Source organism: Macrotis lagotis, chromosome 2 (genome assembly GCF_037893015.1).
Source record: "Macrotis lagotis isolate mMagLag1 chromosome 2, bilby.v1.9.chrom.fasta, whole genome shotgun sequence".
NCBI lineage: Eukaryota > Metazoa > Chordata > Mammalia > Peramelemorphia > Peramelidae > Macrotis > Macrotis lagotis.
In genome coordinates this window covers 90,731,910-90,803,998 of record NC_133659.1, presented here as the reverse complement: position 1 = coordinate 90,803,998, position 72,089 = coordinate 90,731,910, and the positions used below count along the sequence as shown (strand labels likewise).

The following is a 72,089-nucleotide window of genomic DNA, read 5'->3' as shown; positions in this document are numbered from 1 at the left end:
GTAACCAAAAGGAAATAGGAAGAGATGTTGCTTTCATTGTTATGTCCAGTGTGCAGTGGAAAGATAAGTGTTTTCTCCAGCCAAATGGACTGCAGAGCAGTTGACTGTGGTAGTGACCAAAAGTAATCCTGATACTCACCATAATGTAGAACTGACTGACCTTTTTATAGTGTTGAAAGTATTACACTAAGAGATCTCTGGTCAAATCCTCATGAGGAAATGCTTGAATGAGCAATGGAAGACTTTGTTTGAAGGCAATAAAAGAGAAATAAAAATGTATAATTTGTCACCTCAGAAGAAAAGGGACAGTCACTCAGGGACATATTATGGAACGAAGATTTTGAATTCTATCCTTACATAATTATGGACTGGCCAAGGAGAGGGAAGTATTGACTGGAATGTCAGGAAATATTAGGTTTATACTAAGCAATAGGTGGAGCAATAGGGTGAATCCTAAGTCTGACATTAAATCAGTTTTCAGACATTTAATTTGTGACCTTGACTAAGTCACAAACTCTATTTGTTTCATTTTCTTCAACTATAAAATGATTATGGTAATAGCACTTATCCCACTAGATTGTTATGAGACTCAATTGAAATAATATTTCCTAAGTACTTAGTATAGTGCCTGGCACATTATAGATCCTATATAAATGCTTATTTCTTCTCCTCCCCTCTTATTTAAATTGTTGAATGATCTACCAGTGTATTTTTCATTCCACTATCCGATATTAATGACAAGAAGACTGACCTAAATCCAATCCAGACTAGAGCACCTTAAATTACCTTGTCATACAGTCAATGGAGACTACTGAAAGATAAATCCCAGGATGATATTTATTTGAAGTTTTAAGATCTTCCCTGATTTAAAGGGGAAAAAGTAATATCATATAAATGGAATAATTTGAAGGAAAATGCTTTAATTCAAGAAGCATATATAAAAATAGTTGTGTCGTGAGGACATTTCCACATAGCACTGCCACATTCAGAAACTCAAAAAACATTTTATATTTTTAAAAATATTGTGTCATATGGACATTTCATTGTTACATTCAAGAAATCTTAACATAGCATTTCTTTATAATGTCCTTCCTATTGAATTATCATATTATATACAAATATATATAATATATTCATATATGCAAATATATATGGCTAAAACAAATATAACATACACATATTATATATATTATATATATTTATATATATATATATGGTTGAGACATAATTTTGTTGTAATGTATCACTGTTCATTGTTAAGAGAATGCATTCAGCAACCTATCCTGACTTTATAAGAATTATAAATGAAAAACCCTACTAATGAAAACGTGGAACTGGCCTTTATTATAATGCTTGAACAGCAGGAATGTTTCCTTGATTATAATAAATTAATGCTATTTTCAATACAGCATAAATAACTTTTTTTCTATTTTTATAGCTAAGAGGCTAGAGTTAACAATGCAAACATAAATCAAGTTTTAAATGACTTTTTTAAAGCATTCAACATTTTAAGCTTATTTAGATGTTAACTACTTTCTCCATCTATTCATGAAAGGTATGGCTATTCAGTTGCTGCAATTTTAAGTATGGTTGTTAATTGGATTACCCATGTTTTCCAGTGTGTTTTACTCATAAAATGCTCATAGAATTTACAGACTCAAAGTGTGACCACTTCAGTGGTTATAGATCATGAAATCCGAGAATGAGAGAATCATAGAAAATCAGATTTGGAAATGCCTCTCAGAGGCAGGTTATAAAACAAACCTGAACCACAAACAAACCTTTTTACTGTGTCACTAACAAATGATCAGTCAACCTGCTTCATTGCTCCATCTAAAACTCATTCCCAGTTTATCTTTTTTTTCCAAGCCTTTCCCTAAATAAATATAAACCAATGCTATGTAACAAAGATCCATAGAGTACTAGTAATTTGTATGACATTTTGCTAAGAGCTATGAATTAAAAAACAAAACAAAAACAATGCAATTAAATAAATAGCAGCAGAGTAAAACTAGTACCAGTACTCAGAGATTTTTCAATTTCCTAGAATGCAACTCCACTAGCAGAATAAAATAGATAAAATTAGAGGTCCTTTAATTTACAAACAACCCATGTACCAGTAATGACATCTCTTCAGCTCCTTCAGCTTCTTCCCTACCCTAATCTTACAATAAAGGTCTTGCCTCTTGAGCCCAGTGGAAACAAATACTTTTTTTTCCATTTGTTCCACAATCATTTTTGGCAATGTTTTGAATTTTACATTTTTTCTCCCTCCTTCCATTCCCTCCCCCTCCCAACACAAGGCAATCTGATATAGTCTTTAAATTTTTCACCCATGATATGCATGGATCAAAATTGGATGTGTTGAGGGAAGAAACAGATCTAAAAGGAAGAAAGAAAACATTAGAGATATTAAAATTTTGTAATACATAAGACAGCCTTTACAAATTAATGATACTAAGCTCCACAGTTTGTTTTCTGGATCCAGATGGTATTCTTTAACACAAATCCCCTAAATTGTTCCTGATCGTTTGGGATCAAATATTTTTGTTTCAAAAATAGAATTGTTTTCTCCAAAAATAGAAAGTTTTCTCCATAGCCAAATTGAAATCCATTTAGCTTTTTGAATGAACATAATTTCAGATATTTGGGCCACTTTTGCTTCCATGCTTCAGAATAATCTTCAACCAACTTTTCATTTGTTTAGCCTAGGAAATTAAAATAAAACCAAGTTCAATCCCAGTTACTAAGCCAAACTTTTTTACCCAGTTCTTCAACAAACAAGTTTTAAAATAATAAGGGCTATAAATAGAAACATTAGAAGGATATCATGGAAATAATTCTAATGTGGGACAGAGACAAGAAACTTAGAATTCCAGTACCAGTTATTCCCCGTATATGGCTATGTGACATTACTCAAACACTACATGACTACAAGGAAAAAAGGGACTGAGAAAGAGAAATCGATCTAAATGATGTAGCTAAGTTTGATTCCAGCCCTAAAATTCTATTTTTTCCCATTCAGGAAGAAGGCATCACATGTTAGAATAAACATTAGAACAAAGTTATTATTAGATACCATTTTTACAGAAAAGGTGTTAAACAATTGTCATAATAAAATAGTTATATAACTTCTTTTGACATGCAATGAGAAATAGTCATATTTCAATGTTATTCATAAGACATGATCCTTTAAATTAAATGCTAAATTTGGTTACACTTGTTTTGTGTGCGGATTATAGAATAATTTTCAAGACAACATATAATTAATCAAACTATGCTCATGTAAATTTGAGCAAACCATGTCATCTATCACACTCTAATTAGATACTCTGAGTAAAATTAATATATTTAAGTATTTGTAGAAGACTTTATTCATGATTAGATTTGAAAATTTGCTCCTGGGACTTAGGATCAAACTATAAAATAAATAATTTCACATTAAAATAGTATTAAAATAAATATTTTAACACTGAACTTATTGGTTAACAATGTACAGATCTGAGAAAAAAGGAACATTATAATTTATTTGTTATCTGGATTACAAAGACTCATTTTCCTTTTATAGAAATGAGAAATGTAGTTAATGAATCAATTTCCAATAAAATGGTTGCTTTATTATATCATATAGTCAAATTGAAACATGATATTGAGGATAGTGTAATAGAAATATCCATTCAAGTAAACTCATGAGCTACTTTATTCAAATATACAAGGTCATAATGTACCAGTCTAAAATGTATTAAGCCAGATAATGTAATATTGAAGTTGTCCATAAGATATCACTTTCTTTAAGCTCCTAGTTTAATGACAACTATTTAAACACATCTCTGATGCATATGCAGAACAATATTCCAAAAGTTTAGCATTTTCTCTAGCCAGGAAATATATAACTATGCTCATTTTCCCACTATCCTGGAAAAGCTTCAATTTTTAGAATTGAGAAAATCAAACCCATACTGAGCAGGTTCAGAATTTAGCCACAGATGGAAATGAATTATGGCTCAAAATATTTAAATATTCAAAATATCTAGCTATAAAGAGCAACCAACCCATATCTGAGTATCCAATTATGTGAATAATTATTATTTTATCTCATACAATAGAATATAAGCTCTTTGAGAATATAAACTTTAAAAAAGAAAAAAGCTTTCTTATATCTCTAGCATTAGCACAGTTCTTAGAAAAGACTAAGCAGTTAATAAAGGTTTTGTATTGGTTAACATCTTTATCCTATAATATATATATATATATATATATATATATATATATATATATATATGTTGCCCTATTTTCTATCCCATATCCTAATACATATTAAAAATATAAGATATCAGATCTCTGGAAGTCAAGATGGTAAATAGTAAATTACCATAACTTGCCCATATTTACTTGAAAACAACCATAAAATAACATATCAAAGCAAATTGTAGAATAGCAGAAACAGAAAAAATGTTGGGGTGAATTAATCTTTTAGTCACAGTAAATTTGAAAGATTAGTTGAAAAGTTCTGTTTCACTCAGATAAAGGGGAGAACAATCTCAGATAATAAGTATTCCAGCAAGACAATAGCAATCCCCATATCTGTAAACCAGCAGTGAATACTGAGCTTCATTGAGATTGTGGAGCAGGCAAATGCCAACATCAGGACTCTCAAACCTCAGTATTATCAGGGCAATGGTCTGACTCCAACTCTGAAAAGTCCCTTGCTTCAGCATATCCCCAGCAAATGGATATCTACTAGAGAGCAGACCACCATGGGCTTCAGTAGCTGCAGGAAAATGTAGACACACTTTACCAGCCTCAGCACATCCCAGATACCAGGACCAGGACTTCAACTCAGCACCAGGTTAGGTGCCAGATCCCTATATCCTCTAGCAAGTACCAGCTACCCACCCTAGATACATCCTAAAACAGCACCAGACTTCAAGGCCCACTGTGGACCTCCAGGCAACACCAGGGCATCACTACAAAAGTCAAAACCTGTGGCAACCAGATCAAGTAGTCTGAGATAGTTCCCTTTTCATCCCAGAAACAGACTTCAAATTTAAAAAGAATGTAAAAGGTTGAAAAAGATGATGAAAAGGCAAGAAAAACAAAAACAAGAGTCTGAACATAGAAAGTTATGGTTACAGGGAAGATGAAGACAGAAACACAACAGAAGACAACAATGTCAAAACACCTATGGGCAAAACCTCAAAGGAAAAGTAGTCCCAAGTCCAGAAAGAACACATGGCAGAGCTCAAACTGGAATTAAAAATAATATGAGAGCAGAAGAAAAATTATGAAAATAAATGAGGTTGCTTCCAGGGAATTAGAAAGAAAAAGGTACAAACTTGGAAAAAGAAAATTTCTTGTAAAGTAAAACTGACCAAAAGGAAAAGGAAGTACAAAAGATTACTGAAGAAAACAACTCCTTAAAAGTTAGAATAGGATAAGTAAAAGGTAATGACTCTATGAAACATCAAGAAACAAAATAAAACAAATTCATAAAAATAAAAAGAATTAAATATAAATACCTCTGATCCATGTGAGACAATATCAGAATCATTGGACTACTTAAAAACCATAAGTAAAAAAAGAAACAGGGGAGCACATTTCAAGAAATTGTCAAGGAAAACTGTCCTAATATCCAAGAATCAGAAGGAAAAAATAGGCATTGAAGTAATCTACTTATCAACTCAAGAAACATATTCCAAAATAAAACTCCAAGAAATATTATAGCCAAGTTTCAGAACTATCAGAGTAACTAAAAATACAAGTGGTCAGAAAGTAAAAGAGATTCAAATATAAAGGAGTCACATTTAGAATTAAATTGGACTCGGCAGATACAACATTACAGGATGGGTGGTCAAAAACTATGATAATCCAGAAGACAAAAGAACTGGGACTATAATCAAGAATTACCTATCTGGAAAAATTAAGTGGAATATTTCTGTGTTTATTCAATGAAATAGAAGGATTTCAAGCTTTCATAGAAGAAGACAAGAACTGAACAAAAAATATGATTACCAATACCAAGACATAAGAGAAACATAGAAAGGTAAAAAGAGCAATGAATACATAAGGGATTCAATGGAACTGAACTGTTTATATTCCTACATGGAAATATACATTCAGAGTCCACAGGTACAGAATGAATTTGAGGAAATAACATAAAATTTTAATTATAGGTTGAGAAAGAAGAGTTCAGAAGGGAAAGGTAAAAATGGTTATCATTATTATTTATTATTATTATTTTTATTACTATTACTATTGCCATTGTTATTATTTTAGAATGGAAAAGTGGGTAAAGGACATCGTTTGATTCTTATTCTCATCAATATTGCCACAGAGAGGAAATATAGTCAGTTAAATATAGAAATCTATCTTGCCTGACAGAAAAGTAAGTAGGGAAGAAATTAATTAAAGGATGGGGGGACTGACAAAAAGAGAACTTATCTCTATAGGTTGAAGATGGAAAGGGTATAAAGAGTGAGAAAACAAATAGGAGGGAAAATAGAATGAAGTGAAACAGAGTTAATAATCATAACTGTAAATGCGAATAAGAGGAGCTCTTCCATAATACAAAAGGGAATAGTAGAGTGGATCAAAAAACCAAAACCTTTCTCATTTCCCAAATATATAGTGAACTGAATCAAATTTATAAGAATTCAAACCATTTCACAACTGATTAATGATCAAAGAATATAAATGCAGTGTCAGATGAAGAAATGAAAGCTTATCTATGAAGAACATTTTTAAATCACTTTTGATATGAAGGATATAAAATAAGACAACTCTGAAGCTGCAAATCACATTTATCAGGAAAATGATCAATATTAGAGAGAATGTAAGAAAACTGGAACACTCGTGAGCTCTTGGTGGAGTTGTGGACTGCTCCAGTCATTTGAGCGAGCAATTTGGAACTATGCTCAAAGAACTATAGAATTGTGTATACCCTCTTATCCGGCAATACCATTAATAGGTCTGTATCTGAAAAAGATTATAAGAAAGGGAAAATGTACATATACAAAATATTTATTGTGGTCCTTTTGTGGTATCAAAATATTTTAAATTGAGGAGTTACCTATCAACTGGGGAACAGCTGAACAAGCTATGGTATTTGAATATATTGGAATACTATTGTGCAACAAGAAATAATGAACAGGAAGATTACAGAAAACAATGGAAAAACTTGCACGAACTGTTGCAAAAGAAATGAACACAAACAGGAAAGCATTGTATACAGTAAAAGCAACACTGTGTGATGAACTACATGAATGACTCAGCTTTTCTTGGCAACATAATGATGCAAGGTAAATACAAAGGAGTTATGAAGGGAAATGCTATACACATCTATATGAAGAAATAATAGACTCCAAATGCAGATTGAAGCATGTGTTTTCACTTTATTCATTTTCTTTTGAGCTGATTCTTCATTCAATGATTAATAGGGAAATATATTTTATTTAATAGCACATGTATTGCATATAAAATTGCCTACCTCTTTGGGAAGAAAGGAGGGGAGGTAGGATAAAATGTTGGAACTCAAAATCTTATAAAAATGATTGCTAGACTTGTTGTGTCATGCAATCGGGAAAAATAAATTATAATTCATTTTGTAAATAGTCAAAAAAAAGAACAGTCTTTCAAATTTCCAGGTAGAGAAAATGATCTGTCATACAATACATTTATTAAGCAACTATTTAATCTGTCAGTCATTCTGCTAAGTATTGGGAATACAAAATAGTCCTTGTCCTCAGGAAAATCAATTCAATTAAATTCAACTAACATTTATTAAGAAGCTACTATGTATGTGCTAGCGACTGTCCTAATCAAGCACTGGGGATACAAATCAGAAAAAGAAAAGCAGCTTTAGTCATAAAGTAACTTATAAATGAATACAAGAAAATACACAAAAAGAACCAGAAAAGCAGGGAGTAGACCAGGGGATTTAGGTGTTGGGTATATTATGTTCTGTGAAATTGAAATCTAATAAAGTTGCTGGGAGAAGAAGAGTTACCTTTCACAATCCAATGTTGGGGGTGGGAGTAGGGAAAGATAACATAATAAAAGAAGGTTAAAGGTGAAGCAAGATTACCTGATTGGGTACGGGGGAAGGAAGGATAAGGGAATGATAGATATTTTCCAGAGGCAGGGAGTCAAAAACTAATGAGGAAATATGAACTTCAGAGCAGATGTCACTCTCTTTAATTTAAATAGAGGATCTGAGAGGAACTCTCTTCATGATGAGAAAGTGGATTCCCAACGAGGTGGAGAAAGGTATACATTAAAAATGGCATTTACTTTTCCTACCTTTAGTTATTCAAAATATTAAACTCTGTAAAACTCTGTTTATATTCTTCAAATGTTAAATCAAAAAGATAAGAGAGTTGTTCATGGAGATTCATCTTCTAATTTGCATTTCACCAATGTCAATACATCCTCTGATTTTTTATATCCTAACCCTCCAAATTTTTTCATCTTGGGTCAGGAATATAATCCATGATCCTTCTAGTTCAAAAGATTTACAAACATGTTGCAGACCTGTCCTTGTTGTAAAAATATAAGAGTTCACAGCTTGTCCATTAGTCATTTCGAATTCTAGTTAAAACGTAATACACTACATGATTCCTTTTATGATCATTTATATCTTTGACAATATCCTTGTATCATTATTCTTTGGAGATATAGTGCAGAGTATTTTCATCTAAATTCCTTGTTTTCATTGTTCTTTGAGGAAGCAAAAAAAGAGAAAAAGAGAAAGAAAAATTTGCAAATGAAAAAATCACCCAAATGAACAAAAACCAAAACAAAACCAGATAAAACAAGCAAAAACAATAACAAATAAATTATTGATTGGTTTTTCTCAGCACATCTCTAGTTTATTACTTGATTTCCTAAACAGAAAGTGAAGGCAAAATCATGATAATAATTAATACTCCTTGAGGTACCACTAGAATTGAGATAAGTAATGAGGAGTTAAACAGTGATTTTGCTGGCATAGGGAATTCCCAGATGAGAAAATTACCTCTGTAAATGCAAATAGAGAATTGCTTTACAACTTATTGTTTTGGACAGTAACCTAGAGCCCCAAAGGATAAAGAATTACTTGGTTAGTATGTTTCACAAGTGAATACTGAACATATAATAGCTAAATAAGGACTTGCAGAATTATAGTAACATATAATATGTACAATCATAGTAGGAAAAAAACCCACTATATTACCAGGTTGTTTTCTCTGATTTCAACTGTGAAAAAACACCAGTATAGAACATTTGTATAGTAATAAGAAAATAGTGGTTGATATGTTAAACATACCAATTCAGTCCTGGATATTCAAAAGGAAATTGCTGAAATGACATCATGGATTTTGATCAAACTACTTGGAAAGTTTTTGGCCTCACATTGATTACTAACAATTATTTATGATCAAATTCATTCCCAGGTAAAATTGTTTAATTTCATCATAACATATTTAGTTCAGGGAATTTTCTCCTACATGACTTTACCAACAATTTATTAGGCACAGTGTAAATACTGCAAATAAATCAAGAACAAATATAAACTCTGTTTGGTTTACTGAACTTGTAGCTTCTTCACATATCTCTTCCTGAACAAACTAAAGTTCATATCTAAAATTAATTACCTCTTTTGTTTGCTTTAAGATTCAGTTCATTTTGTGGTTTGGATCTTTTAAATTTTGGCAGAAGGAACTACACTCTCACGAAAGCAAATTTCAACTCATTAATAACTCATCCAGTAGAGTTTTCCAAGGACAGTGAGATGTTAAGTGATTTGTTCAAGAACACATATGATGTTTTTACTTCATTCCCTAAGAAGGCCATGATGTTAGGGAAGTGCTGTGATGACAAGACATAAATTGAATCTGAGTGAAGAGGCCCTAAGTCACCAGACTCACTATCTGGTCCAGAGTCATCTGGATCCAGTGACCGGATATGAATCAAGACAGCTGGAAATGGCCCTTGATAAGAGGCAATCAGGGTATTATGTATCAATAGCAAGATATGAATCAAGATCTTTCTGCTTAGACCTCAAGTTCTCTCTTCATTAGTGCCACTCTGCTTCTCAGGACTTGTCTAAATAATGCCAGGCAACTACTTAGTTGAGTAAAATTAAATAATTAATAAATAGTAAAAAAAAACCTCCTTAAGGGCAAAGAGGTAAATCATAAATCTTTGCGTATTCTCATTCATTTATGCTCTTATAAATATGAAATACTCAGTTATATTTATGGAATAAAAGATGAGTAAGTAGGGAAATTATTTACAATTGGATTTCTTAAATAAGAATGAGCGATTGTATTTTCTTCTTTCAATCAATTGTGTGGTTATTATATCACCATGATGTCCAACAGTTGAATTGAAACAAAAATAATTGAAAAGCTACATGGAACAATTTAAACATTATAAAACAGTTTTACTTATTTTCATTTGGTCATTTTAAGCCAAACTTTTTAAATTGAATTTTCAAAGGATTATTGTGATTTCTCTCTTCATTAAAACTAATATGGCTGCCTAAATGAACACAGGAAGACTTTACCTCATACACATACTCTGGCAAAAACTAAACAAAACCCAAAATAGCCCAAAACAATATTAATCAAGAAATACAATAGAAACCACAAGAAGTGATTTCATCTACTCAAAATCTCCATAAAAAAAAAATCAGCTAGATGTTTAAAAGCAGTAGGAAAGAGATTCTGTCAGGAAAGCTATCACCAACAAAGGTAGAAAAGATAATAGTGTCTCCTCATGACTAAAGACTGATCTAAGAAATCAGTGCTCTGCATCCAAAAACAACATTTTATAAGCCTAGAAGTATCAGAGACCTCTCTGACTATGGCAATGCTCAAATAGAAATATACCAGACTATCATAAAAGTTATATTCTAATATATGCACCTCTTTCTCCCTATCCCATGCATGTATGGCTAATTTCTGAATTCTTGGTTGGTCTGGGGGACAAAAGAATTAGGCTTTTAAAATAACTTCCTGTCAACTGAGTGATTATGGAAAACTCAGGACACTGATTTTGACTAGCTGACCATATTGAATAACTTCGGAAAGAACGCTAAATCAGCTTCAGCTAAATCAACTTAAGGTGATCTCAATATTTTTTTATTACTGATAATTCTTATTCTACTCTTTCAGTAACTGTTGAATGTTCTCTGAGTATCCTATTTTATTTTATTTTTGAACCAGAAGTGCCAAGGGATTCAGTCTGGTCTAGAGCAGAATATAAGTCCAGCATCTCCAAAGTCCACACATCTTGATCTTGAGATATCAAAGGTAACCTTGAAGATTCAGTGTTTGGAACCTCAAAGATAGAGGAGAATTACTAAAACTCTATTAACTTTCGGTGTAGATTCACAGACTCAGGAAAGTGATCTTATATCAATCATTTATGTTGAAATACAACAAGACCAACCTCCCCAAGCAAATGCAGAGCAGAGGGCAAAACCTAGAACAAAACCCCAATTTACTAGAGCTATGCATAAACAGAAGACATGACCACCATAAAGAATTATTTCAAATTAAAAGGTAATCAGAATTTAATGCTTTTAAGCAATAGCTAAAAGAAAAATAGTGCATATGCCAAAGGAATTACATGATTACCTGAGAAAGTTTGACTGATTAAAAGACATATAAACTCTGGGAGGAAAATTAGAGGAAAAGTAAATTAAACATGATGTCCAAATATTATGTATATTTCATTGTCTGAAAATTAGAAAATATCAGAAGAAATCAATGGTTCTATGGGACTATAAATCATAATCAAACAAAAAAGTTTAAAAAATGGGTGATATATAAATATCTCTTATCAAAGCCAACTAGCCTGGAAAGCAAAATAAAAAACTTAATAATCACTTGAAAACCTGATAATCATTTTAAAGGCTGAGGGGATAGTGGAAATAGAATTCTGAACTAAAGCTATAGTTTTCACATAAAAAAAAAACCACTAACAAAAAACCTGGAATTAGTCAGAAAAAAACATATTCTAGTACTAAGAAACTTACTTCAGGATCCTGAAGACTTAACAGTTTCTTATAATGGAAAATCTGGTCTTGGAAAACAATATTTGGAGAGAGAAGATACAACATGTCTTACAAGGAAAGAAGACAACTACCTAAACAACTAGTGCAAAGTAAGGGAATCAGATGTGTGAGGAACAGAGGAAAAAGCTACTTTGTCTGCATCAGAGAGATTCGAGGAGTAATATATGATGAGATTAGAAATATAAATTGAATATATATTATAAAGGGCTTTAAAAACTAAGCAAAGTTTTTATGTTAATCTAAAGTTATTTTGGGACCACTGGAGTTGACTGAGTAGGGGAGTCACTAGATTAGCTATGTATTTAAAAACGTTATTTTTAAAATAGTATGTACATGGAATTGGAGTGAAAATGATTTGCAACAGAACAATTAGAAGCCTTTTACAATGTTCTGGGTGATAAGTGATGAGGGCTTGAATTGTGAGTGAGGGGAAGATATAGGATTCTTCAGAAACAATAAAAGTAAAAAGAGCAATTTTAGTAAATTTTGATTATATGTAGAGGTGGAAGTCAATACTCCAGGTTAATGGAGAATATAAAAATCTTTTTGTTATTTTTGTTGGAATTCAATAATGTCTGATTCTTCATGATTGCATAGACCATACCTTGCCATGCTCTCGCTCACTAACTCCTGAAATCTTTCCAAATTCATATTATAACTTCCTTAACACTGTTCATTTCATCCTTGCCATCCCCTTATGCCTTTGCATCTTATCTTTCTCTCAATCAGTCTTTTTCTATGACTGCCTGTCTTTTCATTATGTAGTGAAAGAATTCAAGCTTCAGTATTTGACCTTCTGAATTAATCTTTTTCAAATGATATTTTATTTTATTTTTCCAATTACATATTATGAAAGTTTTTCATCATTTATTCACATGAATATGCATATTTTAGGTTATATGATTTCCTTCTACCCTCCCTTCCCACTCCCCTCCCCTCAGTGGTGAACAGTCATGTGAACATTGTACATAACCCATTCATGTTTAACATGTTTATAGATTAGTCATTTTTGGTATGAGGAATGAGGATTAAGGGAAAAGAAGGAATTGCATGAGATAGGAAAGAAATACTTGAAAGTAATTATTAAAAGATGAGTGTAGTGTTCATTCAGATTTTGTAGGGTTTTTTTTTTATTTTGTTTTGTTTTATTTTCTCTGGATGTGGATGGCATTGTCCATAACAGGCCTTCCCAGGTTGTCCTAGTTCTCTGAACTGCTGAGAGGAGCTACATCCTTCAAGTCTGATCAAATTACAAAGTTGCTGTTAATGTATATGATGTTCTCTTGGTTCATCTCCCTTTGCTTAGCATCAGATCGTACAACTCATTCCATGCTTTTCTAGAATTTGACCATTCGGGGTTTCGTATTGAACAACATTATTCCATAACATGTATAAAAAATGACTTGTTCAGGCTTTCCCCAATGGGCATCCCTTCCCCAATGGGCATCCCTTCAATTTATAATTCTTTGCCACTGTAAAAAGAGCACTTTATTTCTTCTTTTGTCATAAATTTATCTACTTTCCATAGATCTGGCTGAAAGAGTATTTCTTGGTCTGTTAACTGTTCTATGGTGTTGCACTTTATATCTAAATCCTTTTTGACCTTATTTTGGTACAGGGATTAATTTCTTTATGTATTGACTGATTTTATCTTTTTGATGTCTAAACTATTCTCAAATGTGTATCACAACTCAAAATCATCAATATTGAGGCACTAAGTTTGGAACACATGGAGCCTTTCCCATTTTTTACGATTTCTTCTGGATATAGAACTCTTATTGAAATTGCTGGGTCAAAGGGCATGATCAGTTTTATTTGTCTTTGGACATAGTTCCATATTGTTCTCCAGAATTATTCTATCAGTTCACAACTTCATCAACAGCGCAGTAATGTCCCAATCTCCTCACAACCTCTCTAACATTCATCATTTTCTCATTTTGTTATCTTAGTCAATCTAATAGGTGTGAGGTGATATCTCATAGTTGTTTTAATTTGCATTTTCTAATCAATAATGATTTGGAACATTTTTTTCACGTGATTATATATGGTTTTAATTTATTTTTATTTTTAAACTGTTTATATCTTTTGACCATTTATCAACTGGGGATTGACTTAAAACCTAATAAATTTGTTTCAGGTCTCTATATATTTTAGGAATGAGACCTTTATTAGAACACCTAGGTATGAAATTGTTTCCCAGATTTCTATTTCCCTCCAATTTTTGCAACTTTGGTTTTATTGGTGCAAAGCTATTTTTAATTTAAAATAGTGAAAATCACCCATTTTGCAATTCATAATGCACTTTATTTCTGTTTGGTCATAACTTTCTCTACTTTCTATAGATCTGGCTGATAGAGTCTTTATTGGTTTGTTAATTGCTCTGTGGTTTTGCACTTTATGTGTAAATCCTGTACCCTTTTTTAAACCTTATTTTGATACAGGGATTAATTTCCTTAAATATTGCTTGATTTGATCTTTTTGATGATCAAGTTATTCTCAAATGTCTACTCCAGTACCACAACTCAAAATCATCAACTCTGAGGCAAACAGTTTGACATGTAGTTCAACTCTCAGAGCTCGACATTGCTACTGGAAAAAAAAATCATAGCTTTCACTACACAGATTTTTGGTGGCAAGGTAATGTCTATGCTTTTTAGTATGCTATTCATATTTGCCATTATCTTCCTTTCAAGGAGCAAGTATCTCTTACATTTAATGACTAGAATTGCCTTCTGCAGTGATCTTTGAACCCAAAAATCTAAAATCTGACACTGCTTCTATTTCTTTTCTTTTTAATTGCTAGAAACTGATGGGATCAATTGCCAAGATATCATGTTTTTTTTAAGCTTCAAGTAAGTTTTTGGATTCTTCTCATCCTTATCAAGAGGTTTGTTAATTCTTCTTTACTCTCTGCCATATATCATCTGCATATATGAGATTGTTGACATTTTTCCTGACAATCTTAATTCTGGTATGTGATTAATATAATCTTACATTTCTTATGCTATAGTCTGCCTTTAAGTTAAATAAATAAAGTGACAATATACAGTATTGTACTACTTTTCCATCTATGTTTAGTTCTGACTGTTGCTTCTTCAGTACAAACAGGGTGTTCAGGAAACAACTAAGATCTCTTTGAAGACTTAACATTTTGTTATGATCCTCTCAGTCAAAAGCTTTAGTGTAATCAATGAAGCAGAAATAGATGGTTTTTTTTTTTCTGGAACTTCCTTGTTTTCTCCATACTCTAGTTAATGTTTCCAAATTGCTCTCTACTTCCTCTGTCTCTTCAAAAACAGCCTGTACCTCTAGTTGTTTCATTTATTGCTGAAGCCAGCCTGCAGAATCTTAAGCATAAGCTTGCTTGTGAGTGAAATAAGCAAAATTTTTTGATAATTTAAATGTCTTTGTCATTGATCATCTCTAGGTTTGTGACATAAACTAATCTTTACCAATTCAGTGCTCACTGTTTAATTTTCCAAATTTACTGGCATACTGAGAGCAATATTAGATATAAAGAAGGTGGGAACTTGCAACTTTGAAGATAGAACCCAAGGTGAGGATTAAGGATAAGAAACAGACCATGATTTTGATGGGGTTCAGAGCAGGGAGTTCTTCGTGTTAGAATTTCATGAACTCAGACTGTCTCTCAGTCAAGGAAGCTTTTAATGGAAGACCCTGGGGTACAGTAGGTTAAGTAGGAACACTAGCCCTGAGGGTTAGGAGCAGGCTAGACACTGAAACACAGTGGGATAGGCAGGGAAGGGTACAACTATCTAGGGTTTAGAGTAGAATTCTTAATTAATTTGGGGTAAACAAAAATGTTTCAGATAAGTGCAAAGATCTGGTTAGTAGGGTGGTGTTTGCACTTAGGTTGCTTGAGGGGGCTTCAGGCAGGTTATAAGGATGTGGTTATAGGGCATCCAGATTCATGACACCAGAGGAAACCACAGACAGGATGCAAACAGGATGCACAGAATTTGTAAACAAATTATTCAAAATATGTTTTCCTCAAACTAAAGAGTTGGAATTCAGAGTAGAGTGGATTGGGGGCTCATCAAATTCATTGGCAGATGAAATTCCCAGATAAGGAAAACTCCTTCTACAAATAAAAGCAGTACTTTCTCTAGAAATTTCAGTATTAAAGTGTTGTCTAGATCACTAAGAGGTTACATCTGTATTAGATTTGGGACTTTAAACTAGGTCATATCCTTAGACCTGGACTAATGAAATAGCCATCTAGTTTGCATGCTTGACTCAATTTTCTCCCTACTCCACTTTGCTGCTAAAATGATTGACCTAAAGTGCAAATGTGACTGTGTCTTATCCTTACTCTACCAAGTTTTGGGCTAGAATCCAGTAGGACAGCTTTATTCATGCTTTGTTTTATTATATCTGAAAACTTTTCTTCTTAAATACTAAAAACAATTAACAGTCAAACATAAACATTTCCATATATAGATTTATGTGTGTCTGTGTGTGTGAGTCTATACAGATCTAGATATAAATTAGATAGAGCTAGAGCTAGAGACAGAGACAGAGACAAAGACAGAGACAGAGGCAGAGACAGAGGCAGAGCTAGAGCTAGAGCTAGAGCTAGATAGAGATAGAGAGAGAGAGAGAGAGATAGATAGATATTAGAATAGAAGATAAGAAACATTCTGTCTGCTTCCTCAAGATGAGTGTTTTACTTTTGAGATGGGGAAGCATATCCTCAAGAGTCACTGAAGAAGAATATCCCAAAGAATCTTTCAAAAGAAATTACTCTACACCTGGTATTATCTTCCTTGAACTCTCTCTAGTACAAGTAACAGCTTTCTCATGAATGACTCTGTCAGGATGGAAAGGAAGGATGTAGTACTTTTTCCCAGCTTTGATTCATGCCATAAAAGACTTAACAAGAAAATCTCAAGCCTACCTTTCTGGCTGCCTTTTTCTATTTGTGATTAATTTCACATGAAGGTGACCAAACCTCATCCTCAATATGGTAAGCCACTAAGGTGAACTTTTGGGGAAGATCTCAGACATGATGTGAAACATTACATGGATCAGTTTTTTCTAGAAGTACCTGAGCTTTTCCTAGGGGCACCTGGGGGTACCTGGTTTAACAAGTCAAATTATTAGAAAAGGGAGTTTAACTCACTATTTTAGAGACCAGACCACTTTTAAGACTGAATTTGCCCTGAATAATGTTTCTGGTTCCAGGGCAGAGGAATCTCTTAGAGGAAAAGAGCAAACCCTCTTTTCCCCTAGTTTCAACTGCAGTTCTCATTGCTAGAAAAGAATAGTTAGTAATATTTGTTATAACCCAAGACAAGTAAAAAAATTTTGCAAGGCACTATGAGAAATACAAAGCAAAAATATCAATTCTATTAATTGAGAATTTATAGTATAATTACAGAAATATAAAATATAATAACAATTAGCAATGTTACCTTTTATTCATACTGTCATTTTATTTTCAAAATACCTCTTGAAATACATCACATTATCAACCTATTTTGTGGAGAAGAACAAGCCTCAGGACTCAGAAATTCAGTGACTTACTCAAAATCATAAAACTATTTAGTAGCATAATTAGTCATTGAATGTCCTTTGACTCCACATTCAGTGTTCTTTCTGCTAAGCACTCTGCTTCCTTGCACACAATTAAATGTAATAAAAGTCAATATATGGTAAGCTCCACATGAGTAGTTTTCATATTGTAGTTTCTATAGGTAAGCAATCAAAATTCTAATCAACAGCTGAAATTGCTCATCAGATTTAGGATAACATCATTGTGTTTAATTCTAAATTCCTGAGGGACATATGTCTTGGATATTCAATTCAAAAGGCAATGAAGAATACTTCTGGATTGGGTGGAGATAAGGAACTAATAGTAATAACTTACTAGACAAAGTAGCCTTAGAATTATCACTGGACATGCAGAAGGAATAGAATTTTTGAAGGAAAAAAATTAGGTGGAGTTATTTGGGGGAATATCATGAATAGCCCTGGAAGCAAGGGGAGATGAAAAACTAAAGTTCTGGGTGTTTTTGTTTATAAATCAATAAATAAAAACAAAACAAACAAAACCTTTTAACTGCTCTCCTTGACTAATATTCCATTATTCTATTTCCAATCTTGAAGAAACAACATATGAATGTAGTTACTATGCTATATAAATAACAAGACAGCACCTGTTATTGTCAAATTCAAGAAAGGAAGGTAACAAACATTTTTAAATGCTTTCTATACATTGGGGATATGAATTCAAGAGAAAGAGATAGTACCTACTCTCAAACAACGTATATTCTAATGGGGCAAGAAAATACATAAAAGGAAACCTACACTAGAACATGATAGTGAATTCCAAAAATCAAAGGCAGAGACTAGAAGAGAATGAAGTCTGACCCAACTGGAATCCTTCCCAAAATGGGGACCTTTGTTGGAATTTTCCAATGCAAGAAGGCAGCCATGACAGTGGGATATGCGGAGGTGAAGAGATTTCAGGTGTTGAGGGAAGTTATTCATTGAAATCAGTTGAGGCATGATGTTGAAGACTGGAAATTCAGAAGCAGAGCCAGGTGAAAGATGAAGACTGGTTGACGTGGACCCTTCCCCAAGGTGGGAAGCCCTAGATGAACTCACTCACCATAAAATAGATTGTAATCTCTATAAGATGGCGGGGGGGGGGGGGAATCACTCCAGATTGTGAGATACAAAGAGATTTTTTTTTTTTATTTTGAAAATGAAGCTTGAACTTTAGTTTGATAAGTAGTACATTGGTAGGTAAAAATGAATGGACATACCAAGTTATCTGTGAAAGAGTAAACTTTTTACTTTTAGTAGTTGTCTAAGTTTAATGACTTTAATCCTATATTTTTTTTTTATCAAAATTGGTTTCTCAGCCTCTAATTAGATGCTGACCCACCTGGAATCCTTCCCAAAATGGAGACCTTTGTTAGAATTTAATTCCTGGGGGCAGCTAGGTGGCACAATGGATAAAGCACCAGCTGTGGAGTCAGGAGTATCTGAGTTCAAATCCTGCCTCAGGCACTTACTTATTTCCTAGCTGTGTGACCTTGGGCAAGCCACTTAACCCCCTTGCCTTGCAAAAAAAAAGCTTAAAAAAGGAGAGATTTTAATTTCTAATTAGGGTTTGTAATTCAGAATGTTAACTCCATTATCCTCAAGGTCTATGTCTCTACAGCTATAAATCTGAAAGCAGGCTCTGTCTATTTCACACAACCTGTTTCCCTAACTGCCTTTGCAAGCTTGCAAGTTCAACTTTCACAGTTGGATAGACAGTCCTGCGGAAGCAGGAATTGGTCTGGTTAACCCAGAACTGGAGACAATGCTCTTCCTTTTAACTGAATCCTTATCAAGTTATCTTACAAAAGACTAGATCTTGTGAATAGGTTAGAAAATTATAATAAAATTAGTGATACATTTATGTACTAATGTGCAACCTGATTGGTTAACCTCCAACACTTGTATGTCTCTTTGTCTTTCCTATATTAATATGCCGCCCCAATTTTGTATTTGTACTGATATCTTTAATGATTTCATCTTCTTAAGGATGCAATAATATCTTAGAGAAGAAAACTTCATAGGTAGACTAACTTTTTGTTATTTCATTTTAACCTAATTAATATGATTATTATAGTGGTTGGAGAGATAACCAATAATAGCTTTTTTTAATGCCCATCCCAACACAAAGTCTTAGTTAGGTGTTGTTAGTGTTGTATTCCTCTTGAAATTATTTTAAATACATTTAATTATTTGAGTATATGTTTTATTCGCCAGCTGAATGTTAGGTTCCTTGGGAACAAAAGTAGTCCCCCCCCTTCCTTCATTCCTCTCATTCCTTCATTCCTTCATTCTTTCCTTCCTGCTTGTTTTTTTTTACTTCCTTCTTTCCTTCCTTCCTTGAAAGGAATTGTGATTGTCATAATAATTAATATTACATACATATATAAGGAATATGCAATAATTTAGATTTCTTAGAGCTCCCATTTCACAAACTAACTGGCTTGCAGAGTCAATGCAATGCAACTTGAGGTGATCCATGAAATTCTTGACAACACCATCACAATCATTAAGTGCTGTATTGTACTATTGTATGCTAAATAAAGTAAATATAGAAAAATATAGAACCTGTTCCTGAACTGGAATTGCCAGTCATGATCTCCAAGACTTGAAACAATAAATAAGACTTATTATATTGCCCTCCAATCACAGGGTTATCATGAAAAAACACTTAAGCCCCCCAAATAATTATTTTATCTTCATAGCGGATTGTGAAGTTCTTCTCAGGAGAATTTCTAATTTGCAGACCTTGAAAACTATCCTCACTAAGAAATCTGTCACTCTGCCTTTTGTCTACTCTATTTGACCATTCCCAGGTTAAGGACCATTCCAGTAAATTCCTGTTAATACATCTTCCTTCACTTCTTTCCCTCCTTCCTTCCTTCCTTTTTCCCATCTTTCTTTCTTTCTTCCCTCTCAGCTTCCTTCTTTCTCTCCCTCCTTCCTTCCCCCATACTTTCCTTGCTTCCTTGCTTCCATTCTTCTGTTCTTCCATCTTTACTTCTTTTATTCTTTCCTTCCCTCTTTCCCTCCTTCCTTCTGCCTTTCCTTCCTTCAGGCTTTCTTTCCTTCCTTCCTCCTTTTTCTTTCCCAGCTTCCTTCCCTGCTTTCTCACACTTCCTCCTCTTTTTTCTTCTTTCCTATCTTCTCTTCTTCCTTCTCTCCTTCCTTTCTTTATTCCTTTTGTCTTCCCTCTCTCATTCCATTTTTGCCTCCTTCCTTTCCCTTATATATTACCTTAGTTATCATAGATATTTAAAGTGAAAATTAATTGCATTTAAATATATATAAGGCAATACTATATTTTAATAAATAATACAAATCATTTAGTGCTTCAATAATTAAAATACCTTATATGGCATAGATAGCCAAATGTTCTATGTAAAATTATACTCTATAGGGATAGAACAAGGTCCAAAATATGTGCTGACACAAACATATACATGCAATTTTCTTTGAATTTAAAATAATTGCACTTTTATCCCCGTGAATATTTGAATTTCAAGTCCATCCATGTTAAATTCATTTGAATTTGAAGGAATCGAAAAGGATAAAAGGTTAATAATTTTTAAATTGCCACTTTAGAAGTAGATATTTGAATATAGGTAGGAAAGAAATAAAAGATCTAGGAACAAAGTTTCATGAAATAGAGAACTAGGTAAATTATCAACATTATCCAAATAAGCAATATTAAATCATCATGATTTACAAAATATAGCCTAATTTACTTAATTTATATGGCTTAGCAGTGATAGTATTTTGGGACAATAAGAACAATGGAATTTGAATCTGAAGAAAATAGGATTCTACTTAAATCTTGGATCTAGCCCTAACTCTAAGACTTAATTTTACCTAACAGCTCACAAAAATATTGGTAGAAAATCTGTTTGTAAATTCCAAAGTTCTTTCAAAAGGGGAAGGAATCTGATGAACTATAGAAACTTTATTAGCATCTAATCAAAACCAACAGAACTCTTTCCTCATTATAGTCTTCATAAACGTTAAGTTAGTTAAGTTAGTTAGAGATAAATCAATTATGCTGCAGGTAACCCCTGTGTATTCTCAGTTTTTGATTTAGCGAGTTCTAAGTTTTCCCATCATTTTCATCAAATCAGTTTTGATGTTTGTGAGTATTCTGACCCAGATGAACAAATATAATGCCACCATCATCAATGTCTATGCTCCCACCATGACAAACCTTGATGATGTCAAAGAAAAATTTTATGAAGACCTGGAGGACCTTATCATCAATGTACCCAAAAGAAGATAAGCTTATAATTCTGGGTGATTTTCATAGTAGAATAGCTTAGTAGTAGAATAGTTAAGTTAGTTATCTCAATATGCAGAAAAAAGTGAGAACATAGTAAAAGAAATAATGAGGCATGCTAGGTGCAAAAGAAAGGAACTACTAATATCTCATTTCTTGTTCTTTGTCATTGTTATCTGGACCCCAGACACCACTTCCCTAAAGGTATATACATACATACATACATATGTGTATATATATATATATATATATATGTATGTATAAAATTTGCTTCCATTCTATTAAAGAAAACTATTTTCAATTTGTGTTACTGGATGACTAATATCTTGATTTTCCCTGACTTACCTAGTGAGGAAAATGATGAATGAACTGTCTTAACAAAATCAAAAGAATTATCCTCTCTATGACTATTCCTTGTTCGTGGCATCATTTAAGAAGATCCAACAAACTAATCTGAGATTTTTCTTTAATCATATATCCTAAGGAGAAGTCTGAGAGACCCTCCCATAATGCAGATGACAATGCCTCAATCAATTTGGACTATCCTTTAAGATACTTGCTCATATCATTTCATTTTAGCTATTTATTGTGGCATCCAATATATTGAGTACCTTTTTAACTTTTTGCTGACATAAAGGGATGGATGATAAAAATGTTATTAAATGAGTACCACATGTCAACCTCTGAGCTAAAATCTGAGGACATAAATATACGATAGAAGAACTTCCCCTGCCCTCAATGAAATCATTCTAATGGGGAAAGAAAACAATTAGGAAAGTTCAAAGCAGAAATAGGTGTATATAGCAGTCAAGATATCATTGTTGGGATATGATCTCAAAGGATGTGGAAACTTAGTTTAGATTAAAATAAAATAAAAGTTCACTTGATTATGGGGATGGGACGAGATAGAACATATTGGTGATTTATCATCAGTTATCTCTCACTCTACTATTGCTCATCATGTACTATTCTTGGATCATTCATTCTTATATGTAAAACTAGAAAGAATTTCAAAAAGCTACTACCTCAATTTCTTCATTTTATTGATGTAGAAACAAAACACCAGGGACATATTCAAGATCACAGACAAAGTAAGCTTCAGAAGTAAGAGTTAAACTGAAATTCCAATTCTTCCAGTCAGTTATTTCTACAGGATATATAGTATGATCAGCAAGGATTTGTACCTCTAGTAGCCCTTTTCAGGGCCATTATCCAACTTTTGTGTCCATATGACCCACTTAACTCTCACTTTTGGCTTCAAAAATCTGTAATATGCATAGTTGTCACACTCCAGTAAACTATTTCAATAAATATGCTGAAACAGATTTTCCAAAGCATGTAAAGTCTTGCCCTGGTGCAACGGGCAAATGAGACCAATTTGTTCCAATAACCATGAAGGCAGCCAAAGCAGGTGTTGAGGGGTGCTGAGAGTTTGATTATACATCAGAGACACTAAGCTCATCCACTGCATCTTAAACCATCAACAGTTGTCTAGATGGTGTCCTGTCACTAGACTGTGATGACTTCCGATAAAAGAGTGAGGCTGATGACTTCATGCAACTCTGCCTTATTTAAATCCAATTTACATGTAGATCAAAAAATGTCACTCATACATTTTCCAATTTTTGCCTATTTCAGAGTTCAGTGACAAGGCAGCAGGTATGGATACAATGGAAATTGTAATCAAAACTATATGGCCCAGGCCACAGGCTTCTCACTGGAAGCAACAGTGGGTTTCCTCAGTCCCTTTGAATATCTGAGCCATCTTGTAAAGATCAAAATGCTTGCATCAAGGTAAGAAGAAAGGAATAGAAAAAATGCACTAAAATTGTCTTCTTACTTAGTATAGGTCTGATTATTGCAACAAATAGGGATCCCACTCTGTAACTGAAGTACACACACAAAAAAATCAAGAACATCAGCAAAAATGATTCCACTTATCATCAGTACATGGAATGTATGAACACTTATAGACAGCCAAAAATTCAGTGGATCTGGAAGAAATACAACTCTTGCTGTGAGAGAACTCAGCAGGTATCATATCCAAATAGCAGCCCTGAGTGAAAAAATGCTGGTAAATGAAAGCCAACTAACTGAAGTTTGATTTAAAGGACCATTTTTTTTTTACTGGAGTGTCTGCAATTAAGGGGAATGCTATGAAGCCTGTGTAGGTTTTGCAATCAAAACTAATCTAGTTAACTTGTTTGTATACCAACCAAAAGGCGTGAAAGACAGGCTCATGACAATGTGATTGTCACTCACAGGAAAATGCCACCATCATCAATGTCTATGCTCCCACCATGACAAACCTTGATGATGTCAAAGAAAAATTTTATGAAGACCTGGAGGACCTTATCATCAATGTACCCAAAAGAAGATAAGCTTATAATTCTGGGTGATTTTCATAGTAGAATAGGTTTAGACTGCCAGACATGGCAGGGAGTCCTTGGGAGGAATGCAGTTGGAAACAATAATAGCAATGGTCATCTACTACTGAAAATTTGTGCATCTTATGACTTTCTCACTACCAACATTATCTTCCATTCAGCGAAACACAATAGAACTTTGTGGACATACTGTTGCAACAAATATGGGCATTTAATAGACTATTTCATTGTAAGGAGAAGAGAGAAATAATGTTAGAGCACTGAAGGCAATATGTAGCAATGTTAGGTACAAAATGCTGAACTGATCATAGATATATCCTTTCCAGGCTAAATATTTACATTCAACCAAAGAAGAGGTCACAAAATTTATTGTCAATAAATGAGAACATTTCTCCAAGTGGGAACCGTTTGTTGCTTAACCTGGAGGGAAGCTGAACCAAAATAAAATTGGCAACAGTGAACCAGAAAAGGAATGGGCAGCTTTCAGAGATTTGGTATATAGCATTATATTTGTTCATCTGGGTCAGAATACTCACAAACATCAAAACTGATTTGATGAAAATGATGGGAAAACTTAGAACTCGCTAAATCAAAAACTGAGAATACACAGGGGTTACCTGCAGCATAATTGATTTATCTCTAATAAGGCAGCATTAAATTCTATCAAAATAAAAATACAAATAAAGCTTGGAGAGATATAGGATTCTTGGCTCAGTAAGAAGGCAGAAGATATTAAATTTTATGCTGATAGTAGCAATCCAAAATAACTTTAGGATGCCTAAAAGACTATTCATGGGTCAAAGACCTATGACACATCTCAGTTACACAGTGCTGATGGCGTCACATTGATTAGTAAAAAGAATATGAGCCTAGAGAAATGTACTGCACACTCCCATAGTGTAGTCAAACAACCATCATGAATCAATGCTGAAGCCACTGACCACTTACCTGAGGTTTATCCCTCACAAACTGAAGTTTCAACCAAAAAAAAAAAAAAGAGGTTTTTGAATGTTATTAGGTTCCTATCTGGTGGCAAAGCACCTGGTGCCAAATCTATTCTATATGAAATTTACATGATGTGGGGTCCATTGCTCATATAAAAACTGACTGAAATTTTCTGGGTTTTATGAGAGGAGGAGGTTTATTTCCAGGTATTCAAGGACACCCCCATCATCCAACTATATAAAGGCAAAGGGAATACATAGTCTTGTGAAAATCACAGGAGAAATTCTCTCATAATTATTGCTGACAAAAATATTTTCAGAGTCCTTAATAGACAGATCTTTTCCCTAAAATACAGTCGTCTACCTGAGATCTGGGTTGACTATAGAAAGGGTCAAGGAATTGTTAAAATGATGTTTTCCACCAAACAATTCCAGAAAAAATGATGGAACTAGAAATCAGGTATGTGTACAACATTTGTAGATCTGATCAAGGACTTTGATACTGCTGATCACAAATGATTATGGAAAATTATGGCAAAATTTGGGTGCATGGGGAAGTTTATCTATACAGTATTTCATGATGGTATGCTTGCAAGGGTTGGGGATAATGGACGATGCTCTCTCCTCTCATAATTTCATTGTCACTAATGGACTGAACTGTTTGTACATAATTGTGCAAGCAACAAAATTTCTGAAACTGGGATATAAAAGAGAGGATGGATCAATTCTCCACTGATTGTGCTAATTTTGATCTAACAATTAACACCAAGAAAATAAAAGAGCTCCATCATCCAGTACTACACCATCAATATGTGGAATCATCACTTAGATGAAAGCAAATATAGACGTTTTTAATATTGTGGGTAAGTTCACTTACCTGGACAGCACTCTTTTAATTTAATTTATTTATTTTTTGAATTTTACAATTTTCCCCTTAATCTTGCTTCCCTCCAGTGTTTACATTGTTTCCATGCTATACATCGATCTAAATTGAATGTGTTGAGAGAGAAATCATATCATTAAGAAAAAAAATAATATATAAGAAATAACAAAATTACATAATAAGATGACAGGTTTTTTCCCAAATTAAAGCTAATAGTCTTTGTTCAAACTCCACAATTCTTTCTCTGGACTCAGATGGCATTCTCCATCACAGATACCCCTAAATTGTCCCCCACTGTTGTACTGATGGAATGACTAAGTCCATTAAGATTGATCACCAACCCATGTTGCTCTAATAGTGTACAATGTTCTTCTAGTTCTGTTCATCTCACTCAGCATCAGCTCATGCAAATCATTCCAGGCTTCTCTAAATCCCATCCCTCCTGGTTTCTAAAAATACAATAGAGTTCCATAACATACATATATCACAATTTGAATTTGTTCAACCATTCCCCAATTGATGGACATTCACTCAAATTCCAATTCTTTACAATCACAAATAAAACTGCTATGAATATTTTTGTACAAGTGATGTTTTTACCATTTTTCATGAACACTTCAGGGTATAGACCCAGTAGTGGTATTGCTGGATCAAAGGGTATGCACATTTGTTTTCCTTGCCCTTTGGGCATAATTCTAAATTGCTCTCCAGAAAGGTTGGATGAGTTCACAGCTCCACCAACAATATATTAGTGTCCCAGATTTCTTACATCCCTTCCAACATTGATCATTGACCCTTCTGGTCATATTGGCCAGTCTGCAAGATATGAGGTGGTACCTCAGAAATGTTTTAATTAGTATTTCTCTAATAAATAATGATTTAGAGAAGTTTTTCTTATGACTATGGATCTCTTTGATTCCCTCATCTGTACCTTGCCTCCACATATCCTTTGACCATTTGTCAATTGAAGAATGAATTATTTTACAAATTTGACTCAGTTCTCTATATATTAGAAATGAGTCCTTTGTCAGAAATACTATTTGTAAAAATGTTTCCCAATTTACTACATTTCTTTGGATCTTGGTTAAAGTGGTTTTGTCTATGCAAAAGCCTTTTAATTTAATAAAATCAAAATTATCTCTTTTGTTTTTAATGATGTTCTCCATCTCTTCCTTGGTCATGAACTGCTTCCCTTACCATAGATATGAGAGGTAAACTATTCCTTGATCTCCTAGTTTGCTTATAATATTGCCTTTTGCATGTAAATCCTGTATACATTTTGATTTCATCTTTTATATAGAGTGTGAGTTGTTGGTCTAATAAAAATTTCTGTCATACAAACTTCCAATTTTCCCAAGATTTTTTATTGACAAGAGAGGTTTTATCCCAAAAGCTGAACTCTTTGGGTACATCAAACAACAAATTACTATAATTTCATGCTAGCTCTTTTGCACCTAGTTTAATCCACTGATCCACCACTCTATTTCTCAGAAAATATCAGACAGTTTTGATGACTGATTCTTTAAAATATAATTTTAGATCTTGTAGGGCTAAGCCATCTTTTGCACTTTTTTTTTCATTAAATGCCTGGAAATTTTTGTCATTTTATTTCTCCATATGCATTTATTTACAATTTTTATAACTCATTAAAGTATTTTTTTGGAATTTTGATTGGCAGGGCACTAAATAAGTAGTTTAATTTAGGTAGAATTGTAATTTTATTATATTAGCTCAGGCTTGCCATGAGCAGTTGATATTTGCCCAGTCATTTAAATCTGATTTTATTTGTGTGAGAAGTATTTTGTAATTGTTTTCATAAAGTCTCTGAGTCTGCCTTAGCAGCTAGACTCCCAAGTATATTGTCTGATGTGACCTTGAATGGGATTGCTCTTTCTGGCTCTTTCTGCTGTATCTTGCTAGTCATATATAGAAATATTGAGGATTTATGAGGCTTTATTTTAAATCATGCAACATTGCTAAAGTTGCTAATTATTTCTAGTACATTTTTAGATGATTTTTTTTAGGATTCTCTAGGAATACCATCATGTCATCTGCAAAGAGTGAGAATTTTGTCTCTTTCTTCCCAATTCTAAATCCTCCGATTTCTTTTTCTTCTCTTATTGCTGAAGTTGACATTTATTAACACTATATTGCATGGTAGTAGTATTAATGGGCATACTTGTTTCCACCCTGATCTTACTGGGAATGTTTCTAGATTATCTGCATTGTGTAAAATGCTCATTGATGGTTTCAGATAAATAATGCTTATAATTCTAAGGAACAGTCCATTTATTCATACTCACTCTTGAGTTTTAGTAGAAATGGGTGCTATATTTTTTCAAAGGCTTTTTCAGCATCTATTGATATAATCATATGATTTCTGATAGCGTTACTGTAGATATAGTTAGCTATCCTAAGAGTTTTCCTACTATTGAACCAACCCTGCATTCCTGGGATAAATCTAAATTGTTTATAGTATATTACCCTAGTGATAAAGTACTGTAACCATTTCACTAAGATTTTATTTAAGATTTTTGCATCTATATTCATAAGGGAGATAGACCTTTGAATTTCTTTCTCTATTTTGACTCTTTCGGGTTTAGATATCAGCACCATATTATTGTCATAGAAAGAGTTAGGTAGAATTCTGTCTTCACCTATTTCTCCAAAGAGTTTCTATAGAATTGGAACCAATTGTTCCTGAAATGTTTGATGGAATTCTCTTGTGAATCCATCTGATGTTGGAGATTTTTTCTTAGGGAGTTCAATAATGGCTTGTTGAATTTTTTTTTTCTAAGATAGTTATTTAAGTACTTAATTTCCTCTTCATTTAACCTGGATGACTTCTATTTTTGTAAATATTCATCCCTTTCACATAGATTATCAACTTTATCAGTATACATTTGGACAAAACAACTCTGAATTATTACTTTAATTTCTTCCCTATTGGTGGTGAGTTCACCTTTTGCATTTATTATACTAAGAACTTGCTTTTCTTATTTCTTTATTTAAATCAAATTCACCTGAGATTTATCAATTTTATTTTTTTCATTAAACCAAATCTTGTTTTTATTTATTAGTTCAATCATTTCCTTGTTTTCAATTTTATTAATTTTTCCTTTAATTTTTAGAATTTCTAATTTGATATTTAATTGGGTTTTTCTTCATTTCTTCTTTTGCTTATTTTTTTAGTTGCATGTTTCATTTGTTGATTTCCTCTTTCTCTAATTTATTTATGTGAGTATTTAAAGATGTAATATATCCCCTGACAACATCCTTGTTTGTATCCCATAAGTTTTAGTATGTTGGCTTTTTATTTTCACTGTATAGGATGAAATCTTAATTCTTTCTAGAATTTGCTTTTTGATTCACTCATTTTTTATTTCAGTTTTTTGCAAGGCAAATGGGGTTAGGTGGCTTGCACAAAGTCACACAGCTAGGTAATTATTAAGTTTCTGAGACCAGATTTGAACCCAGGTACTCCTGACTCCAGAGCTGGTGCTTTATCCACTGTGCCACCTAGCCACCCCTCACACATTCTTTAAAATGGGGTTATTTAGTTTCAAACTAGTTATAGGCCTAATTTTCCACCAGCCATTATTGCATGTAATTTTAATTGCAGTATGATCTGAGAAGGTTGTATTCACTATTTCTGCCTTTCTGCATTTATTAGGTTTTTATGTCATAGTATGTGGTCAATTTTTGTGTACGTGCCATGTAGTGCAGAAAAGAATATATTCCTCTCTTTTTTTTTACATCTTTTTTTTCTTTGCAAGGCAAAGAGACCTGCTGGCTCTCTGCCCCTGGCTCACCCACAATCCCTGGAGACAGACCTTGTTTGCCCAAAGTCACACAGCTAGGTGATTATTAAGTTTCTGAGGCCAAATTTAAACCCAGCTCTTCCTATTTCCAGGGCCTTATACTCTGAGCCACCTAGCTGCCCCAGTATATTCCTTTCTGTCCCCATTCAATATCCTCTAAAAATCTAAGAATTTGGATAATATACCACTTGGTAAATATATATTTAGTAAGGAAATTGCTGTATTGTCTATGGTACCTTTTAGGAGGATATACTTTCCCTACCTATCTCTTTTAGTGAGATCTATTTTTGAAGCTGCTTTTTATGAGATAAAGATTGTTACCCCTCCTTTTTTCACTTTGGATGGAGCAAAATATATTTTGCTCCAACTTTTTACCTTCTCTTTCTCTCTCTCTCTCAATATATATATATATATATATATATATATACTGCAAATGAGTTTGTTGTAAGCAGCATAATATTGTATTCTGCTTTTTAATCCACTCTGCTATTTGCTTACATTTTATGGGAGAGTTCATCCCATTCACATTCAAATTCATAATTACTAACTCTTTATAGCCCTAATGCTATCTTCCCCTCTCTTTATATTTAGCCCCTTTTTCATTTTATTCAGATTCCTCAATATTTTCTTTCTGAATACCACCACCTCAGTGTGTTTGCCCCCTTATACCCAACCCCTCTCACTTTTTTTCCTCCTTTTCCCTTTGTGACTTCTTCCTTTTTTCATTTCTGTTAGTTTTTCTCTTCCTCTCCCCCCCTCCCCTCACAATACTTGAAAGGTATGATATTTTTCTTAATTTAACTGAGTGTCTGTGTATGTGTGTGTGTCTGTGTGTGTGTGTGTGTGTGTGTGTGTGTGTGTGTGTGCGTGTGTATTAACTTTAAGCCAAGTCTGATGAGAGTAAGATTCAGGTAGTTCTCACCTCCTCCATTCTTCCCCTCTATGATAATAGGTGCTCTGTACTTCTTTATGTAATGTCATTTACCACATTCAAATTCCTCTACCCTCCCATCTCTTTACTGTCCACCATTTTTAAGGAGATATAGTTTTTAAATCATTCTATCTGAGTCATAGAAAAATTATGAGTTTCCATCATTTCTGAGTAAGTATATTCTCTCTAATAGAGTAACAAGAATTATGAAAGTCTTTCTCCCAGGTGGGGCTATAGCCAATTTCATTTTATTGGACAGCTGTTCATTTTGTATCTCTCTACCTTTTTTTTTCCTTTTTCATGTTTCTTGAGTCTCCTGTTTGAAGTCCAGATTTTCTTTTTATCTCCAGTCTTTTCATCAGGAAAAGTTGGAAGTCTCCTATTTCATTAAGTGTCCATCTTTTCCCCTGGAAGAGAAGACTCAGTTTTTCCAGATAGTGAATTTTTGTTTGCATTCCAAACTCCCTTGCTCTTCTGAATATCACATTCCAGGTCCTTCAATCCCCTAATGTTGATGTAGCCTGGTCATGTGTAATCCTTGCTGTGGCTCCTTGGTATCTAAATTGTTTCTTTCTGGTTGCTTGCAGGATTTTCTCTTTCATCTGATAGTTCTGAAATTGGCCAGAATATTCCTTGGTGTTTTAATTTGGGATCCCCATTTTGGGATCTAGGTATTCTCTCAACAGCTATTTTGCCTTCTGGTTCCATGATATCAGGGCTGTTTTACATCACTAAATCCTGTAATATTAAGTCCAGGATTTTTTTTCTCTCCACTATTTTTCAGGAAGCCTAATGATTTTTAATTTGTTTCTTCTTGTTCTATTCTTGAGATCAGTAGTCTTGCCCCAGAGGTATGTACATTTTCTTCTTTCATTTTGATTTTTTTTTGGTTTAACTAAGAGATTGTTTTTGTCTCCTGAATCATTAGTTTCAATAGACTCTATTCTATTTTTAGAGAAGAATTTTCTTCATTTACCTTTTTCAACTACTTTTCCAATTGGTCAATTCTATTTTTGAAGGAGTTTTCCATTGTCCAATTGAGATTTTGAGAGAATTATTTTCTTTTTGCATTTGTCCAATTACATTATCCAAGGATTTGCTTTTTGTTGCAAGGTGATAATATTCTCTCCCAAATATTCCCATTGATTTTTAAACTCCTTCCTTATTTCTTCAAAGAAGTCTTTCTGTGTTGAAGACCAAATCTTATTCTCCTCAAAGGTTCTAAATCTCTATGGATTAGGGTCTTTACCTCCAAGACAGTTTTCTATGGACCCCTCCCTTTCCACTGACTTTTCTTCATTTTCCATAGATCTTGATTTTTTGGGGGGTTGGGGCTAGCTCACAGAGCTTTGGTTTTGAGATACTAAGAGGCTTTGCTCACTGGACTTAGTAACTCTAAGTGGTCCATCCAGTAGAGGGTGTTGGTTACTTTCTCTGGAGTGTCTGTGACCTTTATTTGAAGCCCTCTCCCTTGTCCTGGAGAGGATGGATGGGTCTGCTGCATACCTTTAACCTTGAACAATGTGGGCTGGGCCCTGGGGCAAGGAAATTACTTTTCCTATTCAGCTGAGGGGGCTCTGTTGTCCACACAGTCCCCCTGATCATCTAAGCCCAGCAGATTGATGCCCAGACACACTCTGCAAATCTCTGTGCTGGAACTCATCATTCAGCCCCAATGGAGCTCCCCAGACTGCAGCTCTTACAGTCAACAAATCCATGGCTAGTGTTAGGTTACTCCAGTTCTCACCCTGCCCCTGCTGCCTCTCTGCCCCTGGCTCACCCACAATCCCTGAAGACAGACCTTGTTTGTAGATGTTCTTCTTCTAGCTTGTTTCCTGGGTTTTGTTGATCAAATTTCTGTTAAGAGGTTTGTTTCATCCTATTTAGTAGGGAAAGGCAGGAGTCCTTAGCACAGTACCTGGCTTCTCTCTGCAATCTTGACTGGAAGTCCTGTTAATACTCTTTCCAGTGATATTCATATTGATAATGAGATAATGGCATTTTCCAGAGCTAGCTTAATGTTTGGGAGACTGAAAGAAAGTATTGGAGAGAAAAGTTTACAGAGTCATTGTGCTGACATCATCACTGTATCTCTGTGAAACCTGGACAGTCTACCACCTCCATGCCAGGAAACTAAATTGTTTCCATTAAAATTGTCTTAGGAAGATTCAGAAAATCACTGTGCAGTATAAGATACTAGAAACTCAAATCCTTTCTCAAAGTAATCTGAGAAACATTCAAACTTTTCTACAGAGAACACAACATCAATGGGCTGGCCATATTGTTCAGATGCCAAATGTAAGCTTGCCAAAAAGACTATTTTTTATGGAAAATTGTGCAAAGCAAGCACTCATATGCACATCAGAAAAAGTGATGTGAGGATATTCTCAAGGTCAGGACCACCTAATATGTTGTACTACCTTCATCAGAGAAAATACTGTGCTCCATGACCAATTCAGAACAAAAGCAGCTCAAAAGAAATACAAGATGTGAAAACTTAGAGAATACATCCCAAATGTTCACATGGACTATTTGTGCTCAATCTGTGGTAGAAATCCAGATAAGGAAACAGAAGCAAACAGGATTAAGTGACTAGCCAGGATCACACAGTTGGTCTAAGACCAGAATTTGAATTCAGGAAAATGCCTTCTTGAATTCAGGACCAGGACCTTATCTACTTCACAACTCAGCTTCCCTAGTGTTTGATCACACTCTTTTAAAGCACAAATTGATAAGGATATATCAGACTCATAGGTAGAAATTGTTCTTCACCTGGAGTTCATTAATCTAATTGAATTACTCGTTCAGCCTTATGAAATATGTTAAGACTATTCAAGGTGACTTTATTACCTTTATTTCATTAATACTATAGACTAAGAAATTTAGAATTCTTTAAATTCTACCAATGAGCTGGAGTAGGAAATGGCAAGACAAGTTAGTACCTTTGCCAAGAAAAGCCAATATGGGATTCCAAAGAGTCAACGTGACATAGCAATAACAACAAAGAGCACTGAGAGGTTAATTATCTTGCCCAGAATCATACAGCCAGTTTATGACCAAGGCATGAGTTAAAACAAGATATTTCTAGCTTTAAAATCAGCTCTTTATATAGACAATACAGTATGTTCCTTGATATTATCACTCAAATGAAGAAGTCACAGAGAAGTGCAAAAATCGCATACGTGGAAATTGAATCACTCTGTCTGAGGAATGGTTTCCCTAATCTCAAATTCTTCAAGAGTCTTAAATCACCCCACTCTCATTTCCTACTACCATTTGAGCAACTGCCTCTTGATCCATATCCTTTAGCCACGGCCCTACCTCTCCATGTTTGGTCATCCGGATTGACACAGGTAAGAACTCTTTAAAAACTCTTGAGATTATGTAAGTCTTATATGCCTGAGAAACCTTCCTTCACAATTCCCAATGAGGCACTGCCTCATACCACCTAGGTATGACAAGAGTTAGACAAGGTTTATTTTTAACAATTTCCTCTTTGTCTTTTATTTTATGAGTATTTCCTTTAAATAAAGCTGGCCTACTTAATATACTGATTTGTGAGCCATATATTTTCTAGGAGATGATTTTTATATTTCTCAAACCTTCATGAGTCATGTTAAGACATATGTTAGGCCCACTATAATATTTCACTTCTCTCAATCTATTTCCATGTAACAGTTAAGACCCCTCTCCCTGTACTCAAGGTTTTCTGATGCATAGAGTAGTAAAAATGATGGATAACAAATGCGTTTAAGGCAAGAGGGAGTCATAAAGAAGAATTTGATAAAACAACATGAATATTACAAAACAACTACTCAATATTCATGTTCACTATATGGTGAATTAGTGGCAGTATTATATTAGTACTTCAAATATTCTAATTTTTACTCTTGTATTTAAGAGACCTGTGATTTCATCAATTTCTTTATGCCATATACCCGTTAAAGAAAATTTCTTCTAAAAGCGAAGAAAAGTCATTCTGAGTTGTGACAGAAAATACTCCTTGAAATTTAAAGCAACATCACCACCACTGTGATCATCATAATCATAGACATCATCATCATCATTCACAAGAACAATAATAATAAGCTTCTAAATGACTTATTAGTCATAGAATAAAAAATAATTATTAAGTACTTTCCATATACCAGTAACTTCCTTTTTTAGTTTGGAAAAAGTGTTATTAGAAGCATCTCAATCCATTGTGTTGGGCATTGGTAATTCAGATGGTTACCTAGAGAGATGAATTAATATAGTTTTTTACTTGTTGTTTGGCATCCAGTGTCATTTCTAGTTATCCTGATACATATCTGGCCACAGGACCTAGATGTCTCCAGAGAAGAAAGTGAGACTGGGATCCTAGCTTAGCAACCCCTTACTCAATTCCTATTCACATTTATGTCATGGTATCACCTCCCTGATTTGATAGTCTTCTTCAAGAATAAAAGACAAAGACAACATTTCTTCTAAATGTATTTAATGAAGGATATTTTCTTAATTTAATTTCCTTCGATGATTCTCTCTTCAGGTTACCATCTATGAGAAGCCCAACATTTTTGGTGCTAATTTGCTTTTCTTTAAGCCAAAACAATCGCCTACAAATCTTTATTATGAAAAAGGGTAAAAGCATCACTTGTACAAAAATATTTATAGCAACCCTGTTTGTGGTGGCAAAATTTGGAAATTAAGTGAATGTCCTTCAATTGGGGAATGGCTTAACAAACTGTGGTATATGTATGCCATGGAATATTATTGTTATTTTAGAAACTAGGAGGGATGGGAATTCAGGGAAGCCTGCAAGGATTTGCATGAACTGATGCTGAGCGAGATGAGCAGAACCAGAAAAATACTGTACACGCTAACAGCAACATGAGGGTGATGAACAGTTTGATGGACTTGTTCATGCCTTCAGAGCAACAACCAGGGACAATATTGGGTGCTCTGCAATGGAGGATACCATCTGTATCCAGAGAAATAATTATGAAGTTTGAACAAGACCAAAGATTATTACCATCAAATTTTTAAAATAACATTATATTATTAAGTAATTTTACTATCTCATACTTTTTTTCTTCCTTAAGGATATGATTTCTCTGTCATCACATTCAACTGAAATCAATGTATAACATAGAACCAATGTAAAAACTAATAGAATGCCTTCTGTGGAGAATGGAGGGAAGGAAGCATGAATGGGGGTAAAATTGTAAAACTCAAAATAAATACAATTTTTCTTAAAATAAGAATACTATATAGTAATATGAAAAATAATCATAGCTATAAATGTGAAAGGGTTGAACTCTCCCACGAAATGGAAGCAGATAGAAGAATGGATTAAAAAACAGAATCTGACATTATTGTTTTCAAGAAACACATTTGAAGCAGAGAGCTATACATAGAACAGAAGTTCTCAGATACAGAAATTAAAGCTATCTATAGTCATATGAAACAATGCTCTATCATTATTGATTATAGAAATGCAAATTAAAATAGCTGAGTTATCATCTTGTACCTATCAAATTGATCAACATGAAAAAGGGGAAATGATAAATGTTGGAAGGGATGTGGGACAATGGGAACAATGATGCAATGTTGTTGGAATAGAGCCAACCTTTCTACAGAATAATTTGGAAATAAAATGGTGCATACCCTTTGACACAACAATATCTCTATTAGCTCTGTATCACAAAGAGATCAAAAGAAAAGGAAAAAACATAAACAAACAATGTTTATTGGTGCTCTTAATGGAGTGGCAAAAAATTAGAAATTAAGGAAAGGCCTATCAATGGGGAAATGTCTAAAAAGGCTGTGGTATATGAATGCGATGGGGTACTAATGTTCTGTAAGAAATCTTGTGTTACTGGACTTCAGAAAAGCCTGTAAGATTTGCAAGAACCAATGCTGAGTGAAGTGAACAGAACCAAAAGAAAGTTGAAGACATTAACAACACTGTGAGGTGATTAACTAAGATGATTTTGCTTTTCTTGGGAATACAATGATCAAGGACAGTTCTAAAGGACTTGTGATGGAAAATTCCAGTCAGATTCAGAGAAGGAATCATGTAGTCTGAATACAGACTAAAACTTAAAATTTTCAATTTTTAACATTTGTTTTAAATTTTATGTTTTTTTCCACTTCAAGATTTTTCTTTTGTTATAATTTTTTGTTCATAACTTGAACAAAACTATGTAAATATGTTTAACATTTTTTTATACATGTATAATCTTTATCAGATTACTCACAGTCAAAGAGAGGGTGGGAGGAAATGAATGAGGAAGAAAAATGTGAAACTTAAAATCTTACCAAACAATTGAATGTTGAAAACTATCTTTGCATTTTGTTTGAAAAATTAAATAAATTTATTAAAAAATAAATTGTCTGTAATGGTCGTCTTAAATTTTTCCAGGACAAATCTTGTTTGTACATAATTGTTTACATTTGTCACCTTTATTTAGACTGTGAAGTCTTTGAGAACAGGAACTGTCTTTTGCATTTCTTTTTATCTCAACACTTAGGAAAGTACTTGGCATATAGTAAGTATTTAATAAATATTTATTGACCATTGCTTCTTTGAACTTAATGACAATCTAATGCCTTAGAGTTCCATTCAGTATCCTTGTGATTAGATCTTAGGCTACTAAAGAAAATGTTCCCTTTCCTAGTCCCCACCTTTTGCTTGATCTTTTCATCCATGACAGCTCCCTTCCATGAATATTTGTATTCGACTCAATCTTGATCTTTCATTTTATATCCAGGACCAAATTCTATTTTCCACCTAACCAAAAGATTCATATATATAAATATATATATATGTATATATATACACATATATATATATATATGTTTTCTATTTTATTTTTATGAATATATTGACAAGAATACTTTTATTTTTGCTGTGATACTTCTGGAGCCTAGTATGATTCTTGGGGCATAGTAGACATTTAATAATATTTGTTTAATGACAGAAATTTAGTATACCTGAGGGTCTGTGCTTAAAGTCTTTCCTGTTTGGTAATACCTTCCAGAGCTCTCAATCCATTTTCCAATTTTGCTTACAATCCATAGACATTAAGTACATGCCTATTGAGACATCCAAGTAAGAAGAAGAAGAACCTGATTAAATAAAATAAAATAAGTAATTTTCCTTGCTCTTTAATCTTTTATCAATGTTAAGACAGGTGTGGTATATTTGAAGTATTATTCTCTCCTTTTCATTTCTTCTATAAACTGTGGAACTACTTAATAAATTCAATGTTCTTATTTTTTTCAATAATTCATTCTCTAATTTGAATTAAACTTAATAATTCACATGATACTCTACTCTGTTCTATTTCCAGAGGAAAATATCATTTGCAAAAACTTTATCATCTGACTCATAATATTTTCTGGACTATAGCATTTATCTTATAAAAGTTTGATCTGATATGCACAGATGGTGAATTTCTATAGTTTAATATATTTGAGTTTATGGTGTCATTATTTTCCCACTGTGCTTTTCACAGTAAGAAAGATCTACTGATGGTTAGACAAATAGATGTCTTTTGATTGTTTCGTCCCGGTTTGTCAAGTTGCAATGCATTTTAGCATAGATACTGAAAATTCATAGCTGACATATTAAAATTTTCATAGTCTCTCCATCATGGGTACTCACAATCAGACTTTGGACAGCCCTTTTTCCCTACAGAATATTATTGTATTGTATTGTATGTTATACCCTTTCAACTCATATGTATAAGAAAATTTGATGTGTTCACTTAACCATTGCTATTGAATGGTGATATTTAATTACAGCAAATCTATCTCTGCTTCCTTCCCTAGCCTTTTAAGAAATATTATAACAAAAAAGGTAACAAGTCATTCTAAGTAGAATGACTCACTTGAAGTTTGGTTAGATTGAATTTGACTTAAAGCCATAACTGAGATTTGCTTTTCTTGGGTCAGATACTTCAAGCAACTAAAATGAAAAGATAAATAAACATGTTAAATTAAGATTGCTCAGTTTGGTAGAAATTTTAGGTTTTTAATATTTTTCTGACTGAATTGGAGTCAATCAGAAATACTCTATGACAAGTTAATGTAAATTTTTTAAATCTTTCAAGGAGAAGGAGAAGAGAAGAGGGGATCAACCAGGGAAGAAAACTGGACTATATGAATGTAACTGGAAGAATTTTTTTATTAAAATATGAAAATATACCAATTCAAGGGAAAGAAAGAAGAAAAAGTGATCATCAGTCACACACACACACACACACACAAACACACACACAAAGACAGGCATCTAAATGCTATTCCTGCCTCTAATCCATTCTGTCTTCAATTTTCACACTACTGATCAAGAAATAATGCTAATCATACCCTAACTCTTCCAGAACTCATCAGTTCCTTCCCATTTCTAAAAGAACAACAATGAAAACAATTAATCTTGAAAGTTAATGTCTATACCAAGCTGATTTCCATATTCATTTCTATTCTTATTTTTTACTCCCCTACTGTGGTAGAAGCAAAATAAAATATATAGATGTGGATAGAGCATCAGTCCTAGAATCAAGAGGACTTCAGGCTGTACCATGCATTGTTATCATGCATCAGCCAGAGGCAGAATTTTTCGAATCAAGAAAATATCAGATAGGGCTATATAACTATATGAAAGAAGTGCTATAGCACTATAAATGACATCGTAGAAGTAAGTGGGTGGTACTAGGGGCCAGAAATCAGGAAGCCCTAGATTTGAATCAAACCTCAAATGCTTACTAGGTGTGTAAGTTTGGGCAAATCACTTAATCTAATTTGAGGGAGAAGCTCCAATATCTCTTGTTCTGGCTATTTAATATGAAGTGACCTAGAAACCACTTTAATGTCCCAAACCATAATCCTTTGAGTTCAAATATAGTTTAAGAAAAAATAGCCTTATTTGCTTGGGAAGAATTGGTTACGAATTTTGCTTCTACCACAGAATGGGAGTAAAAAATCTGACTAGAAATGAAGATGGAAGCCAGCTTGCTATAGATATTAACTTTTTTTTTTAGCTTTTTTTTTTTTTTGCAAGGCAATGGGGTTAAGTGGCTTGCCCAAGGCCACACAGCTAGGTAATTATTAAGTGTCTGAGACCGGATTTGAACCCAGGTACTCCTGACTCCAGGGCCAGTGCTTTATCCACTGTGCCACCTAGCCGCCCCTAGATATTAACTTTCAAGATTAATTGTCTTCATTGTTGTTTTTCTTTTAGAAGTGGGAAGGAACTGATGAGTTCTGGAAGAGTTACGGTATGATTAGCATTATTTCTTGATCAGTAGTGTGAAAATTGAAGATAGAATAGATTAGAGCCAGGAATAGCATTTAGATGCCATAAGAGCAGAATAGTTAAGAGACCAGATATGCAATAAGGCAATTTGGGGAAAAATTAAAAAGGAGTTATGTGAAAAACATTGTTAAAATAGAAACAACAGAATAAAGTATTAGATCTGGATTGGGGAATAAGGGAAAACTTTTATCTTTCTTAAAAATACTAAGGAGGGTGGTGGCTGGGTTGCACAGTGGATAGAGCACAGGCCCTAGAGTCAGGGAGTGCCTGAGTTCAAATCCAGCTTCAGACACTTAATGATCAATTACCTAGTTGTGTGGCCTTGCAAAGTCACTTAATCCCTCTGTCTTGTAAAAAACCTAAAAAAAATACTAAAGAGGCAAAATGACTCAAGATAGAAGCCCTGAGAGACTATTGTGCCATCAAAAGGAAGGTTTTTTGAGTGCATGGAAAGGTGAGAATAATGGGTTTGGACATGCTGAGATTCACTTGCCAATGAAATATATTGGTGGAGAGATCCAATTGGCATTTTATGAATTCAAGAATTAATATCTAACAAGAAGTGTGTGTGTGTGTGTGTGTGTGTGTGTGTGTGTGTGTGTGTGTGTGTGTGTGTGTGTGTGTGAGAGAGAGAGAGAGAGAGTGTAGGGGAGATGATAATCATGTTGGAAGAAATAAAGACTCATAAATGTGGAAGTTCTCTGCATATAAGTGTTAAGCACTTTCACAGTAAGGACTATTTCATTTTTTTCCTCTCTGTCTCTAGTATCAAAGATAGTAATTGGCATTTAAAAGTACTTAAATGATTGTTGGTTGACTGAATAATAAATTGGTCATGTCAGGTCACAACCAAGGGAAAGGAGGATAAATCAAGGGGGGGGGGTCGAAGATTTACTTTAAGAACTCACATCTAGGGGCAGTGAAGAAAAAGAAAGTCTCAGAGAATCAATCAATCACCAAGCATTTATTAAGTATATATTTTGTGCAAGAAACTAGCTATTAGTGATAGAAACATAATTAATAAACCATATAGAGAGATTGATAGACAACTGATAAGGAGTGAATGGCTGAATAAGAAAACAAGCACATATATACATAAATTGGTAAATAAACAAACATAATTGAAAGAATCTTTTTTCTTTGGTTTTTGCAAGGTAGTGGGGTTAATTGACTTTCCCAAGGGCACATAGCTAGATAATTATTAAGTGTTTGAGGTCAAATTTGAACTCACATCCTCTTGACTCCAGGGCCAGCACCCTTTCCACTGTGTCACCTATCTTCTCCAAATAAAGAATCTTTGTGTTTTAGGAGTTAAAATTCTGTCAAGGAGATAGCATGTACAAGTAAAATTATGTATAGAATAAATGTGAAATTATTACTGCATAGTTGAATATGGTCAGAAGCAGCATATTGTAGTGAATATAGACCAGGTCCTAGAGTTAAAAAAGTTTAGATTCAAATGCTGATCCTGCTGCATATTGTCTGGGTGACCTTGACAAATCATTTAATCTCAAAGGATGCCAAGCAACACCCTAAGACTATAAATTGCTGATCAGATATGAATTGGGAGAGGAAGCTAGTGATCCAAGACATGTTTCATTAATGAAATCACAAATCAAGCCCCTGTACCCACCCATGCCAGCAAAGAAGAGCAAAATCCAAGATAGTGACAGAGGATAGAATAAGTTGGAGGAAAGAGGATGAGGTTTCATGTAGAAGAGGGGTTCTTAACCTTTTCTTGAATCATGGACTCCTTTAGTAGTCTGGTGAATCCTATGGAAAGGTGGGGCTTGAACCATGTCTATGGAAAATGAGGACTTCTGTGTTGGACAAATAAGGAGAAAACACATTCCAGGATTAACCAGTATTAAAACCATCTCAGAATTTGGGAGCTGTTTTGGAGTTAAGCAACTTATCTAGTCTAAAACATGTGTAAATCGAAATACTAACATACCAGACCTGAAAAACAGTCATCAAGCCTCTGCTTGATAGAGGTAGTCTTTATGAAGTTGAAATTCAGACCCTCTTGAGGCAGCACATTTCACTTCTGGACAGCTTTACTTGTTATAATGTTTTATCCCAACACCGTTTAAATTTCTTTCTGTGTGTAATTTCCATTTGTTGCTTCTGGTTTGGAGGAAAAGTAAGTAAATAGACAGCCAGACAACTGGACGGACAGACAAATAATATTTTTCTCCATTCCTGAAGAAGATAATGTCATCAAGAAGGTGATGCCATGACATGCATATGAATTGGATTTGATTAAGGGAGTGCTAATTCATCAGCCTCTCTTTCTCCTCCAGAGTCATCTGGGGCCCAGTGGACAGATATGAGTCAGAATGGTGGCCCTAAATACAAGGCAATCAGATTTAATTGACTCATCCAAGGTAACATAGCTAGAAAGTGGAAAGTGATTACAGTGGGTAGAATGTTGGAGTTGGAAGCGGGAAGACATGCCTTCAAATCCAGCCTTTGATAGATAAAAGTTGAGAGATAGATAGATAGATAGATAGATAGATAGATAGATAGATAGATATAGATGAATAAAGAAATGAATGTACACACATTTATAACACATATAAGAAATATGCATATATGAAATATGTATATGCATTAGGCATGTGTATGTATACATATATTTTACCAGAGAATGAAGAACCAGAAAAAGTCAGGTAAATGAAGAGGACCTGTGTTCAAATCCTGATTCAAAAATTTATTTTTGGGAAAATCATTTAACTTTTTAAAACTCTTTGAGACTGAGTTTTCTTATCTGTAAAAAGAGAGGATTGGAACATATAGTCTTAAAGGACTCTTACAGTCATGATACTATGAATTTTGAGAACACTTTCAATGTCACTCTGATGTAACTATGTTTAAGCAGTCAATTGAGTAGAGATAAAATGGATTAGAATAAGAGACAATAAAGAACGAAAAAAATTTAAGATTACCAGTGTCCTTGTAAAGAGATGTTTTAATTGAGTGGGGAAACTACCATTTAGATTGCAAAGAAGAGAATGATATCCTCAAACATTATTATTTCACATTTTCTATTAAAACATTTTCTCTATCTTCTGAATTTTGATTGATATAGAAATAGTGACGAGCTTAATAAGACTTTGAAAGATATCTTTATAAATAAAAGAGTCACAACGTGAACTAAACTTGAATTGTTATTTTGGAGCTGTTGCTATGCTTAACCAAAACCCAACAAAACGCTGTTTACTTATTTGGCAATCTAAAAACATTTTTATTAAGATAATTTAAAACATAATGGATATTAAGGCTGTTAAACATTTTGTACAATATAATCAGTGCTCTGAAATATAGTCTTTAATCAGTAATATTTTCCAGTTACATTTATTATACAGCACAATACTTTCTGAATGTGTATAATGTCCTTAATAGACTAAGAACTCCATGAAGGGAGGGCTCTTGTCTTATCTAATATTTCTATCTCCCTTGGACTTAGCACAATACTTAGTAAAAATTAGGTATTTAATAAATGCTTTTCAAATTGTATTAAAATGAATTAAAGAACCCATATTAGTCCCTCTCTTTATGGGCTAAATAATTTATCTTTTTTAATTTCAACATCATTTACTATATATATATATATTATATATATGTGTGTGTGTGTGTGTGTGTGTGTGTGTGTGTGTATGTTAAAATCTTAAACAATATGTTTTAATATAGTTTTTCAGGAGGTAGAATAGCAAAATTATTTGCAAATGAAATTCTGGGACTGCAAGAATAAGACAATACTGAAATCTGCTATGTCAGACACTCTGTCTAGGTGTAGCCAAATACCATGCAGTTTTAAAATCACTGCACAATTGAAATTATTTAGAGCGTAGCCACCTCTAAGCTGGCAAGAAAAGGAGGTAGAAGCTTCCTAAGGGACTCAAAGTCTGTAATTTTATGCTGCTAGTCATCAAATATCCTGCTTAATATCACTGCAGAAAAGTTATAAAACCATTTTCTTTTCCCAAGTCTTCCACCAACATACCTTAAATGTTTTAGAGTACATCAAGCATCACTTCTTAAATTTCTTCACTGTTCAAACTTCTGTTATTACAGGGATAAAAGGGGGTTTTAAGAGTCAGAAAAAAGTAATAAAGTATCTTAGATTAGAAGATGGAGACAGTGCTACTAAAATATAGCATTCACCAGTACCGATTTTATCAAAAACCCTAGGTCTGATTCTGGGTTGTTTGTTCTCCTTTGTCTCATTTATTGTCTCTATGCTTTTCATTTTCTTTCTATATCTCTTTTCCCTCATTTTCTCATTATTTGATGTTAATGTTAAAGAATTTATTTTATAATAAATGCATGATAACATTTTTAAGTTTAGGTTATTTTACAAGTAACAAAATAATGATCAACCAGTACATGTTCAAGCAAGTATTTGTAGGTGAGTATTACCTGAGTATCATTCTTTTTTGTTTGTTTCTTGAATTCCAGACTAAGATTTAAAGCAAAGGGTAATTGAGATACGTATTTTTGTGTTTATCCATTTGTTTCTATTGCACTGTCACCAACCTAGGCTAGATCTTTTATTTCAATAATTTTTTTGAAATTCTTACCTCCTTCTTCTAATCAATTCTGCATAGTAAATTAGATAACTCTTCCTAAAGAATCATATTTTTCTTGAGTTCCATTGTTAAAAATATTTTTTATATTTCAACAATTAAATTCAATAAACTAAATAAATATTAAGCATCAAGTGTATTAAGTATAATAGAAAAAAACAAGAAACAAAAAGGTAGGAAGGAAGGAAGGTAGGAAGGCAGTCAGGAAGGCAGGCAGGAAGGAAGGAAGGAAGTATCACAAAAAGCTTACATTCTTTTATACCAGTGTTCCCCCCTTACTTCTTAAAAGAAAGTTAAAATTCTTCAACAAGTTTTTAAAGTGATCCTTAATATTATTACTTCTTATTAATACAATTTTTATTTTTTCCACACTTCTTCCCATGATATTTTTATTTCTTTCTGCATGCTTTCACAAACTCTACCTCTTTTGCTTTTCTAAATATATACTATGATTTAAGGTTTAGTTCAACTTGTCTATAATAATGATTATAAAAACTACCTTTAAATACATGAATTTATCTAATATATCGATTTTTATAGGTTGCATTAGCTTTCCCACATATTTGTATATTTATTCATTTCTATGGTTTTATCTACACATTTTCATGTTTTGTCTACATGTACATTTAAATACATAAAGCACATATTTGCTTGTATATAAATATATATTTATGCATTTGTAATCATATAGACATATACCTACATTAGTATATATCTTGATTCCTCAATGACATTGCTGCAAACTCTGAGGCAAAAGTCATGAATTTCTCATTACAGTACTTCGCAAAGTACTTTGCTCATAGCAAGTACTCAAACAGTTGAATGATATCCCATCTAACAGAGGAATTAGGGAAGAAAAGGAGAAAAATAAAATTTCAATTTAATGATGACATATGTTCTATCCTTTAAAGTGCATAGTTTTCATCCACATATTTCTGACTATATTTAATTCCCATGAAAATTTCCATTAATTTTTTCCATTTATCCTGGATCATAAGGCTATAATTTTGAGCTGAAAGAGAATTTAAGATTATGTTTACTTTTCAGATAAAAGAACTGAGATCTAAGGAAATTAATGTCCAAGGTCAGACAGACAGTAACATCACAAGGCTTTGAATCTAGGTTACTTTAAAGTTAAGGAAATTTAGTGGAAGTGACATGACCAAAGTCCATAAATTAGTATTAGATTTTGAACCTGGAAATAAGATTTTTGAGAGTTAGAAGTGACCACAGCACATTCTCAGTTGGGTATAGGAATCTATTTTATTGAATAAAGAAGTAGGAGACAAAAGGGATCAGAAAAAGGCAAAGGGATGGCAGATTAAGGGACTCAGTGGTCAGTAGCAAAACAGACTTTTGAGGAAACTATATGGTAAAAAGCAAGAGAGAAGGATAAGTAGAAAAAATAAAATGGCAGGAAATACACAGTTAATAATAACTATGAATGTGAATGGATGAACTTACCCATAAAATATAAACAGTAGAAGATATTAGAAACTACATTCTAAAACTATGTTGTTTAAAAGAAATTCATTTAAAACAGAAAGCTATATATGATCAGAATAAGATGCTATCATTGATTCTATTTTGATTCAAATTAAACAAAAAAAGGCAGAATCAGCAATGATCTTAGGAAACAAAGAAAGCTGATTGAAAGAAAGAAGCAAGGAAACTACATTTTGGTAGAAGTACCTTAAGGGATACTCATCAGTTGGGAAAATTGCTGGACATACTATTGTGTGTTATTGTGATGGAATAATATTGCATTACAAGAAATGACAAGGAAGATATTTTCAAAAAAAACTGGTGGAGAATTTTATGAACTGATGCAAAGTGAAGTTAAAAAACATCATTTTGCATAGTGACAGGAACAATATAATGGTGACTTAGTTGCTCATCAATTCAATGAAACAAGACGATTCCAAAGAAGAAAAGTGCTATCTACCTTCAGAAAGAGAACTGGTGAGCACTTAGTGCAATCAATGAGCTTATTCTTCTTATTTTTCTTTTGTATGTGTGACATACTTAATAAGGAAATATTTTGCATGATTTCTCATGCACAATTGATATCATATGATATTATATGATATTTATTATATTATAGTATAATGCTTGTCTTCTCAATTGGGGTGTGTAGGAGCCAAAAAAGGACCCCAAAATTTTAAAAGCCAAGCTTCTTTAAGGAGGATAGGGGCTGTTTTTATTTCTTGTATTTTTATCTTCAGTGCTTAATCTCATTCTTACTCTCATTCTCTTCTTCCCATTCTCCCGGTCCTTCAAACAATTTTGATGTCTACAAATCCACTACTTTCCACTGAAGCTTTGTTGAGAAGAGAACACTTTCCACTTCTTTTCTTGATTCTAATCTGTTCATTACACTGAAATAAAGCACAATTTTCTCACACTCTGTAGTGCCTAGTCATTTTTTTATTCTTCTTTACCACCCTTTTCCTTTTTCATTCTGCCTTTCCCCTCTTTTGTACACTCAAATCATGAAAAAAAGAATTACAAGTGTTTTTTGAATTTTTCAGTCCTTTTCCCCTCCTACTCTAGATCTGAATTTCCCCTTCTGAATTTTCTACCTTTGAATATTAAAAATATAATTTACTATATCATATTTTATGGCATTTATATTTTATATTTTCCAAACCTCAAATTACATATTTTAAAAATATTTTTGCCTTTTAAGAATTAGCTTCTTTTTATGAGATGTTTTAATTAATCCATCCTACATTTGTCCATTATTCTCATAATATTACTATAGTGCATTGACAATGGCTATATGTCATATCTGAATTAAAGCAGAAAAAAGGGTTGTGAAAGGGTTGCAGAGAACCAAAAACACAGAGCGACCATCAAGACCTTATATAGATGGAGCCAAAAAAATCAATATGGGAAAGACAAAATCCAGGTTCAGTTCAGACTTAATTTAGTGCATTACTTAAGGCTGTATTTGACAAGCTAGGGGAAAGGTTATGACAAACAGCTCATTAAAGTTCAGTTTTACACTCTCCCAATTCTTTCACATCTCTTAGACATGGGATTGAAGAACGATTTTGGGATTTTAGTGTTGCTGCTGAAAAATCTACAATTGCTAATACTGACCTATTCTCTTGTTGTCAGGAAATACATTCAAGGTCATATGATTCATGCTGCAAGTTTTTAAGTGGAAAAAACCAAACACAACATGCCATTAAAAATCACTAGCCCCTGACCTTGAGTTTTCCATGTAGAACTATATAGGTATTCATTTACTTACTACAAATATTAAGTCAGAATTCTACTTATCTACTTTGCTGTTAATGAATCCTTTGGGGGAGATTTAGGAGGAACATATTGAGGATTTGAATTTCTGGTTTTTCTTCATGAGATTTACTTGATAATATCCTATTGCACCCTTCCTTCATTGGAGACTAATATTCAAGGGTCAATGCCTCTTGTATTGATATGCTTATTATGGTGTTAGCATTTGTCTTCCCAGTCACAATTGTAAACCATGAATTGAATTTTAAATGTTAGTAGCTTTTTGATGAACATAATCATCACAAGAGCTAATAAAGTTATACAACCTATCATTTCTTTGAAAGAAATGAAATATCAAAATGAAAAATTAATAAACAACTCTAGTTCACCTATTATGCAAGAACTATTTCAAAATTTTTGTGAACCATCTTATAGAAATTACATTTTTAACAATTTTTAGTTATAAGAACTTTTCTATAGAGATCCACAATGTTTGTTCCTAGGATCAGTCTTTCTAGAAGTGGAAGAGAGAACTGACCAACATGATTTTGTTGAAGACATTCATTATAATAGTTTTTTTTTCCTGGAGTGGGAATAGGGATTAGATGACCTCAGAAAATCTTTTCACACACAATCATTATATAAGTAAGAATTGACTTGTCAAAAATATGACTGAAACAGAAAGAAGCATCAGTATATATTCAAAAGGTTTCCTGCTTATACTGCTCTGCTTTTCATATTAGAATTCAGTCTATGATTTATGGATGATTTAATTTCCTATCAGTGTGATCTCTTTTATTTGGGAACCATGCAATTTTAATAATCATGCAAATTGTTTTCTGCAAAATGTCTATGGCTATGTTTTTCCAACATTAAATAAATGGAGTGTTCTTTTTTGTGCAATGAACACTTCACCCTCCTTTCCTCCCTGAAGAACAACAAAGATCTACAAATTTACCTGATGCTGATAATACTGTACACATATAGCAGACACTGACACAGTAGAAGTAGTATAGTAATAAGACACGTATGAATTAGAATGCACAGCCACATGTCACACACTTTGCCTTAGATGTTCTTCTAAAATAAAATCTAATATTTTAAAATAGCAGCTGTTGCATTCTCATAAGAATGTCAAAATAAAACATATTTTTTATTTTAGCAACTCTCCATTAATAAATGACATTTTCCAAAGTAAATATTCTTTGTTTTCAGAAGACAGCCATGGTGGTTGTAAGCAAAAGGGGGGAGAAATTGAAGAATGGAGACAGGATGCATTTAGTATTCATCTCTTTCTGTTTTGTCCACATAAATACATGTGCTCCTGCATTCAACATATAATGGTTTTCATATCTCCCCTATTGTATAATGTTTAGATTGCAATGGAACAATCCATATAACAACCAAAGTCACAAAATGATGGAGACATGAGGATACTCCATCAATTGCTTCTTTAATCTTCTGTCATTCTTCTTTTGTATACATAGTAAAATATGGAACCAACAATAGTTTTTCAATATATAAAAGAATTCCACCTCATTCATTTTGTTTCTTCCCACCTATGAATCTTTCATTATAATATTCATGAAGAAAGAGTGATGGACCTGAGGCTATATGTTTTTACAAAATATGAAGAAACATAGTAAATGATGAAAAAGTAGATGAGCATATTAGGCCTAGATATTTGGACTATATTTTTAGGACTGAACCATAAAATGAAGAATGCTATAGTAGATAGTGAGTTGGTCTCTTTCTCTCTCTGACAAACAATGACTGAGTGACCCCCCCCTAAAAAAATTCAATTTACATCTTCATATCCAACATAACTCATGCAGACAGGGATTCTTAATCTCTGAATTAAGAATTGATTAATTAAATGATCAATCAGTTAATTAATTAATTATGGATTCCTTAATTTGGGAATCTATGAATTTTATTTCTAAAACCTATTTTGAAAAGTAAAAAAAAAAACACTTGCAAACTGTTAAGTAGAAGAAACCCCAGATTTAAAGGGAGACCTGTCAGGAACCAGAGTTTGATCAGTTTTCACTTATTGTAAATGCATTAAGAATTCCCTGAGGGTAATTAGATGGTACTTTAAATAGAGTAACTCAGGTAGACCTGAGTTCAAATGTGACATCAGAAACTTAATAATTTTCTAGCTGTGTGACCTTGAGCAAGACCCTTCACCCCACTGCCCTTCAAAAATAAAAACAAAATACCTGAGAAGTTTACAAGCTGGAATAGAATCAATTTTCTAATATGTTCAAGGTCCATTTGGAAAGTATGATATATTTATATTTTTTCAAGGAGAGTCAGGGAATTTGGGGAGAAAAGTAAGCAATATTCTAAGGAGATCCAGGAGGGGGAGTGCAGAATGTCAGGTGTCCCAGTTGTGTTTTTATATGCAAATCAATCTAACAATTCAAGGCTTTTAAAAATATTTATTTTCATCCATATGCACATGCATATTTTTAAGTTATAAAATTTCCCTCCATCCTCCCTTCCCACCGCCTTCAGTGAGCAGTCAAGTTAGCATTATACATATATATTTTGGATAAACATGTTTACAGATAAGTTATTTTCAGTATGAGGAAAGAGGATTAAGGGAACGAGATACCTATGAGATAATTTTTATAAAGTCTTCATCAGATTCTGAAGTATTTTTCCCTGTTCTTGTTTTTGTGTATGTTTGTGTGTGTGTGTGTGTGTGTATGTGTGCGTGTGTGTTTTATTTTGTTTTGCTTCCTCTGCTTGGGGATAATTGTACAAAGCTGATCTACTACTGTTGTCCTAGCTCTCTGGACTGCTGAGAGGAGCTGCTTCCATCAACACTGATCATCTCACAATGTTATCGTTGCTGTGTACATTATTCTCTTGGTTCTCCCTTTGCTCAGCATCACATCCTGTAACTCATTCCATGCTTCTCTAGAGTCTGACCATGTATGGTTTCTTATAGAACAATAATATTCCCTAGCATTTATGTACCATAATTTATTTAGCAATTCCCCAATCCCTCAATTTGCTATTCTTTGCCACTACAAAAAGAACTGCTATGAATATTCTGGGACAGGTAGGACTTATCCCATTTTTTTCTATTTTCTTCTGTATACAGACTTAGAATTGGATTTGGTGGATCAAAGAGAATGAACAGTTTTATGCTCTTTGGGCATAGTTCTATATTGCTCTCCAAAAAAGTTTGGATCCATTCACAATTCTACCACCAATGCATCAATGTCCCAATCCTCCCACAACCTCTCTAACATTGATTATCTTCTTCTCTTTCTCTCATCTTGGTCAATCTGAAAGGTGTGAGGTGATACCTCTTGGTTGTTTTAATTTGTATTTCTCCAATCAATAATGATTTGCAGTATTTTTCATGTATATATATATATATATATATATATATATATACACATCTTTAATTTCTTCATTTGAAAACTGTTCATATCCTTTAACCATTTATCAATTGGGGAAACAGTTCAAGACTTGAGCACAAAATTAAGATGAGGAAAAGTAAAACAAGATATTTGAGAGAATAGTATAAGCAATAGTTAGGAGAATCTCTACAGATGAGAATGATTCTGGAAGGTTCACAAAGCACCAAATGGATTAGGTTCTGTTTCAAGACTGGAAAAAAGCTTAATTAACTTCAGAGTTGCTCATTTTCTGCATTTTCTGCATATCCAGCTATGTTTATTCTTGGTTACTACAAAGGACAGTTGGCATATTAGCAAATATATCTATTCCTCATATAATTCTTCCAAGTACCTGGGTAATTGGGCAGAGAGGGGCTCAAGCAAATCAAGGCATTCATTTTCATGATTTCAATATGTTAAATCTCCTGTATAATACTATATATTTTATTTAATGAATTTAAAAGTCATCCTGAAAAGAGGTCCATTATCTTCATCAGACTGGCAAAGGGACCCATGATACAAAAAAGATTCAGAATCCTCAGCTATAAGAAGCAAAGGTGCTACATTCCTCAAATCCCCATGCAATGAAATCACTGTCCAATCCTATCAGACTTTCTATCTATACATACATGTAAACGTAAATGTATATATGCTCATACATAGATATAAACATATGCATAAATATGTATGGAGCTGAGATAAATAATAAATACATATTTCTATCTATATCTATCCATACATGTTTATGTTTGTTTATCTGTAACTATATCTATATCTGAACCTACATCTATATGTATTACACATGTGTATATGCATGCGTATATATACATCCATCTATATCTAAATTCATATCTGTCATATATCTATGAATCAATCTCTCTTAGATGTTAGAAATATAAGGGCAGCTAGGTGATGCATTGGATAGAGCACCGGCCTGAAGTCAGGAGGACCTAAGTTCAAATCTGGCCTCAGACACTTAATAATCACCTAGCTGTGTGACCATGGGCAAGTCACTTAATCCCATTGCCATGCAAAAATATAATTAAAAAAGAAATATAAGAAAGCATTGAACTGAAGTCACATTTCTCACACTTACTACCTGGGCATGGTCATTAATCATTATAACCATCAGATAATTTCCAGAAATTAAAAGATGCTTCTCCTTAGAAGAAAAGCAATGAGGAATTTGGATATCATACTAAAAACCAGAGGGGAAAACATTACTTATAAAAACTCATATAGTCATAACTGTGATTTTTTAGTAATATTTGGCTATGAAAATTGTATTATATGAAAAATTGAACATTGCATTATTGAAAGGTACCAATTAATTCTAATTCCAAATAACTCATAGAGACATAGTAAAAGGAGTCTGATGTCTTTTTGTTTTCTTAAATGAGGGAAGTGACCACTCCCAAAAATTTCACCTTGATTAGAACACAGTTAGAATATTATATTCAGGTTACTGTGATATTTCAGTAATATCATTGATATCATGCTCAAAGGTGGATGACTATTATGAGAATTCAAAGATAAAATCAAGTTCATCCCTGCTATTAAAGACTTCACATTTTAATTGGAGGATACAAGACATAAAAAAGAGGTTATCATAAGGAATGAGAAAATGCTTAGTGGTCCTTAATGTGCAGCAGCAAATGAGGTTAAGAAATCCTTAGGTAGCAAAGATAAGTCAGATAAGCCATCTGGGTATCTAAGGATTATGCTAGCAGGGTAGGTGATAAGGCCTGGTGAATCTTTTTCTTTTTTTTTTTACAAGGCAATGGGGTACGTGACTTGTCCAAGGTCACACAGCTATGTAATTATTAAATGTCTGAAGTTGGATTTGAACTCAGGTCATCCTGACTCCAGGGCTGGTGCTCTATCCACTGTGCCAGTTAGCTGCCCTGGGCTTGGTGAATCTTAAAGAAGAATAGCTGTGCAGATGATAAGGAGCAGAGGTCTACCATCTTACCAAAGAGATTGTAAATAACTGATGATTCATCTTAGCAGCATAAGTATCCATGTCCTTGACCAAGGACTTTTGGCAAGGGGTATTGGATTCAAGTGTCAGAATGGATTGGGACTCTGGAAGGTAGGTATGTGTGTCTTTGTGTTTATGTCTTTATGTATATGTGTATTTGTGTGTGAAAGTATTATGTATGTATGTAGGTAGGTATGTAGGTATGTAGGTATAGCAGGGTAGCAGTCAACATCTTTCCTGGAGTAGATATCCAGATCCTATAGGGACACAAAAAAGGGAATTTCTTCTTCAGACTGACTATGGGTACCTGTATTTATATTTGTTTTTGTATATGTGTAAGGTATTTGAGTGGGGAAAGGGGAATGACTCCAAATTATGTATCAGTGGTTTAATAGAATAAATGGTTATTCAGGTAGATGATAGACTAAATGGCCTTTGAGCATTCTTCAAATTATAAAATTATAAAATTCTAAGATGAAATGCTTATTTTTAAATGAAAATTAATATTTAGGATAGTTCTGAAACTTAAGATACTGCATAGATTCACAGCATTTGGATTATTCTATTAATCATAGGTCCAGAAGGATTTCAATCAGTATCTTAACAGTAAGGGACTAAATTATAAGCCACAAAATGACAGGCTCTTGTAAACTCTACTGCCTTCTACTTGAAAGATGCCATCATGTATTCAAATTGTATTTTTTGTTGAGACTTATGATTTTATTTATGTATAGAATTCCAAGAACAGTAATTCCTTTCACTAGTACCAACTTAAAATCTTAGGATATGTGCTGGAACATTCAGAGATTAAGAGAAAAATAAAAGGAAGTACCTAAAAGCAGGTATTTCTGACTCCAACATTGCACTTCTTTGTGGTTAACATTCAAGAATGTGCACACCTCATAAAGATAATAATGTCTTATTTTAGCATCAATGCAATGAGTGGGAGTGAACTGCAAACAATTGTTAGTCAGGAGTCCTAGCATTTGCCTATATATAATCATATATAAAATGCCTGACTGTCTGTCTATCCTTCTGTCTGTCTATCTTTCTGTCTGTCTGTCTGTCTGTCTATCTATCTATCTATCTATCTATCTATCTATCTATCTATCTATCTATCTGTCTATTCATCTATCTATCCCTCTAACTATCCATTCATCTATCTTTCTAGCTTTCTAATCATCTAGCTATATCTATATGTGTATATAGATATATATATATATGAATAATTTCAAATCTTTTACATCTCTCAATCATTTTCATTAAGTAGTTATATATGTCTATTTGTATGTGAGATTAATTTCTCTAACTGGGCAACTTTCTTTACCAGTCTCCCTAAAAACAATATTCTTGGGCATTTCTCTTTAGAAACTGAATCTTTGGGTTTGGGGATTGAATAAGAAATTTATTAAGTACTAAATAACAAGACACGTTTCACATCCCATCCAATCATGCACCTAACTAAGCAGGCCATCCAGCAATATGCCTTGACAAGGCACATATTCCACCTTCATTTTCACTTCTTGCACTGGGCATAATAATCATATCCATAGTATCATTCCATCTGGAGAGAGGGTAAATAGCCAAATATTTCACCTCAGTACTTTTGTGACTGCCCTGATCAAAATGACCTCTGAATCACAATTCCTTTATACATGTTAGCTTCTTGTCTTCCTCATTAGAAGATGAGAATGAGGGCAGAAACAAACTCACTTTTGGTACATGTATCTGAGGTACTTACCACAATTCCTAGAACATAAGTACAAAATAAACATTTCTTCCTTTCCTTTTTTTCCTTTCCTTTTACTTCTCCTCTCCTCTCCTCCCCTCCCCTCCCTTCCCCTCACTTTCCCTTCCCTTTCCTCCCCTCTCCTCCCCTTTTCTCACTTCTTTCCTTCCCTCCTTTTTTTCCTTCTTTCTCCTTTTTTCCTTTCTTCCTTTCTGCCCTTTTTCCTTCCCTAATATGTAATTGTGGGGCAGCTAGGTGGCACAGAGATAGAGTACCAGCCCTGGAGTCAGGAGGACAAGAGTTCAAATCCTGCCTTAGACATTTAATAATTACCTAGCTGTGTGGCCTTGGGCAAGCCATTTAACCCCATGGCTTTGCAAAACAAACAAACAAACAAACAAAAAACTAAACACCACCAAAAAACTCTCACCTAATATGTCATGGTACAAAAGACATAAAATCTATTAAAAGTAAATCTAGTTAACCTTATTAGACAGGCTACAGACAATGCTATCCCTGTCCAGAGGAAGAAAAACAAAATAAAACAAAACAAGCAAAAAGTTCTTTCAGAATCTTCTGAGTAGTACATTCACTTTTTAAAAACTTTCTCTTATATATTTCTTTCCCATCTCATGGTTTTCTCTCTTTTCCCTTAATTCTAATTCCTTAGACCAAAAATTAATAATCTGTAAATATGTTTAATACAAAAGTGTATGTACAATTTTCACCTAACTGTTCACTGCTGAGGGAAGAGGAGTGGGAAGGGCAGGTGGAAGGAAATAATGTAAGCTGCAAGTATGCATAAGCAAATGATGAATGATGAAAAACTTTCATGACATGTGTCTGCAAAAATAAAATATCAATTAAAAAAGTAAGACTATCTTTAAATCTTGCCTCTGGAATAATAGTTTGTTGGCCCCAGACAATACACTTAACCTAACTATCACTTTCCTCAAATATAAAGCAAGGAGGTTGTTCTCAATAACCTTTAAGTTTTTTTACAACTCTAAATTTATTTTTCCAATTACATAAACCTGATACCTGCTATTATAGAAGACAGACAAGTGTTTCTTTGTTCTTTATATAGAAGAAATTCAAATTGTATTTTTTCTGAAAATGTAAGTTAAATCAGACAATAGTGGATGATGATACATATACATAATTTATTGGTTGTGAGCTGGCATGCTTCAAGTTAAGGAGAACAAGGACAAAGATATAACTAGAAAGAGTATTTATGAGAAACCCCTATCCAGATTTGGAATGCAGAGAATTGGAGTTTGCCCTGATGGGGTCAGCTTTTGAGGCTAGCCAGTAAGACAGGCATATTGAATATTAAAAGACAAGTCCCATTGTGGATAAACAAAGCCTGTCAGAAATCAGAAGATAGTGAATCATAGATGAAGTTTGCCCTTTGTTGGAAGCATAAGAATCATTATGAGGAGGAAATAGCCTTGAAAACATAAAAGGAAATATAAATAGCCAGAATATTTTAACCTTTCCATTGAAAAAAAAATTAAATGTGACAAGGATTTTAACTTCACCCTTGATCTGCCCCTTTGAAAAAGGTGTACATTTAAAATTAAATGAAGTTGTACACATTAGTAATCATTGTAAGAGAGAACATGTAGAAAAGAAACAGTATGAGAATTAAAAATGAAAACAGAATATATTTTAAAAGTGAAAATCTTGATGTATTTAGAAATTTCTTAATATAGATCATTGGTCCTCAAATTGTATTTTATGAGAAATATAATATTTCTGGAACTATTTATAAATCTCCCAGGTTTACCTTCCTATATGCCTTGACTATTATTTATTCAAAGTAAGCCTACTGTGGGGTTTATTAACTTGCAGAATGTCAGTGATCCTTGAAGTCCATAATAGACTTTTAATCCCTTTTCATCATAAGTAATCCATAATTTTTTGTGAATAAGTATGGTAATTACAAGTATATAAGATTTTAACCTTCAAATTCAGTTTTACAAGATTTTAACCTGCAAATAAAAGCAATGTTCAGATCACCTGGATATATTTCAAAGTCCTAACTAGCAATTTATATATTTTGGAAAAAACTGTGGATGAGGAGGAGGAAGAAGTTATATTGGAGTTTGGAAAATTAAAATGGTAATATTAACAATGAATATATTGTCTTTGGACATGTCACCATTGGCTCCAATCTAGGTATATCTTTGCTTTGTTCATAAAGGACAATAGATTTATGAATGGGATAATTAATCAGTACATCATCCATCAAAAAGTTAATTCTGTAGAACTATCATCTTATTATTGTTTTTTCTTTTAGTAAAGTGATCAGTCATTTTTTTAAATTGAAAAAAACATTTAGCCAATAGTTCTACATTTATCTTCTAATTAAAATCTTTTCTGATTAACTCTACTCCTTATTGATGAAAGGATTCTAAATCTGGAACTGAAAATAACTTTAGAAGCCACCTTTTTTTCTTTTTTGACAGTGAAGGAACTGAGAGTCAGAGTAGTTAAGTGGTAGATCAAGTTCACACAGTTGACCTCATGGTGGAGTAAGAATATAATGATAAGTCCTCAGAAATAGAAAACTTAAGTACATTATTTTTTTTTGGTAAGGCAATGGGGTTAAGTGGCTTGCCCAAGGCCACACGGCTAGGTAATTATTAAGTGTCTGAGACCAGATTTGAACCCAGGTACTCCTGACTCCAGGGCCAGTGCTTTATCCACTGAGCCACCTAGCCGCCCCAAGTACATTATTTTCAAAGAAATCACCCTACCTGACATAGTCTTGTTTGCATACCTGTTTTGCCTATGATGCCCTGCTCTTTTGGAACTGTCCACTACAGTGATTTTCTTTACCCTCTTAATCTCTAAAGTCTTCTTGATTAAGTTCTTTTCAGAAACTGACTAAGTATTCATACCCTAAATTTTATCTCAAATCAGAAATCACTTTGCACATTCTACTTGTATAAGCAATTCTCATTTCCAAATCTTGACACACACACACACACACACACACACACACACACACACACACACACACACACACAAACCTAGAAGGCAAGAACTGTTTTGCTTTTGCCTGTGTTTGTATTGTCTTGGAATTAGAATGTTTCTGGAACACAATTGGTTGGTTATTGTCCTTTTTTCCCAAGAAGAACAAAAATGACATCATTATGTTGGGGTCAAGGTACTATGAGTGGATTATGGCTGATCAGACCAATAGGAACTCAGAAAGCTCTACCAAAGTTGAGGCACAAGTAGCTCAAATGAACATTTGAAGTAAAAATTTAGCTTTACTGGTGTTGCTTTGAATCTATTGTATAGAAGCTTTGTTCATTTATCACAGAGTCTTCTTTGATATGGTAATGCTGTGCTGGCTGGTCTAGTACCTTGCAAATAGTTATTACTACATAAATTCTCAGTAATATATAATAAAAAATATTTTCCTCCTTTCCCCAATTGCTAGTTTTTTCCTTATACATCCTGTATTTAACTACTTTGCATATATTTATAAACTTTGTAGTTATTTTGCATATATTATAAATGTGCTTATAGTCTAATTAGAATAGTAGTTCTTTATCAAATAAGGACTTTTTCATGCTTTCTGCAGCATGCTGATGGGAGATTGGTTGATTAAAATTTCTTTATATTTTAATTTATTTACTTCATACCAATATTTCTTATCTCCTAAATAAGTTTATAAGTTCCTTGAGAGCAAACTCAATATGATAGTTTTCCTATAGTTATACATTGCCCCTATTTTGTGAAAAGGAATTATATTTATAATAAAGCTTATGAGGATGTATATGATCATTTGGGTTAAAGGAAAATATAATCACTGCATTTCTAGTACCTAGGATAATACTATATACTCAATAGGTCTAAGATCTAAGTCATTGGTTAGATCTCATGTGGTAGGATAAATTTTTTACAGATGAGGAAAATAACACTCTGGTTAGGTTCTTTGGAAGTCAACTAGCATTTATAAACATTCACTATGTGCTAGACTGAAGAAAAGGCTCAGGCCCCTAGACCCTTAATGAAAACCTGTCAGTATGAACTTCTGTGTCTTGCAGAAGCCAAAAGAAATATAGGAAATCATATCCTCCAATAAGTTTTAGTCCATCTAGCATCAGAATTTAAAGAAGGACCTAGAGATTATAATAAGTTTATGATGAAAATAGAATCAGTCAATCAAGAAACTGTCCTTACTGAAGGTCTCAGATGATAATCTCTACCCCATCCCTTCAGAAAGGGAGTTGGTTGCTACAACAAGATATATTTTAAAAATGACAAGGTATAGAAAAGGATACTCTTCACTTCTACCCCTTTCAAATAGAGTCCAGACATTGCTTAGTTGATCAGTCCTGGCCCTGAAACCTCTAAACCTCTGATTTCCTGCTCTGTGGATATATCTATATCTATATCTATATCTATATCTATATCTATATCTATATCTATATCTATATCTATATCTATATCTATATCTATATCTATATCTATATCTATATCTATATCTATATCTATATCTATATCTATATCTATCTATCTATCTATCTATCTATCTATCTATCTATCTATCTATCTATATCGAGTTTTCTTAGAAGAGATAGGGTCCCCCTTTAGCAGGGATAAGCCCAGTCATCCATCTGCTTTTTCATAATATAGATGATAAGCTTTCAGATCTAGTTGACCAAAGCAGAGCCTTCAGATATCTGAAACTCCTCAAATCCTCTAACAATTGAAAAGTGAATTGGGAGCACTAAAATGATTAGGGATCTTTTAGGGAATCAGGCTCATAGGAGCCTGAAAATATCTTTAGTGTCCCTTAAGCCTGACTTTTTTTTTTGCAATTTTTTAAGGCTTTTGCAAGGTAATAGGGTTAAGTGGCTTTCCCAAGGCCACACATCTAGGTAATTATTAAGTGTCTGAGGTCAGATTTGAACTCGGGTATTCCTGACTCCAGGGCCAGTGCTCTTTCCACTGTTCCACCTAGCTGTCCCCTTTTTTGTCAGTATTTTTTTTTTAGGTTTTAAGCCTGATTTTTTAAAATCTCTCATTTGTCCACTTTCTAAGTCACAGATCCGCATAATAAAAAAGATCAAAAGTAAATATCTAAAAAATGAAGTCATTTGTCTAAGTAACAAAGGTAGCAGGCAGCATAGGAGGATTTAAATCCATGTCTACTTATTTCACATCCAGGTTTCTAATTTCCCAAACACCTCTTTATGATGACTTTTTTCCTCCAATAACTATTTATTGGTGGTTATATTCAATTCCTTTGGATTTAATTCAATTAAGCAAGCATTTATTGTTATGTGACAAACATTATGGGAAACCCTGAAAACAAGGAAAGGTATCTGATATATTCCTTTTCCATAAGGGTTTTGATAAATGTTTAAAAGTCATTGAATTAGACTATTAGAGAAGTCTGTAGGTAAAGCCTATGTATTCTCAGGAATCCCAGTTCCTTTTTTTTTAGAATCTGAGATTTTGCCAACTAGCACTAGAATCAATGATCAAATTTGGAAATGTAAGCCAGGCTAGGAACATACAGGGCTGGGACTAAAGAGTTTTAAAATGGTGTTTAGAGCTTAAAACACACTTTCCCCCTTTTGTATTTATTGCTTAAATCTATGCCTAAATGTTTCTGACTTGCTTTATTGCTGAATCATTTACAATTTAGAGACAAACAGCACTTCAACATGACTGAATAATATTGCAGTAAAAATAATCTAATATCACTGTAGCAGAAAACTGTGGGGACTGAGAAGATGTAAAATAAAAAGGACATCAAAGAGAATAAAATCATAATACTGCAGCAAAGTGAATCCTGATGTAGCTCTCCCTTTGCTTATTATTTCTGCAAAGTAATACTATTTTGAAAGGTGGTCTCTGTGATTTGAAAACAGAAGGCAATATTTCAGATGACTCCACTTGTGGAAGCGCCCTGAATTACTGTATTTCCCCATATATAAAAGGCACATTAATTTTGGGGCCTTAAATCTGAAAAAAAAATTCTTACATAAAATTATTGAACAAATTTTATTCATCATAAAATTATACAACTCCTCATCACTCTCAAAACACCCATCCATAAGTTTGACCTCATCTGTTTTTGATGACCAATCACCGTTTTAAGGAGAGTCCCTGCCTGCTCCCCTGTCTGTGCTCTGGTCTGGGGTTGACTGTACACACTCCTTGGGCAAGTCTAGAACATGGATGCATGCTTGGTCCAGTGTTTCATGAACCTGAAGGACCATTTGAGTCTTCCTTTGAAATCAGCAAATTATTTTTCATCAGCAAATCTTCTTGTCTCCTGCTGAACCAGTTTGGTGGACACCAGAGCCCTTTGCTCTTCACTCCATCTCTTCAACGCCTTTTCTAACTCAGGCCATTTTGCTGATGTGCCTCTCATGGTCTTCTTCTGTTGGTGCATTTTCAGTACAGTTTCTTCTTCCCATCGCCAGTTTCAGATTTTTTTTCTCAGTTGGAGGAGGATGAAACTTTTGTTTGGCAGCATGATTTCCATTCACTTTTACAAACAGGATCACTTTTAATTTGAATTCAGTACTTTATGAAAATCTTTTCTGAGCCATTTCTGTGAAGAATTTGGCAAAACATAACCTACTATACTGGTAAAAATGTGAAACAATGAGTGCAAAGACAACAAATGTGGAAAAGCAAGAAATGCAAGTAAAAAAAATCTACAACCACTGTATAAGACTCTCCCAGTTTTTAGACCCTTATTTTTATTAAAAAGGGTGTGCATATTATATGGGGAAATACAATATGCTTTCTTAGTCTTTGTGTCTCTGGTAGACCATTGGAAGATGAGACCAGAAGAATATAGATGAATATAGAAGGGATAGTTGTAATAACTCCCACATTGTTCTAACTGAATTTGTATATAACATAATGCATCTGACTCAAATTAAACAGAAATGCACCTTAGAATAACTTAAAAATCCTAATAAGGATTATGTCATGTAAAAATTGGTGAAGCATATGATATAAATGTAATAATTTTATATTTCAAAGGGTTTAGACTAAGATGCAGAAGAATTGAGTGTGTCTCACTCTCACTCAACTATTGTGAACTTGAGAAAGAAATTCAATTTCATAAATAATTTGATTTGATATTTGAAAAATGAATGTGTTGGAACAGATAATCTGAAAGGTCTTTTCACATGATCATAAAAACATTATAGTTTGTATTATATTGTAAATTGTCAGGAAAGTATAGAAGAAACTCTTAGGATTATAAATGTAGAGCTCCAAGATGCCTCAGAGGTCAGTTGAGATGATTATTAATATTTTTATTTTATTTTATTTAACATGGAGTGACACTGAGGAATTAGAAGTCTTATGAATAAATCTTCAAATGTGGGACTTTCTTATTACTCCACATTAAACTTTCATCAGTTTACAATGTGGATATTATGAATTGGTGACAACTTAAACTTCCTAATAAAAATGACTTTAAACTCAATTAGGGTAAATTTAGGTTCATGGCAAGAAATTATATTATCTGGCATTCTAGATGTTTCAAATAATCGGTTTAGAGTTTTGGATTGTTATAACACGTTTTAAGATGAATTAATGAATAAGAAAACATCTAGAGAAAAGTACCATGACTATTTTTTCCTCTGTGAAACATCAATAAAAACTTTAAGGAAATTTTGGTTAATATGTAGTAAAAAGTAAATCACTCAGGCAGTAAAATACTGAAGTTTGACATATTTCAAAACCCCTCAAAGAATTTTGTGAAACACAACATATCTTGTGAATATATCTTTGTGAAACAGAAATACATCTTAGTCAATCATTTTATGTGACCTGTTCACTGATGTGTTGCATATGCTTTGTCCAAAATAACAGTGATGTATCCACCCTTATGCAGATCTTAACATTTTAATGCTTTTTTACTTTAAGAAGACATTATGAGGGGCAGCTGGGAAGTGCAGCAGATAGAACACCATCCCTGGAGACAGGAGGACTTTCAAATCTGGCCTCAGACATGTAATTATTACCTAGTTGTGCAACCTAGGGCAAGTCATTTCATCCCATTGCCTTGCAAAAACAACAACAACAATAAAAAGAAGATATTATGTAGAGGACAAAGCACCAACTCTGAAGACAGGAGGACCTGAGTTCAAATTTGGCCTCAGACACTTAATATTTGCTTAACTATGTGACTTTAGTCAAGTCACTTAACCCTATTTCCTTGCAATAAAAAAAGACATTTTGGATGTCACATGTAAACTTGATCTATATGTACATACTATCAGGGCATATACTGAATGCGTCAAGTTATCAAGATTCATTAATTTGCTCTCCGATGCACTATTTTATTCATGTTTGCAATCATCTACTGACTTGTTCTTATAATTCTTAAATCATAGCTCCTACTTTCAGCTCCAATTACTATCTGATTAATTTCAGACTTCTCTTAATCAGTATTTTTATTGGTTCTCTCTTTTTTGCTGTGACTAATATCCCAAGAAGTTCATCGTCCCCTGGCTGTCCCCTGGCTGTCCCTTGGCTGTCCCTTAGTCTGTCCCCCCCAGTCTTTCCTTAATTGTCACTCAATGCAACTGATATGTATACTAGTGTCATATCTACACATTATCTTAAAATTTTCAAATTCATTTCAACAAATATTAATTAACCATCTACAATATGTGTGTGTCACTATGATAGGCATTGAGGATACAAGCTATTTTTCCTTTAGAATCAAACAATTTCTATGCTTAAGAATTCTATTTTGCTGGTGTCAAATATTTCATAGTGACACAGTAAAGTTATCTTAAATACAATTCATAATATCCATAGTAGGATAATACATTTCTCACTGGGAAAACTATTTCTACCTATGATTTTCCTTTGTTGACAGCCTTCCTAGAGAATGTAGTACCCAGTATTAGTACAGGGAAATGGAATAAGAATAGATAAGTAACTTTAAATATTTCTAACTAGAAGAGGGAAAATATAGTACCAGTTGGTAAAAGAGGTACAAATGAGATTCTGTCTATGAGTATCATCACTCTGAGAGAGGAAGTGATCTTGTCCTTTTCTTTGGGGTAGTTGGGGAGTGGGATGGTAACCTACACAAGGAAGATGACATACTAAAGGGGCACTAGTAGTGGTATCCCTACAGATGTCCTATTTAGGCCGAAGTGAATCATTTGGATCTTAGCAACCAAGGGAGGAAGCACAACTTCTTACTCAGAAAGCATGCCTTGTTCCCCATTGAATCTTACTGTCATGGAGCAAAGTCCTATTCACCCCAGGCCAGTCATACTTCTGAATGGACATGATTGAATTTTATTTCTGCCAAACTACTCCAAAAATTAAATCTATGAACTAAAAACCCAAAGGCAAAATGATCACTACACTGTACCAACAATTCTTCCTGACATCATATGTGAAATGAGATAAAGTACTGTTGAGCACTTCATAAATCTTAAGGAACTACATGAATGCTATCCATCATTATTGTTCTTAAATATGACATAAATAGTACAAATAGTGAAATAGGCTTTAAATAAACACAGAGAAAGTGGGTAAGAGTGAGCATTAGCAAGATTTTGCTCTTTACTCCAACCTGTGATTCTTCAATTTCTTTTTTTCTGAAATGGGGTTATTGAAATAAGTTAATTCCTGTTCTGTTAATCCAACCTGTATTTACTTGCTAGGATGTTGGATTTTCCCATAGTGGGTAACTGCAATGTTACACTTAACTCTTGCAGGTCTCAAGGGATGAGTGATGGAGGGAGTTGTACATGGTAGCTACTGTGTGCCCATCTGTGAGCTTCTGATTCAACATATCAAGTCATCTTAACTTTATTATCTCAATCAGTAACATTTACTAAACTAAAGGCAACACATGAATAATCATATTATAACATTCTACTTTTAAACCAGAGATACATTTTTCCACTGATGTCAACAGTGTCTTTGTGGAAAGAGTAGGGGAAAAAACTACAGATTGTAGTAAAGAGACATGTGGATAGGAAACACATGCCTGGGAAATCTTCTGAAGCAATCTACCCAACAATGCTCTGAGGGGTGGAATATTGTACTTCAAAACTATTAAGGTAGCAAAGTACTCTTTCAGGAAAAATATAGAACTCTGGGACCTGCAAAGCTTTTTCCCATATGATTCCTTTGGATGTGATTTGAGAACTTTGGCCAGGTCCTATTACAATCTGTACTTGTGATCTAATTTATAAACACAGATAAGTGCCCTGATAATAGTTGGCACCATAAGATTTGAGTTAATTGAGTCTGGAAAAGAAAACTGTAAAATAGAAGAGGGGGTAAAAAGAAACAGAAAAAATTAAAAAGTTGAAGATTATATATTATAAATATATATATATATATATATATTATATATATATTTACACATTATAACTCAAGTTAGCAAATACTGAGAACTGTCTGAGTAACCCCCAGGTCAATGTAGCATTCTTCATTTGTTATGAAAATGAATTATAAGGAGGGAAATTATTACTAATCTTACTTGTTGAGGTCCTCAATTTGAAGTGAATGCTGTAATGCTGTGATCTTAGACATGTCTCACTATGTGAGAAATTAGAGGTATATCTCTCCTCTTGTTGAATGAGTCATTTTCACATCTTTACCATCTGGATGTTTGGGGTTAAGAGAATTGAAACCTTCTAATGGATTGCCATTCCAGCAATAGATGACAATACAGGAAAAAGTTAAGACAAAAATCATTCCCTTCCTCTAATCAACACTTTCTATCAGAAAATGGTGCTGAAAGCTCTGAGGTCAAATCTTAGAATTAATTGAAAGTTTCTCCTGAGCTCTTCTAAGAGATCTAAACTCAGTTCAAATGTTGTGAACCACTCTGAATTCTACTGGTACAAAGCAAGTTATCTTCAGTGAGATGACTCATCCATATTTCATGATGATAAAGAAAAAAAATTATGCATTTCTACTCTCAATACATAATTAGGTTATTTATATATATATATACACACACACACACACACACACACACACACATATATATAATATATATATATATATATATATATATATATATTATATATGTTCCATAGTTACCAAGTAGTACTAGGAATTTTGGGTGTACTAAATAGTACCTTCAAAGCATTCATTTCAATCCTTTGCATATTAGATTTTAGGAAATTCACTTCCAAAACTGATTACTCTTTTCATCACTAACACTGTATTCAGGTTATTAAAAAGGGCAGATAGAATCTAGCATGTGGGAGAGATCTTTTGGATACTGATGTAGATTTTAATTTTCTATGCTCCCCCAACCTCCTTGCTATAATTTAGGCCAAGTTTTGTTTATTTAGACAAAGAATATTACAATAGTATAAAGAAATTGATTCAGGGGTTTTTGCTTTCATCTTTGCCACATGACACATGTTTGCTATTGGAAAATTCATTCAAACTTTCACTTTTTTCATCCTTTAAATTATTTGAATAAACTATATGACTACTAATATTCTTTTCAGTTCTAAATCTTTGCTCTCATGCAATCCAGGAGAAGAGAGTGGGTTTTCATTGAGACCTCTGGTTTGGAACAGTGCTTTGAATTTTGTACAAGATAATTTGTATTTTGCCACAAAGCTCAGGGGAGAAAATCTTGAGGACACAATGTTTGGAATGCACCTTCTCTAATTTTGAGAATAAATCAAGTTTGACCTTTTTATCTCCCTAAATCCTACTATGAGAATGATTATATCTTGATTAGAAAAGGAACATTTTTAACATCCTACCTTAAGACACATTTTACTTTGCTCTCCAACCATCGTCTACGCAATCATATTTCTATTTTTGGATTTCATACTCCATTGCTCTCTTCCCTTTCTCCTATATCTGCAATGTAAATCAAATGAGTGCTTCTATTATTTATGAAAAGGATTATGAAGTTATTCCTCTGTTGCACATAGTAGGAGCATATATACAGGTATAGATACAGATACAAATATTGATTATTTAATAGATTCATCAGGCCACTACTTGTTCAAAGTATAGGAATTGTTACAATTCTGTACTAAAATCTTAGTCCTGTTTGAATTAATATGTATTTCTTGCTATTTTACATATTTCTAGAGAAATCACAAAGTAGTAAAACTCAGTCTTATTGAATGCCTGCTCTTGCTCCTACCCTCCCTGTTTTTGTTAGCAACACTATAGTTTATTACTATTTTATTTATTGCTGTGAAAATTGACACAATAGTCCTTTATCATGTTTCTAATAACTGGTATGGTCAGAATTTATCATTTCAACAGCACAAGAACATTTCTTAATTCTCATAGCTTAGTCCATTTATAACATAAACTGCAAGATGATAGCAGAAGCATTTCAAGTATGAAAATCATGAATTGTTTACAATTTATTTGATATAGTGACACCTAAATTAGCCTGTTGACAGATAGTATAATTTCCAATTTACTGTAGCTTTTTCAGTAATGTTGACATTGTAAAATTAGTTTTTCTTTCTCTTTTTTTCCCCACAAACTGTGGAGGTTAAAATTTATTCATTCCCACTTCTTTTGAAAATGTTACCTGCAATTTATAGTGCAGAATCAAAAGTATTTTCATTTTATCTAGTATAAACTAATTTAATCTTGATTTTTTTTCATACAATTAACCATAAAATTTCTTAGATGTTATTAATAGGATCCATGCTGTGAAAAAAAAGCCCCAACAAGACAATCAAATCTTTATCATTCTTATAATTTTGAAGCATCTTATCCTAATAAGTCACATTTAAAGTGATATTTTTCAACTTGTTTATTTTATTAGAATGATTGCTACAGGGAATAGATAGTCATTGATATTTGTTTATATTTTTAATTATATTTACTTGAGAAGTGTGAAGTTAATAAAAAACAAAGACAAAGACATAGTTATTATGGGACAATGAAAAAATAATTTATGCCTCTTATCTCATATCTTTATGCATTTTTTAGGAACAAGAAGCACTAGAATGCAATCCTTTCTCTACCATGAGCTATTTGACAGTTCTTTCACTTCAGTAGCTGTCAATTTCTTCATAACTACAATGCAAACTTTAAAAATGTATAAACCCATTCCAAATTCATAATTCTATATCATTAAATTCTTAATTGATAGAAGTAGAGCTAATATTTTAAGATAAAATACTATTAGTATTTTAGTATTTCAGTAATTCAGTATTTTATTATTTCAAGGACCATTGTTCTGATCATGAGGACTCTTTTCTCTCCACTGACACAGAAAACTTCATTGAACCTTAGCAGTCTGCCATCATGATTGTCTACACTGTAACCAATAAATCAAAAAACAAAAAAATCAATAAATGGATAAATAAATAAAGGATTGAATAGATAGATAAGTTAATTAATTAATTAATTAATTAAACAATCAATCAATTATTTTATCACCAGTCAAATTGTAATTGAGTTTCTTTGGTATAGAGAGATTTACCTGTATATGATATTTGCCTAGCTAGATGAAATTTAGGAAGTTTCAAGCAGCAGTTCAACCAGAAGTTCAACCAGCAGTCTTTGAGAATGTTGGCTTACTCTCACACTTAATAAACATTGGAAGTAGACTTTAGAGGAGGTGAAACCAAAGAATAAAAATATAAAATTCCAAGTACAATACTAAATTTTCTGAATATGTTCTATGGTGAATCATCTCTTTAAATTCTTTGTTTTTCCCCACTAACACTTGTGAATCCACATTCTATAATATTGCTAAAATCTAAATAACTGGTTCTCTAATCAATGTTATAAAACCTTAACACATCAGATTCACATTATATTAATATACTATTTTTTAACTAAAGTCCGATATTTCATGAGCTTTGTTCCTCCTTCAGTTTACTCTAAACTGATTGCTTCATCTGCTAACTCTTCTAATTCTTGCTCTATACCAAAATTTAGTAGTTATGCAAACTATTCAGCATGCACTCTTTCTGCCTATTTATTTATCTGTTTGTTTGTTTGTTTTAGATTTTTTCAAGGCAATGGGGTTAAGTGACTTGCCAAAAGCCACATGGCTAGGTAATTATTAAGTGTCTGATGTCAAATTTGAACCCAGGTACTCCTGACTCCAAGGCCGGTGTACCACCTTTCTGCCCCCCTACCTATTTATTTTAATTGAAATATGACTTTGCATCTTTTTAAAATTCTTCCACTGAAACCATTCTTCCCTCTTCCCTCAACACATAATCTGAAAAGGAAAAGTAGATATATTCTTTGCTCCAAACTGAAGATTCACAACTGTCCTCTACCATAAATAAATGATGAATGTTTTCTGAGGTCTAGGAAATTTATGTATGTATAACTACCCCCATCATCCTCCTTGTAAATGTCCTCTAGTAATTTTAGGCTACGTTTCCATCTAGTTCAATGTTATTAGTAAATTTTTCATTGTGTCCCAACTCCTGACATCATTTTGAGGGGATTTAATTTTCATGGTTGAGCACCATTCTGCCAACATGGTCCTTAAATGTCTGAAGTGATGATGACCTTTTACCTCACCACATCCTCTATTCATCAACATGGTCACATCTTGGTTTGTATCACTTAATTGAATTATACCTTTTCCAAGATCCCAAATTTGAAAATTCCACTTCCTACCATTCAGTTTACAAGTATCAAATCTGTATCTATCATGTGTGAGACTGTGTCAGGAATTAGAGATATAGAGACAATAACATCCACACAGGAGTAAAGGCATAATATATACAGAAAGAAAATACAAAGAGATTGAAGAGTGCAAAAGCATCTAAATAGAATGAGAAAGCAGAGTGGAGAATCAGAAAAAGCATCAGAGATGATATGGTATCCTAACTAATTTAAAAGAATTCTGGGATTTGAAGAGATGGTAATGATTATACCAGCTTGTGCAAAATTTTACCTATTGTAAATTTATTGTAGAAAATCTAAACTGGACCTTTCCTAATGCATTATGCTTTTACACTTTGAATCTGTCTTTGTATCTACCATACTAATGAAACTATTGCCTTAAAAGTATCAATTAGTTTTCATTGACAAATCCAATAGCAGTTTTTCAATCTTAATTTTTTTTTCTTGCAGTCTCTAAAGAAGTAAATATTGTTGATGGTTCTTTCCTCCTGGATGCTTTCTTTCACTATATTCTCTCAGTTGCAATCTTAACTCCTCTGACAGCATTTTTGTGTCCCTTTCATTAGCCCTATATGTTCCTGCTGAATTCTTGGAAAGATTGTTCTCTAAATTTCTGAATTTGCCCTCTTTTCTATTTTCATTCCACTGAGGATCTTACCAACTACTTTTTGTTGTTATTGCTTGTCCTTCATTCTTGAAGAAGAACATGACATCAGGGAGGTGATGCCATTATATGCAAGTGAATCGGATTTAAGAGAAGGGGTGCTATGCTAAGTCACCAGTCTTATTTTCTCCTCCAGAGCCATCTCAGGCCAGTGGACAGATATGTATCAGGACAACTGGAGATGGCCCTGGATGCAGGGTAATCAGGGTTAAGTGATTTGTCCAGGGTTATACAGCTAGGAACTGTTAAGTGAGGCCAGATTTGCCCTCCGGGATATACTAACTTATCCACTGTACTATCTAGATGACCAGCAACTACAAATTTTTTTGGAGATAACTTCTAAAGTGTAAACTGTAACCCTGATTCTCTTCTTTTCTTCAGACTTATTTCTTCACCTATTTAGAAAACATTTCCACTTAAAATTCTGAAAAGAAACTAAAACTTAAAATGTACAATATTATTTTCCTTTCCCACTAAACCTGTTATTCCTTCTTCACTATTTCATACTGGGGCATATTTGAAATTTTTTTAATATCATTGATTCTTCTCATCTTTTATGTTTATATCAAATGGGAAGCAAATTCAGTCACTCTCAATACTATAATACTTCTCTCATTCCCTTTCCCACTGTCACAAACTCAATGTAAGTCCACAGATACATGTGATTAGATTATTGTTAATGTTTTTCTAACTGATCTTCATTCTCTGCTCTCATTCTATTTATCCCAGCCTTCCCACTCTTTTCAGAATTTCATACGCATATATATATGAAGAGATCTATATATAGATATATATTTGCTCACAAATATTCAGTGATACCTTATTACTTTTAGTAAACAAAATAGCATTCAATCCTTACTTTTGTATAATTGTTTTTTTGTTTGTTTGATTTTTTGCAAGGCAAATGGGGTTAAGTGGCTTGCCCAAGGCCACACTGGTAGGTAATTATTGTGTCTGAGACTGGATTTGAACCCATGTACTCCTAACTCCAGGGCAGGTGTTTTATCCATTACGCCACCTAGCTGCCTTCACTTTTGTATAATTGTTAAGGACTAATATCACTACAATTCTATATCCACAGAAAACTCCAAACTATATTTTTTATGACATTGTTTATACCTTCCTATTTCTATGAATTTCCCAATGTTTTCTCTTCCTATAATGTCCTGTCTCTTTCCCTTTGCCTTCTGAATTTCTAGGTAGTTATTTTTCCCAACATAAAAGCTCCTTTCTAAAAGAATGTTGTCCATATCTACTTGAATGTAATGAACTTCATTTCTTACCAGTGTTACATCAGATAGGATTTTATGTTATATTCCTATGATGTGTCTTTTCCCCATACTAGGCTATAAGTTCCTGTATCTTATCTAAACTTTGTATTTTACCCATTGCTTGGATGTTTTCCACATTAGATACTGAATATTAATTCATATGCATTGATTTAAATGAATATTACTTTTTGGTGAATATTGTCTGGTATATTATGATAAGTTTAAATGGAACTTTGGAAGTCAAAGCTGTTTCCCTATGTGGAAAAAAATAGCAGTATATATAGTGGATTTATGAAAGTCCTATTTGCTAAAATTATCATGAATTCTGATAGCAGAATTGAAAGAGAAATGAGCAATTGAAATTAACCAAACTTTTGACTCTTCCCTTTCATCTTTGCT

General features: G+C 33.2%; 1 long non-coding RNA gene across 1 annotated transcript; it reads right to left on the bottom strand.

The window, feature by feature from the left end:
- Window positions 1–26,113: 26,113 nt before the first annotated feature.
- On the bottom strand, window positions 26,114–45,579 carry LOC141511092 (uncharacterized). Its single transcript, XR_012475263.1, has 5 exons — window positions 45,456–45,579; window positions 44,170–44,228; window positions 42,118–42,290; window positions 37,841–37,975; window positions 26,114–26,215 (listed from the first exon to the last, which is right to left on the bottom strand). It is a non-coding gene; the product is annotated as an uncharacterized LOC141511092 (long non-coding RNA).
- Window positions 45,580–72,089: the final 26,510 nt, after the last annotated feature.